The following is a 71927-nucleotide window of genomic DNA, read 5'->3' as shown; positions in this document are numbered from 1 at the left end:
ACGAGAGCAGAAGACACCCTGGGAGAGCAACTATGAGATGTGTGCGGCTGGCCTGGGGTGGGTGTTTCTTGAAACATTCCAGGATGAAACAAAGGAGAGAAGCTTTGAGACTGGCTGTGGCGGGAGGTGTCCCTGACAAGGAAAGCCTCAAATCAGCAGAACATTCTTTCCACAGGAGAGTGGGAGGCTACTATTTAGAAAGCAGCAAATTAGACAAGATCCAGCACTGTGAACTGTGATTGATGAAACTCCCTGAACCAGCCTGGATAGGATATCTTTGGTCTCTAGGACACTCAAGACATTGCCAAGGATCCATGGTCTTGTCATCCTCATCCTGTTGGGCTCAAAGAGCAGCCAGGGGAGCATATTTAACTTGCTCAAATGAAAATAAACATGGACAAGTCAGGGAAATGGCTGGGGAGAATTCTGGAGTGCTTACACATGACGATCTGCCAGGCCATGCCTCTCAATAAACCTATGCCTTAGAGAAAAGTTTTTCAGCCTCAGAGTTCTTGACATTTTGGGCCAGATCATTCTTTGTTTTATGGTGGCTGTCTTGTGCATTGGAGGATATTTTGTGGCATCTCTGCCTCTACCCACCAGATGCCAGAAGCCTTCTACCCCAGTCGTAATAAAAATGTCTCCAGACATTGCCACAGGTCCCCCTTGGGGGCAAAATCACCTCTGGTTGAGAACCACTGCCCTGGGTGAGCTGAGCATGAGAATCTGCTCTCTGTTCTGTCTGTCTTGAAACTCAAGGCTTTGACACGTTGTGAGCATCTTGCCATACTGAACATGTTTCAGAGATATTTCTTCTACCACACAGCTTGTGGATGTAATCCAGACACCCTGGGGTGAAGAAAAAGCTATCCCATGTTGGGCTTATTGAGAGATGATCTTACATGGAGACTTCCAGAACACTTTTTTTCTTTTTGTAGAGATGGGGTCTGGCTACATTGCCCAGGCTGGTCTTGAACTCCTGGCCTTAAGTGATCCTCCCATCTGGATCTCCCTAAGTGCTGGGATTACAGGCATGAGCCACTGCACCCTCCCCCTGGAGCATTTTTCAAGGATCTCTCTGACTCTGTATGACTTTCATCTTATCCTCTAACTATAGAGCCTGATTTGTAAGTAGGGCACTCTCCATCATAATAACCTTTGGCCACTCCTGGGATCATAAGAAAGACTGATGGATTTCAAAGTATTTGGAAAATAGAGGAAGGCAAATTGCTGTTCTTGAGAGGGGAGGTGTTAACAGTCGTGCTAAGAGTGGAAGCGTGGCATAGAGGTTATGATCCCTGAAACTCATGTGGACAATGAATGCCTCGAGATAAAGCCTCAGCTGCTGTAGCCAAGAGACCAAAAACATGGTGCCTGAAGGAAGATAGATGTTTATTTCTCTCTCATGTAATGGTCTCCACATTGGAGTACTGTTTCTGCTAAATAAATCAGAGCATTGACCCTCACTGGCAAGGACCCAGGTGTCTGTCTTGTGATTTCATCATCTCCTAGGGTGTTGCCCTTGGTTGCAAAGCTGGGGCCAGGTCGTGAGATGTCATTGAAGGGAAAAAGAGAGAGCGTCTGGGACAGTAAATTCCTCTTGAGCAAGTGAGGCAGAAGTGGCACCTGTCTCTCTGAAAAGAACTTGGTTATATGGCCACACTCAGTCACACGGAAGGCTGGGGAGGGTAGACTTTAGCTGTGTGGTCAAGTACTCAGGAAGTAGGGGAGAACAGGCCAGAGGAGGAAAGCAATGTCTATCAAACAAGGAATTCAAGTTCGAATCCTAAAGTAAAGCACCCTTCAGAAAAGGACTAATCCATTTTTCACAATCTCTCTAGATTGTATTTGATCTCCGCAAACTCCCTGCATGTCCCTGGACTTTGGGCCAAAGACTGTTTAAAGACAGGCATTCTGTCACTCCCAAAACACACTCCTGAGGGAGAGACAGTTAAGCCATCTCAGGATAGGGGTTGCTTGAGAGCAGATGGGGGACGGTCCAAATTTTTGGTAGGTCCTCAGGGACCTCCCTTGCAATGCCGGGATGTGGCCAAAATCGTCTTATGGCTTTTGGGGGTTGTCAACAATGGGCAGACCAACATTTTCCTACTTCCCTGAAGAATTTCTGTGCTGGAGGAATTACCCTCCCAGCCTGGGGGCAAAGCTAACTGCATAACCAAAAGGCTCATGGAAAATAGTAGAAAAAGAACAAAAGGGGTCAGGTAAGGTGGCTCAGGCCTATAATCCCAGCACTTTGGGGGGGCCAAGGCAGACAAATCACTTGAGGTTAGGAGTTCAAGACCAGCCTGGCTGACGTAGAGAAACTTCATCTCTACTAAAAACACAGAGTAGCTGGATGTGGTGGTATGCGCCTGTAATCCTAGCTACTCAGGAGGCTGAGGCAGGAGAATCGCTTGAGCCTGGGAAGCAGAGGTTGCAGTGAGATAAGATTGTGTCACTCAAGTCCAGCCTGGGTGACAGAGTGAGACTCTGTCTCAAAAAAAAAAAAAAAGGAAAAGAAGTTCAGTTTGGGAGGCCGAGGAGGGTGGATCATCTGAGATCAGGAGTTTGAGACCAGCCTGGTCAACATGGCGAAACCCTGTCTCTATTAAAAACACACAAAATTAGCTGGGCATGGTGGCAGATGCCTGCAGTCCCAGCTACTTGAGAGGGTAAGGCAGGAGAATCGCTTGAACCCAGGAGGTGGAGGCTGCAGTGAGCCGAGATTGCGCCACTGCACTCCAGCCTGGGCGGCAGAGTGAAACTCCTTCCAAAAAAAAAAAGCTAATTGAAAAGGAACAAGAGAGCCTCCTCTTGCCCTTGGTTTTTGGTCCAGGTTCTTGAGCAGAGTCCTGGGACCGGTGCCTGGACAGGACTAGGAAGGGAACAAAAATGAGCCCCTTCCTTTCCCACCTCCTAGACAACCTCAGGAAGGGCTAACCAAAGGAAAGAGACTGGGAGGGGACAGAGGACAGGTCAGAGGTGAGGGGGAGGGAGGGGTAACTGAGGGCTGCATGCCCTGCCCCTGATTCTTGTTTTTCCTATGAAGAAATTTGATCCCAGTTCAACCCACCACCAAGATTCCCTGAACTCAGGTGAAGTAAGATGCCAGGCAGCGTATTTGACATGTACACAAAGCCAGCCCAACTCCCCAGTCATCTGCTGTTGGAAGTACCCAAGGGGACAGCTGCATGGAAGCTCTGCTGGTCATGTGACACTTGCCGCAAGCCCAGGGTGTGGGGAAAGGGTGGATTAACCACGGGAAGCCTGGCACAGCCAGAACACCCCTGGATCCTCGATCTGGGGAGAGTGTCTGGTTACCACGCACTAATGATATGAAGAATTTCTCATGCCTGTAGAGTTTGCCATGGTTCTCTGTTCTTAGAGGGGCTTTTGTGGGTAGCAGATGTGGCTGCATGGTAGAGTTTTATCAAATTACCGTGGCCTAATCCAAACACCAAGAAATTCTGATTTCATTGGTCTGGAGGAACACAAACAGCAGTCTTTCTGAATGTGCCTCTAGGACTAAGAAGACCCACTGACATATGGGATCACAAGTGATCTTCCAGTTACCCCACTGAGAAAAGGGAGACGTTTTATGGATAAGGAAACAGTCTCAGAAAATGAGATGATTTGCTTAAGATTATCTGCAGACAAGTCAGTAGATTCTCTTGTCCAGAAACCACAACATAATCGTCCCTTGGAGGAAAAAAAATAATGTTTTTAAAAGTGGATTCATTGGTTGTGTGGTGTCTACAGATACTGTGATTTTATCTGACTCTTACAAAGTGAGGGATGGAAAGCCATCTGAGTATCTGGGACCCCACCTGCATTCTCCATGTGCCGTACTCAGATGCGGGAGTGTAAGGAACATTCAGCCGGTGATTGACATGTGTTTCCAGTGCATGAACATTTGTTCCACATGTTTTTGGGCTCTCCAGGAAGCTCAGCCATCAGATATTCATGTCTCATTTTTTTTTCTTGTCGGACACCAAGACAAGGGCTCCCTCCACGTTGGAGAATTCTACTCTCCCATGGCTACCCTCGATCACTCACTGCCACCTTCCTCAAGAAAATATCACCCCAGAGCCTGAAAGCAAGCTGTTTAGTGCAGAGCCTGGAACGTCTGAATCTCAAAGACAGGCTTGAACTAGAATTTCTGGCTTGAGACGTCTTGAGGCCTGCAGAGAGCTAGTACAAGAATAATTTTGTATTGAAGAATAAATTTGTAACGCTGCAACAAGACCCTCATGAGGTTTGGGGATCCTGACTTGTAAAGAGGGGGCTCTTCTCACAGCTGCCTGAGGATGTTTAGGGTGGGCATCCACGACTCCCAGGATGGGAGAAAGAGTTAAGCTAAGGGACACTGTTGCCTTTGGTGTGGTAATGGAAGTGCAACTGTTGTGTACATGCATGATTCCTCCCATGTACAGCACATGTAGTATACACACATGCAACACCCGTGACACCCAGAATATGTACACTCCACACACGCTAACACAACACCTGCATACACAACACACACATGCAACACACAAAATTCACAGTGCATGCGCGCATAATTCAAGCTCACACAACTGCTGTATACACAACGCACATGAAGCACACACACACTCAATGTGCACTCAATGCAAGCTCACAACACACATGACACATGCATGCACACCACACACACATGCAATACACAAAATTCACAATACATGTTCACTCAACACATGTATATACACGCCACACACATACAACACACAGGACACACCATACATGTGCACACAACACAAGTTCACACAACACACGTAGCACATGCATATACTTCACACACACATGCAACACACAGGGCACACAGCACATGTGCACTCAGTGCAAGCTCACACAACACACACAACACATGCATATACACCATACACACATGCAACACAAGCAACACAGTACATGTGTACGCAGCATACACCCAAGCTGGCTTCTTAGGGACCTCACTGAGCACTTCCAACAACCAGCCAGCAGGGGACAGCATTGCAAAGGCTTTGCAGGACAGGCGCGCTCCCTCAGGAGGCAACAAGTGTCAAAGATTCATCAACTTTACAATCTACATCCAGTGCCTACTATGTGCCAGGCATTTTGCTAGGTGCTTCCAGCCATGATAAAAACGGAAATGTCTCTTCCTTCAAGACTAAGCTTCCTTCAAAAACTCGAGAGGTGGAAGATGGTGTGGGGGTGAGGGGTTGCAACTGAGAACCACCACGTGGCCACCTGGCTCCAAGGCTGGGCTTGGGTTGGCGAGTCGCTGCCTTGGATCTAGCTCTGCCACTTAGTCTCTGCCCCTTTACTGTAACATGAAGTGGCTGCTACAGCAGCACTGTCTCACAGAAATACAGTGTGAGCTGCACATGCGATCCAAACTAAATTCTCTAATCATGCCATTAAAAACGGAAGAAGGAAGCAGGTGAAATTAATTTTAGTCATATGTTTTATTTAACCCAGCATATCAAAAATAGTAATATATAGGGCCACGCGCGGTGTCTCACGCCTGTAATCCCAGCACTTTGGGAGGCCGAGGCGGACGAATCACCTGAGGTCGGGAGTTTGAGACCAGCCTGTCCAACATGGTGAAACCCCGTCTCTACTAAAAATACAAATCTACTAAACATACCAAAAAAAAAAATTAGCCAGTCATGGTGGTGGGCATCTGTAGCTCCAGCTACTAGGGAGGCTGAGGCAGAAGAATCGCTTGAACCTGGGAGCCAGAGGTTGCAGTAAACAGAGATTGCTCTATTGCACTCCAGCCTGGGTGACAGGGAAAGACTCCATCTCAAAAATGAAACAAAACAAAACAAAATAGTAATATATATATTCAATGTGTAATATAAAAAGATTGAGCTAATTTACATTCACTTTTTGTACGAAGTCTGCAAATCCAGGGTGTATTCTACACTCACAGCATGGCTCAATTTGGACCGCCTGCACTCCATGTGCTCAATTGCCACCTGTGGCTGGGGCTTGCCATATTGAATAGCCATCCAACTACAGTTTTCAGGCCTTGCAGGGTGTTAGAATCACCTGGCTGGCATGGGAGTGGCTATGAAAAAGTTTCTTGTGCCCCAAACAACAAAACAACAAACAAATACAGTGCTCGGGCCCTGCTATATTAATTCTAGTCTGTCTGAAAGCCTGAGGCTGTCACCCAAATACCAAATGCCAGCCTAGCCCATTTATTTTCCCTTTTCCAGTGTGCACCTCCTTCCTTCACATCACACACACACACACACACACACACACACACACAGAGTTTGGAGTCTGAAATTAGGAGGATCACTTGAGCCCAGGAGACAGAGGTTGCAGTGAGCCAAGATCACACAACTGCACTCCAGCCTGGGCAACAGAGTGAGACTCTGGCTCAACAACAACAAAAAATCCAAACCACAACATAAAACAGAGGGATAAACAGAAGAGACAGTTCTGCATCTCTTGGTTGCTGGACACTGTAGGTCCCACAACCTTTGCTGACGTCCCGCAGAGAAGCTCCATCACTTTGTCCTCCTGCCCCCAGCAGATGCCAAGCCCCGGAAGGGCCCCTCCTCTTGTCACTGTCCCTCCAGGTCTGGCAGAGCCCGTTCCTTTGTCAGTGAGGAAGCTGATCAATGGCCCTTTCCTCTCTGGGCGGAACACGGAGCTCAGCCTCTGCCCTCCCTCTCTCTGCTCCTCCTTGTCACCTTCCGTTCACAGGCCTGGGACAAGGACCCTCAGGGCTCCTTGCCTGCAGTCCTTTTGGTTGGCAGGAGCTTCTGATTGGCATGGGCTGACAGCTTTCCCGAGGGGGATGTCTGGAGGCCACCAGCTGCCTCCACACACAGGTGCCCAGGTGTGTGGCTGCCTCAGCTCCAGCAGCCACCGCCTTTCTGGGGAAAATCCATTCAGGATGAAGGGTTGAGGGAAAACCCCATGTACTTTGGGACCCCAGGACAAGAAGATAATTGTGCAAAATCCCATTGACATCACTTTCTCTCTGTAGGGAGCTGCAGATTAATGGTAAAAAAAAAAAACAAAACACAAATGAGCAAAGTAACTCCTAGTTACCCCATCCAGGTTGAGGAAGAGAAGTTTGGAGACACTAGTGTCTCTAGTTATGTAGTGTTTATTTTCTAGACCTAAGCGTCTACTCTGCCATGGTATTAGCTGTCCTTGGAAGCATCCCTAACCTTCCCAACCCTCTGTTACTTCATCTGCAAAATAGGAATACCTGATGTGCCCGGCTCTCAGGTTTGTTGTAAAAATGGAAAGAAAGCAGCAGCTGAAAATTGTCAAGGACGGTGACAGGGCTGAAGTTTTTACCCCATTTGTCAGGTTACAAGTGGGCCTGCCCGTTTCATGAATGGGGATTGAAGACACAAGACTCCTGGGTCAGAGCCAAGGGAATTTATTACTCACTGCAACAGCAGTAGCCAGAGTCTCGGCATTTTCTTGTGTGGGATCCATAGACTCCAATACCCAGAGCGTGACGTGAAGAGGCCGGGTGAGATGGTCACACTAGGCAGGAACCTGAGTTTAGAAAAGTCAGTTATTTTTAGAATGGGTAAGAAGCCTGCCTGACCTTTGTCCCTGAGAGAGACATTATCTTTATTCTACTGGGCAGTAAACAAACCTGCCATTTCCTCTGGAGACAGAGGCACTGACTGTATCTTCCCAGGCTGCTCTCTGCACAAACACCCTTGGAAAGCTAGTCCGGAACAAAAGCGGTCCGTGTCTCTCTTGGCAAAACAGGCTTCTGCCTTTCCAGGCAAGAGACCCGTGGAGAATTTTCTCCCCACCAAGCACTACTGAGAAAGTGCAAGTGCTATGCACGTGTAAAGTACTTTAACCTCATTTACCCTGACAATTGCCCTGTGAGGTGGGAGGGGGTAAAAATAACTCTATCATGATGCTTATGTGGAAAGAGAGTCAGGCATGAGAGGTTGAGCACGTGTCCAAAGCCACCCAGCTATTTGGTGAATCACCATGTCTAGCACTGAGAAATCTAGGCTCTAGGCCATCTGCTGTTTCTACTACACCACTGGCAAGATCATGTTTAATGCCCCTCAAGCCTCACTCATTCCCACTAGAATCTACAAATTGTGACAGGCCATCAACAGTGAGAAGTCAGCACCATTAGAAACTTCTGCAGCTTCCAAGGCTGAGCTCATTTGAAAGCAGGCGATGCGTGTGTTTAATAACCAGGCTTTGTTCTGGGTTATCAAAATTCTCCCATGGTCTGCTCCAGCATGCCAACATGGGTGTTGCGGGGTTACGAGGGAGTTTGCGGGCACTCGGAAGCAATCGAGACCCCGTGACCTGCAGAGTGGTGAGCAGGACTGAGGCGTATGGGAGTGGGAAGTCACTGACCCTCACACCTGCACGGACGTTGCTGCTCTTCTGCTTTGCAGAAGAGGGTTCATACCTGTTCTTTTTGTGCCAGGAAGAGGGACAGGCTCAAAACTTCTGTGGCCTGGGGCTTGAGGTCTCCCTGTTGTTCAACAAGTGTCAGCAAGGGTCTCTGGCCCTGGAGGGGCTCTCACTGAGCTCCTGTGGGAGTGGGACATGTAGGAGCCCCTGTTCCTACACCGTCTCCTAAGGGGCTCCAGCTTGGCTTGGTCCTCTTTCCTGGTGCACAGTATGACTGCTGATCGACACTCACTAAACACTTAGCAAGTTCCAGGCACTGTGCTATGCCAAGCCCTTCCCACACATCATCTTATTTAATCCTCACAACAACCCTTTCCATGGGTGACATGCTTGCATTGCATGGTAAGTGACAAAGCTCCAACTCGTTGCAGATCTTATCTGGCTCTGGGGCCCAGATATGCTTCCAACAAAGGACTTGTGAGTTATCCTCACATTTTTAGAAATAAAGTTGGGGTCCAGGGAGCAGAGCCCCTGAAAGCCTCTCTTTTCTGCCAGCTTGTCGCAGCAAAGTACTTCCAACTAGATCTTTAGGTAGACAGGTCTGCAGGTTCTGCTTGTAAGAAAAACAGCAAGCAATTAGCACGACTCGCCTGGATGTGGGGCTCAGTGAACATGTCCTCCGTTGGCGTGCACGTACGCTGCCCTCTAGCGTTGAAATGCCAGCAGGCTGCTACCTCTGCTCAGCTTGCACAAGAGGTCAGCCCCTCGCCTTCCCATGGGGAGCAGAACAGAGTCTGGCATTTCCCACTCTGAAGAATGGGCCACTTCCCACTGAGTGGCCTCTCCTACACAAAGGGCAAGGGATCCTGCGTGAAAATGTCCCGAGCATTTTTGTGCTGCCTAGGGCAGCCGGCCACTTTCAGCAGGCTTCACTCTGCAAAGAGCTTTTTCCTCTGAAAGTGACTTCTGTACACCAATTATTATGATCTGTCATCTCTGAAGCCATTTATTTCAATGGCTAGTGATAAGTATTGATACTTGACAGGATTTTCAACTTGGATTTCACAAACCTCAAGTGTATTTTCTATTCTCTCCCATGTCACTATTCCTTTAGAAACCAAAACTATATCAAAAGAGATTCACCTGATTGCAGAGCTCAGTCTGTGAAGTGGGTGCCTCCCTGTGGCCCTGAGATTCCTAGATCTGCCATGAGCAAGGCATATCAAAGAAACCTGCCCTTTGATAACCACCTTTTATTTTTACCAGAAGGCATCTTCTCTCCATTGTATAATATGTGATTCCAGGGTCTATGCAATGGTTCTATAACTTGAAACTTCTCTGATCAAGAGAAAAATGAAACCCTTTGTAGGTGTCATTCATTGGAAGCACTCAAACTTAATAAAGATGATCTATTGTAAATGCAATACATTTTCTTTTTTTTTTTTTTTTTGAGACGGAGTCTCACTCTGTCGCCCAGGCTGGAGTGCAGTGGCGCAATCTCGGCTCACTGCAAGCTCTGCCTCCCGGGTTCATGCCATTCTCCTGCCTCAGCCTCTCCAAGTAGCTGGGACTACAGGTGCCCGCCACCACGCCCGGCTAATTTTTTGTATTTTTAGTAGAGACGGGGTTTCATCGTGGTCTCGATCTCCTGACCTCGTGATCTGCCTGCCTCGGCCTCCCAAAGTGCTGGGATTACAAGTGTGAGCCACTGTGCCCGGCCTTGTAAATGCAATACATTTTCTACTGGGTTTAGCTTATTTTTCTTCATGGTACAGCCTTATATATGTGGGATGGATTTGAACCAGATATAATATGGGTACAGTTATAACTCTGCAGGAAATCTCCTAAGAGTAACAGATCTTATCTTTATAATAAAGATAGCCATTTAAAATTTTTGGTATAAATCGTGCAGCACAAGATTGGCATAATTCAAGCATAGTGTGCCGTCTAAGTTCATGCATGTGGCATTTCCCACAGGCAGAAATAACTCTTTCGATGGCTTCTATTTGTCCTTCCATAGTTGAAGACAAAGAAGACAGGCTCTATGGCAAAATTATGAGGCCATCAAAATCAATGCTCCAAGGCCCACTATTCATATTTCTTCTTTTCTCCATAGCAATTACAAGTTTTTCTTTTGTTTTCTAACCTTCTCAGGTTCAAGGTCAAACCTCCTAATAAGTTTTCTATTTCTGCAGAACAAATTGCTTCTACACTCAGCAGGTTTTCTTTTGGGATTTTCTTTCTCTTTTTTTTTTTTTTTTTTTTTTTTGAGACAGAGCCTGGCTCTGTCACCTAGGCTGGAGTGCAGTGCAGTGGCACCATCTCAGCTCACTGCAACCTCTGCCTCCTGGGCTCAAACCATCCTCCCACCTCAGCCTCCCAAGTAGCTGGGATTACAGGCGCATACCACCATACCTGGCTAATTTTTATGTTTTTAGTAGAGACAGGGTTTTGCCACGTTGCCCAGGCTGGTCTTGAAGTCCTGAGCTCAAGTGATCGCCCCCTCAGCCTCCCAAAATGCTGTGTTACGGGCGTGAGCCACAGCGCCCGGCCCACACTCAGCAGTTTAAAAGAATAATAGACAATTACTGTTTCACATTGTTTCCATGGGCCAGCACAGAGGAGTAGCTGAACTTGAGGGTTTGGAGGTCTCTCAGGTGGTTGCATTCAAAATGTCAGTGGCTGTCATTTGGAGGCTCCACTTGGGCTTGAAGATCCATGTCCATGGGGGATCATTCACAGGGCTGGCAAACTGGTGTTGGCTGTTGGCTGGAGGCCTCAATTCCTCACGATGTGGGTCTCCCCACGGAAGTGCTGGAGCGCCTTTACAACATGGCAGTCAGCTTCCCTAAGAGCACAGGTTGGAAGCCATAGTGTATTTTATGATCTAGATTCAGAATTGGCAAGCCATAATTTTTGCAATATGCTAGGTGATTATAAAGTTCAGCCTTATTTTTTTTTACTGTAAAATTTTTTTAACGTTTTAGTTTTTTGAGTACATGGTAGTTATACATACTTATGGAGTATATGAGATTTTGATACAGACGTACAATGTGTAATAATCACATCAGGATAAAGGAAGTATCCATCACCTCAGCATTTATCTTTTTTTTTTTTTTTTTTTTGAGATGGAGTCTTGCTCTGTTGCCCAGCCTGGAGTGCAGTGGTGTGATCTCACTGCAATCTCCACCTGCCAGGTTCAAGAGATTCTCGTGTGTCAGCCTCTCAAGTAGCTGGGACTACAGGCATGAGCCAACATGCCTGGCTATTTTGTTGTTGTTGTATTTTTAATAGAGAGGGGATTTCACCATGTTGGCCAGGCTGGTCTCAAACTCCTGACCTCAAGTGAACCACCCACTGTGGCCTCCCAAAGTGCTTGGATTACAGATATGAGCCACCTTGCCTGGCCCACATTTATCCTTTGTGTTATAAACAATCCAATTATACTCTTTTAGTTATTTTTAATTGCACAATTAAATTATTGTTGACTATAGTCACCTGGTTGTGCCATCAAATACTAGCTCTTATTCATGCTTCCTATTTTTTGTACCCATTAACCATCCTCACTCCCCCCTCCCTTCTATCTTCTGCAGCCTGTTAACCATCCTTCTACTCTCCATCTCCATGAGTTCAATTTTTATTTTTAGCTCCCAGAAATATGTGAGAACATGCCAAGTTTCTCTTTCTGTGCCTGGCTTATTTCACTTAACATAATGACCTCCAGTTCCATCCATGTTATTGCAAATGAAAAGATCTCTTTATTTTTTATGGCTGAATAGTATTCCATTGTGTATATGTACCATGTTTTCTTTATCCATTTGTCTGCTGATGAATACTTAGATTGTTTCCAAATCTTGGCTAGTGTGAATAGTGCTGCAATAAACATGGGAATGCAGATATCTCTTTGATACACTGATTTCCTTTCTTTTGGGTATATATCCAGTAGTGGGATTGCTGGATCAAATGGTAGCTCTATTTTTTGTTTTTTGAGGAACCCTCTAACTGTTCTCCATAATAGTTGTACTAATTTACATTCCCACCAACAGTGTATGAGGATTCTCTTTCTCCACATCCTTGCCAGCATTTGTTACTGCCTGTCTTTTGGATAAAAGCTATTTTAACTGAGATGAGATGATATCTCACTGTAGTTTTGATTTGCATTTCTCTAATGGTCAGTGACATTGAGCACCTTTTCATATATTTGTTTGCCATTTGTATGCCTTCTTTTGAGAAATGTCTGATCAGATCTTTTGCCCATTTTGAAATCAGCTCATTAGATTTTTTCCTATAGAGTTGTTTGAGCTCCTTATATAATCTGGTTATTAATCCCTTGTCAGATGGTTAGTTTGCAAATATTTTCTCCCATTCTGTGGGTTGCCTCCACTTTGTTGATTATTTCCTTTGTTGTGCAGAGGCTTTTTAACTTGCTATGATCCCATGTGTCCAGTTTTTTTCATGCAATACTTTTTTTTTATAGTAAATACAGATAAGCAATCCATTCATACCTACATACCCATAACCCCAATTCCAGAAGTCATTATTGTTAACATTTTGGTGAAAACATATCCAGGTTTGTTCTAAACTTTTGTTGTACTATGGTGTTGACTTCCTGCTCTACCAAAATAAAATAGCGGACCTGGTGTACTCTGCCTCCCTGTTTTGTCTAATACCTAGACACAAATTTACTTCAAAACAAATATTTATTGATAACTCATGTTATTGACATGTGCCAGGAATTTTGTTAGCCCCTGTGGATTTGCGAGACAGACACAGTCCAAACCCTCATGACACTGTTGCCCAGGAGGAGGGGACAGTGACATTTGATACTTTCAGCACTCTCCATTACAGTCTTTACAGGGATATGAAGGGGAAGCCTAAACCAGAACCACCTAACCTCACCTGGCCAGGTCAGGGGAGCTGCTGCGGAACGTGAGGCTCAAACAGACATGGCAGATGAATGGAAATTGACAGAAGAGAAGGCAAAGGCCAACCAGCACAAGTGACTGGCACACACAGGCGCCAAGATAAAGGACCCAGAGAAGAGCTGATGGATGGTCTATTGTACTGTGTCTGAAGACACCTCAAATGGCTATGGGACCGCTAGCATTAAAATCACGTATGTACTAGTTAAAAATGAAGTGTTCTGGCCCCCATGCCAGATGCACTAAATCAGTGTCTTTTTCTCTTTTAACGCATTCCAGGCACTGGGATACACATTGAAGTTTGATAGCCAAAGCCCTAGAGTCTCCACTGCTTGTGTGTGATGGCCAGGGAGCTCTTGCAGTGCAAGTCTTACAGGGTCTTCCAAAACCAGCTCATCAAAGGACTCCACGGGAGGCATGGGGGACAGGCATATTTGCCGAACCACAAAAAGCAAATGAATGAAGGTTAGTTACCATATTTCATCAACTACACGGGCACTTTTTTTTTCTCTCACATTTTAACTTCTCTGAAATTGGGATGCACTTATAATCAATGGCAAGTAGTAATTTCATCAATAGCCTTGTCTTCCTTTTTTGGAATGAAGCAAATAAAATGGCGTGTCTTCTGCATGTGATGAAATACAGCAGTTGTCTTCCCCCACAGTCCCCCAGGCTCTCCTTCCTCATCTAGAAGACCCACCGAGGGGATAGTCTACATCCTTCAGAATATTTGCTGCCGTGTTAATTTGTATTGCATGAACTTTCTCCTTGGACACAATTTTGCCCCTGATATCTTTCATCACTTTCTTCTGGCACCTGTTTCATTTTTGCCTTTAGTCACAGAGTCTGATTTAAAAAAAAAATTGAAATCTGTTCCTGGGATGCATCTTCTGGACTTATAGAGGTATCTCTCTATAAATAAAAATCTCAATAACCAGGAAAGTGAGTTCAGAACGCTTCCTCTGCAACAGAGACCAGCTGAAAGAATGAAACAGAAAGGCAGAGCATTCAGCGGTGAAACTTGATATCTGAACAGAGAGGTCTGTTCTGGAATTTCCAAGGCTGTGGGCTCCATCTCGGGCAGGAAGGCAGTGACAAAGGCCCTTCCTGGGGACTTTCTAGTAGGATGCAGGGGCCTGTGTGGTTCCATCCCTCTCTGAGTCATCTAGTCCTAACCCTTCCTCTTCCCTGGCCCCAGTCTCACCCACCAGCTGCTCCTGCCCCAGCTGCCCTGATGGTTTTCTCCTGAAGATGTTAGGACCCTCAGGTACAACTTCTGCCTCTGCAGAAAATGGAAAGAGCCTCTGCAGAGCACACAATGATGGATGAGGTCTCCTGTTCCTAGAACCCAGCAACTTGGCATCTAAACCCCTGTGTTTGCCATTCATCTCTTCTCATGTAGACAGTGGCAAGGGCCACTGTCCTGGCAGTCATTTCCTCTATGGAAGGGGTGTCTCCCAGGAATGTGAGAGTTTGCACTTGACATACGCTGGAACTAAATTACACAGGCAACTGCTTACAGATAACCCTCTTGGCCTTGTGGTTGCTCCCTTGTTAAACTGAAGGCACTACTAACCCGCTCCCAACCTTTTTTTTTTTGAGACAAAGTCTCCCTGTTGCCCAGGCTGGAGTGCAGTGGCACGATATTGGCTCAATGCAGCCTCAAACTCTTGGCCTCAAGTGATCCTCCTTCCTGAGTCTCCCAAAGTGGGGGGATTAAAGGTGTGAACCCCCCTTTTCTTTGGGGCAGCATGTTTCATTTTTTGGTGAGACAAAATCATCCGTGCTGCCTTTGAGGTTCCAGTCACATCAGTTAGTCACAGAGACACGGGACACACATAAGCTGCTTGGTATTGCCGTCTAGTGAGCTTCCATCTGCCCTGGGGCTAATGCTCAGCTCACTGGTGGTTTAACTGTGTCAGGGCTTGCCAGTTGCCTATCAATAACTACTGTAACTCTTTTTTAGCAACAGAACTTTGATTTTATTTAGAACCACAGCGGTGCCCAGTCAAGTGGACTACATTTCCAAGACTCCCTTGCAGCTTGACTATGTGACTGAATTCTTGCAAATGGAATACAGTCCTCCTGGGGTATGCAGGCAATTGGTTCCAGGTCCCTGAAGGACACTAAAATCCATGGATGCTTAAGTCCCTTATATAAAATGATGTAGTATTTGCATATAACATTTATATGTCCTTCTGTAAACTTTAAGTCATCTCTAGATTACTTATGATAGTTACTACAATGTAAATGCTATGTAGTTATTATACTGTAATAGTTGTATTTTTAAGTTTGTTTCTTTTTCTTGATATTTTTGATCTGCAGTTCGTTGAATTTGTGGATGCAGAATCTGTGAATATAGAGGGCTGACTGTATATGCAGAAGAGTGTAGGACTTCCTGGAAGTCTCTTTAAAGGAAGCTAACTCATCTGGGAGGATAATCCTTCCTCTTGTCAGCTGCCTAGAAAGTGTCCAAGATAGCCGGCACTATAGCAGCCATCTTGGACCATGAGGTTACTTACCTTCAGGATGGAAGCCATTGCAAGGATGCTGGAAAAGAAAGATACAAGGAGTCCGGATCCCTGATTGCCAAGGAGCTTCCGTGCTAGCCCTGGACTGCCTGTCTCTGGGCTCCTTTGAAGTGTGAGAGAGAGATAAGCTTCCACTTCACTTAAACCACTGCTATTTTCAATTTTCTGGCATAGGCAGCTTAACCCAATCCTAACAAATGTATTTAGTATTGTAAGAATGTTACCTTTGAATTTCATGACTAAATAGAGGATCATTCTGTCATCCTCCTAGGATATAACAAGCTAAAAGGAACAGCATGGATGTTGGGGTTAACGTGAATAGGTCTGAATCCCTGCTTGGCTGCTAGCTGTGTGCTGCAGGCAATAATTCAGCCTCTCTGTACCTGTTTTGTCTCCCACAAAATGGGGTGCATTAAATTAATTAATGCATATAATATGCAATGCCCACAGTAAGGAACCAACAATGTTAGTTTCCTTGTCTTCCCCTCTTCCTCATGTTGTGCATTTTATTTTAAATACTTAAAAAATTCTAGGTATAGGTTGAGTATCCCTCATGCAAAATGTTTGGGACCAGAAGAGTTTTGGATTTTGGAGTTTTTTGGACTTTGGGATATCTGCATACACATAATGAGATATTTTGGAACACAAGTCTGAACAAAAAAAAATTTTTTTTTTGAGACGGAGTCTCACTCCGTCATGCAGACTGGAGTGCGGTGGCCTAATCTCGGCTCACTGCAAACTCCGCCTCCCATGTTCAAGCAATTCTCCTGCCTCAGGCTCCTGAGTAGCTGGAATTACAGGTGTGTGCCACCACATCCAGCTAATTGTATTTTTAGTAGAGATGGGAGTTTCACCATGTTGGCCAGCCTGGTCTTGAACTCCTGATCTCAAGTGATCCGCCCACCTTGGCCTCCCAAAGTGTTGGGATTACAGGCATGAGCCACTGCGACTGGCCAAAACACAAAATTCATCTATGTTTAATACACATCTTAGGTACGTAGCCTAAAGGGAATTTTATATAACATCTTAATTTTGTGCACTCATCACATGTGGTCAGGTGTGAAATTTTCCACTTGTGGCATCATGGCACTCAAAAAGTTTTGGATTGGCCAGGCAAGGTAGCTCACGCCTGTAATCCCAGCACTTTGGGAGGCTGAGGCAGGTAGATCATGAGGTCAGGAGATCGAGACCATCCTGGCTAACATGGTGAAACCCCATCTCTAGTAAATATACAAAAAATTAGCCGGGCGAGGTGGCGGGCACCTGTAGTCTGAGATACTTGGGAGGCTGAGGCAGGAGAATGGTATGAATCCGGGAGGCGGAGCTTGCAGTGAGCCAAGATCACGCCACTGCACTCCAGCCTGGGTGACAGAGCGAGACTCTGTCCCCCTCAAAAAAAAAAAAGTTTTGGATTCTGGAGCATGTTGGATTGGGGTGCTCAACCTGTAAATGCAGATTTGGGTTTATTTCCACACAAGCTGAGCCTGCTATCATAAGCTTAGAAATATGCCAGTGGGGCTGGGCGCGGTGGTCATGTCTCTAATCCCAGCACTTTGGGAGGCCGAGGCAGATGGATCACTTGAGATCAGGAGTTCGAGACCAGCCTGACCAACATGGCGAAACCCTGTTTCTACTAAAAATACAAAATTAGCTGGGTGTGGTGGCACATGCCTGTAATCTCAGCTACATGGGAGACTGAGGCAGAAGAATCGTTTAAACCTGGGAGGTGGAGGTTGCAGTGAGCTGAGATTGTGCCATGGCACTCCAGCCTGGGCAACAGAGTGAAGGTTCAACTCAAAAAAAAAAAAAAGAAAAAGAAAAAGAAAAAAATATATATATATATACCAGTGGAGTTAGGTTAGGTAGAAATACCCATGGTTGGCCGGTGTGGTGGCTCATGTCTGTAAGTTCAGCACTTTGGGAGGCTGAGGCAGGCAGATCCTCTGAGCCCAGGAGTTTGAGACCAGCCTGAGAAACATGGCGAAACCCCATCTCTAAAATTAAAAAAAATTAAAACAAACAAACAACCACGGTTAATGTACAGGACAGAGTGGGGAAGTCAAGAGAAGAAACAGTGACCAGGGTCTCCAGAATAAATCTTGTCTAACTCCAAGAAAAGCTGGGCTTTCCAGCAGAAACCAAACCAGAGGCATATGGGCTAGCACTCAGTTTCCCATGGAGTTTTGGTCCCCAAAACCCTGAGCAATGTAGGACTGGCAGCTTTTCCAGCCAGTCAATTGCAAGCTGACCACTTGGGGAAACACTGGTGTGTGGGTTAGAAGCAGAAAGGCGATTTAGCTGGTGAGACACAAATATCTCCAAAACTAAGTGTATTTAAAAGGACCCCAGCAGCCAAATAGTGAGAAAAGCAGTCTATGTGGGTGACTGCAGATTAATGCCTTGGGCTGACTGCCCAATTTATAAACACCCTAGTGCCCTGACCTAACATAAGAAAAATATGTCAGGAGAATTCAATATTGTCAGTCCCTTGGCTGGGCCATAGCGACGGTGATGGAGAGATGCATGATAAGTTACTGGAATCGGGGAAGTGGACCACCCTGGTGAGAGAAATAATGGCAGGACTCCCACCCTGGCCATGACCCAGTCCGCAGTCACGTACAGACGTAGTTTTCCAATTGTTTTATTCTTGAACCCTTCTGGCAGGACAAAAGACCCTATGGATTTCAGGTTTGCCAGAAAATAGTTATATAAGCTTAGAGTTGGAAGAAACCAGCTAACTTAGCTCAATCCCCCTCTCCACTTACAGGATGAAGTGTTCCAGGGAAAGGGGGTCAATGTCACAGCTAGTTAATGGCAGAACCAGGCCCAGGATGAGTCCCCCAATTCCTGGGTTGTGTGTTTCATCTTCTAGCATTAATGTGGTCAAGGGATTTTTTCAGTTATATTTTAATATGTGGATTAAATTATCAACCAACTAGGGGATAGTCCTTACTTTAAAACCCACATCTTAATGTGATCTGAAATTTCAGACTACCTAGAGGGCCCTGGGATACTCAAGCTTTGGGGATCTGCACATGTGGAGCCAAGGAAGAAATGAGGAAAACAGCTTACAAAAGCTTAGAGGAGAGAGAGGAAGCCTGCACTGGAAAGAACGACCATGTTTTTAAAAACTCAGAAACAACAGCTTAGAGGTTTATTGGTCTGATGACAGAAATGATTGGAGAGTATGATGATGATGTTGCACTGAGTCTCCCTCTGCTTCCAGAACCGCCCTACAAGACAGAGGCCTGGATGGTAAAACCTACAACACTGCCAGGGAAGTATTTTCCCTAGAAGGCACTGCCCTAGCTTCATTCTCCAGGCACTCAACACCCACAATGTGCTGGAGGTTCTCTATATATTGGATTCTTATGTTCTTTTGGTAGGAGAGGCTGGGGAGGACACAGAAGCCAGGGATGTGATGTGTACAAGGCCACATGGTTATTGATAGAGTCAATATTCACACCCAGTCCCCAAATTAACTCTAGGCCTCTTTCCACAATGTCAGTAAGCCTTGCGGGAGATGTAAACAGGAGCTTTAACTCCCGGGAAATCCCGGTGGAGACCAAAGGTGCTGGAATCCTGTGGGCTACCTGTCCCTGCATTACCCACACCATCTGAGCTGCTCCCCGTGCAGCCTGCTGCCCTTCAGGAACCAGCCTCTAGGGCAGCTCTTGCACCTACAGTAAAAGACAACGGACATAGGTACTTTCATGCAAAATCTTTATTTGGAACATGTATGTTACTGAGCAGGCCAGCCGCCATCCTGAAATAGCAAGGATATTTACATTGTGCAGAGAAATACAAGAGCTTCTTGAAGACATTCATCTGTGCTTTGCCGGCATTTTATCTGCTACTTTGTCCTGCTTCTCTCTTCCCTGTGCTCATTATTCTTCATGCACCTTCACCTCTCATCGCCTTAAGGCATCCTATACCAGCCTGATCTGGGGGTGATGACTGCAGCCGGCAATCAACCATTACCAATTGCGTCTTTCTGGGACTCTTTCTACCTGTCTTAGGTATTAATGGTGCCCAAAGAAAGAATGAACACATGAAAGTGTCTGTGGTTAGCTGGGCATGGTGGTGTGCACCTGTAGTCCCAGCTACTAAGGAGGTTGAGGTGAGGATAGTGCTTGAGCCCAGGAGCTTGAGGCTGCAGTGAGCCATGACCGCACCACTGCACTCCAGGCTGGGCAACAGAGTGAGACCCTGTTTCAAGGGGGAAAAAAAAGTTTCTTTGGGGTTGCAAGGCCTTGTCTTCACCAAATTTTAGAAGTCCCCCCGAGATGTTTCTGCTTAACTTCTCTGACAGGCCTGACTGTGAGGGCTCGAATTTCAGCTGACCTAAGTGGAGAGTACTTCATTGATTTTTATAATCTGGAAATGACTGCTTTTCCCCCTGGCTGGGACATATGGTTTTCATTTCTGTTTGCTGCCATATGCTTCTCAACCTGAACTTCCCTTTGTCTCCTTGCTCTGTGACAATGAACGTCTCACATCTCGGCTCTGCTGTGGGGCAGGGGTGAAGGGAGGTGGAAGAAAGAGATGGTCCTTTGGCTTGGTTGTAAGCCCTAGTAGGGCCCGTCTTTCATACGGAAAGGGTTCCTCCTCACCCCCATCAAGGCATGGGGATGAACAGCCAGACAATCTGGGCTTGCCTTTGGGTTTAAGTTTCAGTCACTAAGCAGAGACCACAGAACAAGGACCTCCCTGTCCTCTGCTGTATTCATACACACAAGTATCGCAGAGGCTTTCCAAGGTCAATGCCAGGAATCTGCAGGAGCCTTGGCTGCCTCCCCACGCTGCTGATGAACCAAGGACTGTTTCAACAGGCAGGTTGCTAGCCCGCATCAAGCTTTTCAAGAGGCCTCAATCTGAATTTATGGTCTTAATGACTCCCTTTTTCTTTCTTTCCAACAAAATCTGCAGGCTGGAGGCCATTCTTCCTTTAATGTTATTTTATCATCTCCCCCTTCTTAGTGTGGTGGGTCCCAGAGTGGACCAACCCATACTCCTGGAGAAGGACCTCCCACCATGCAGATTCTTAAAGGTCACTGGAATGTGTCTCTTAAATCCTGTCCTGAGTAGCAACTCTCCTCCCACAGACAGATGTACAGAATCTGCAGTCAAAAACAAAACAAAAAGAAAATGCAAAAATCCCCCAGGCCTGCAACAGCTTCGGCTTAAGAAACACACTCCCACCCCACATCCCGTCTTTTAAGCTTCATCTCCCCTGCACAAATGGGTCTGGTAGAACAATGCTCCCCAATGCTAAAGTAATTGCTTCTAAGAACTTAGGACATGGGAAATGTTTCTCTAAGCTCAAATATGGATAGAGAGACAATTCTGCTGCACTGGTCACTTTGCAAGAGATGCTATCCTGACATTTAATTGTGTATTATTTAATCATTTAAAACAAACAATAATAAAAAACTCAGCCAGAACACGCAAACATGATCTTTGGGGGTCACAAGATGAAATGGTAGGTGAATGTTATCTTCCATCAGCCCCTTTTGCCTCCGAGTTGGGAAAGTAGTTGTTTCAACAGATCAGCTTCGTCCTTTTTCTTCAGAAGCCCCAAACCGAGATGCTGTCAGAATAAGTCATTTTGCTGCTGCAAAAAATGATCAGGGTCTGGTTTCAGAGTCATTTGAGTTTTAAAACGTAAACTTCCATTAACAACGGCCCTTCACCAACAGTAACATGGGGCAGCAAAAGTTATTTAGAATTTCCACATGAATGAAACCCGCAACCTACAACTCTGCTAAGGAAACCAGGATCTCAAAGAACAGATTCATGTTTCAGGGACTTTAAAAGAAGAAATCCAAGCAGTTATGCACGTGGACATAATCCTGAAAACCCAGTCAGGGCTGGGTGCATTGTCAGTGAGGAGTTTTTCTGTAGTTTGCAGAAACATGAGGTTGAAAGTGATAATATAGATATTTGGTTTTCAGTCATTCAGAAATTTTCTTCAAAGAAAGGCAATTTGAGCTAAATTACCATCATTTTCCCTTCTTTTGCAAATCAAGAAGTACTAATCCATTGCATATGTAATCCCTCATATAATTTTTAGTCCAAATGGTCAAAATTACAACTTTTAATTTTATGAGCTCCAAATTATTAAACACCAACAGTAAATTGTGTGCATGAGAAGAACGAAGACAAATACAGAATATAGAAACTTTTTCTTCCAGCCACAAAAAACAACAAAGTTATGTATGTATGAGAAATAGAAACAATAACTGAATAATTAGTGTTAAATTCAAGACCTCTGGGAAAGCTGCTGTTGGTTATAGGCTATTATTTACCTTAGAATATGAAAGTTTAAAGGTCAAATTTTCAAGTTAAACTTTTCAAGTTACCTTCCCCCCAAAAAAGATTTACATGTAGGCTTAAATTTAGAACAGTTAAAGTATAAATGTTGAAAATTTCAACTTCATTCAGAATGGTTTCAGAAAGATATGATACAACAATTTAAGATAACAAAACAGAAGCGCATCACATTTTGGTTTGAGAATCACAGAAGGTACAACAGTTTTTTTTCCTTGGGGATCCTTCTCTTTCTCTTGAGGAATGAGCTAAAATTAAGTTATTTTGATTCAAAGAGGTATTTAGATGGTATCAACAAAATTTCAGAGGAAATCAGAACGGAGTTCATATACATGTATGGGTACGTATGCATACATGTACGTGTATACATGTGCACGTATATAAATGTATATACACATATACCTTCTTACGTTTGCATTTGAAGAGGGAAGTAAGACCCCACAAAGACCTCCAGGCGCCTCAGACCTTATTTGGTACTACCAGGTGACTTCAATGATTCACCAGCTACAACAGTGTCTGAACTCTTCCCCACTCAATTCTTCCTGGGAAGAGGAACTTTTTGTTTCCCCCACTTATTGCTGCTGTGAAAACTGGAGTGCACTCTAACTTTTCATGAGAGCTGAATTCTGGACTGCAGATAAGTGTTTTGAAAAGACTTGGAAAGATTTTTCACGGTGACTTAGATTCTGTTTTGTTACAGTCCAAATACATAAAGTTATTATGAAATAAAATCATACAGTGCAGATGAGAACAGGCCGGGAGAGCCTGGCCAGCCGTTTTAGGGCCAAAGGACAGATCACCCAACGGTTCACATTTTAGAAATTTGAAATGTCTAAAAATAGATAAGGTGGTTTCTCTAAAAGAAAATAAAATGAAAGAGAAGGGGAAAACATAAAAGGGAAAAGGAGGACAGGGTGAAGGAAGGAGGGCAAGAGGTAGCAAGGGAGGGAGGGAGGGAGGAAGGAAGGAAGAAAGGAAGGAAGGAAGGGAGGGAGGGAGGGGAAATGATTTAGGGAATGTTAGCTATCAAGAATACCTTACTTAGAAAGAAGGAAAAAAATGCATAAAAAATGCATAAACTTTGTGCAGGTTAATGCAGTATTAAACACAGTAGAATACATAGGCCTCATAATACTTTTGTAATGGCATATATATAATGTCCCCAAGCACTTTCTAAAAATATGCAGAGACTAATTCAAGATCATTCTAGATAAAAATACGTATTTCTTTAAAGGGGTGGGGTGGCGGGGTGGGAAGAAAAGCATGGTTTCAGGGCAGATCCCCACACACATACAAAGATAAAACTATGTTTTTTGGTAATTCTAGTTGATATGGCAGCAAAAATTGTCATGACAATGTTGGCTGGTTTTGAGAGGGTTATTTTCAAATATAACCTGATAGCTACAATTGTACAAAAATCTTTGTGAAAAGTTTCTTTTATTAACCCTGTGATATGTCTATACTGACATTTTCTAAGATAAAACAAAAGTAGCAGAGTTGTCAATGGGTAAGGGACAGAGCTTTAAAGCAAAAGTGAACCCTCTTTGGGTTCCTCTCACACAAAGGGATACAGAGTCTTAAATAAAATAATACTTCCTTAAAAATCTGCCGCCTAACAATTGTTTACATCATAGAAAAATAGCATTTTCGTAAAAAGAAATATAGTCACTTTGTTAAAATGGTCTATTTTAAACCAGCAATTATTTTTCATATAAAGAATTTCTAAATACCCATACAGAAAATAAAAATAGATAATACTGAGTGCAAAGCAGACAATGGCATGTTTGCAAATGATCAAAATATTTCACTGCCAGATAAATAATACTCTTAGTATATTACAGTACAAGTTTTAATTTTTCAGGAACTTGAAAGATATTGCTTTTATTCTCTGATGGCAAGTTACTTATAAGTAAAGTTACTTGCAGCAGCAGAAGGCCAAATTGATTAGAAATGGATCATACCTATTGATTCACATTTCCCCTAAACTGAAAGTGCTGAAACACCAGGCAACAGCCTGTGTCCCAAACCCCTTCACAAGAGCATGGACTGCAGGCCATGGAGACACAGAGGGGAGCACACCATTCACAGGCCTTTCCAAAGCATTTGCTAGATCTTCCACACTGAAATCTTCGCCCAGAACGAGAGCAACACCAAACTATTTACCAGCTTGGTCAAATCTGTCATGAAGGAGAGTTTCTGTGAAAACTCCTTCTTAATTATAGGCATTAAATCTTCATGCTATAAAAACAGATGGTTTCAACGGACGATCGCTTTATCGCCACAAAGCAGTTCTGAGAGGATGGCAAGTTTCCTAGTGGCAGTGGTAAAGAATGTTATCGGGATGCTAAAAACTCAGCAGCTTCCAGCTTCTACATGGGGAAGTGGGGCTGATAGACTAAATCTATCAGCTACTTGAGAATACTCAATTCGCAACAGAATGCAAGCTCCACCGCCATTTCATCACACCCTCTCCACTCTGCTAGGGTCATAGGAATCTGTAAAAAAAGAAAAGAAAAGAAAATTAGTGGTATATTCAACTGCTCTATTTTCTGTTTAATCCTTAGACCACAAATTTGTCTAGGGAACAAAATCTACAAGTGTATAAAGGTTAATTTTTAGACATTTTAACAATCATGTTTTCACTAAGGAGTAAAAAACTATTTGTCAAAAAGGCTGTTTTCAAGGAATGTGCATAGTCATTACCCAAACACAGATGGAAGATATGAACTGCTGAATACTTCGGTGGCTCCTTCCTGTTCACCATGGAATATACTTCACTTTAAACTCGATGTTTCCAAAGTGGCAGTGATGCGTTCGGCTGATATTAAGGTAGATGTCTTATCTTTCTTTCTTCTTCTTCTTCTTTTTTTTTGGTAAATTACAGCTCAAAAGAAAGCTTGCTTTAGAATATGCATCTTTGTGATCAAACGCTGTCCCCTGAAGGCATGAGGATCCTCGAATCCTGACTGCTTGGCTGACAGAGAGAGGCTTTCTGTCTCTCATCACCACTGACCAGTAGGCAGCCCCAGGGCTGGATGCTCACCTGTCAGCGCGAGGCTTCTAGAGCCTTCTAACACAAGTGTGTACGAGTCTGGGCCCTCACGCACTGATCCATTCTACTGCTGTCAATGGAAAAGTCCCAATCTGTGCCCAGATGACCTGGATTTCTAAAACGGGACACCATACAAAAGAGCAATCATCCTAAACTGCCACTACTGCTGCTGCTGGGCGCTGCCAAGTCCCACAACCTCCAATTCACAGATGTCTGTCTGGAATGCAGACAAACCTAAGGCGTGCACCTCCTGTGGTAAGATTTTCCTGCCATAGCAGCTCAAAGGCTTCTTAATTTTTAAAGAGAAAATGTTTAAGCAATCTGGAAGGAGTACAGCCATTATGGAAACATTATGGAAATTCCTCAAAAAATTAAAAATAGAACTACCATATGATCCAGCAATCCCATGACTGGGTATGTATCCAAAGGAAAGGACATCAGTATGGAAGAGATATCTGCACTACGGCATTATTTACAATAGCCAAGTTCACTGCAGCATTATTTACAATGGCCAAGATAGGAAACTACCTAATCATCAAGGTTTTCATCACTGGATGTACAGATAAAGAAATTGTATAGCCGGGCTCGGTGCCTCATGCCTGTAATCCCAGCACTTTGGGAGCCTGAGGCAGGTGGATCACCTGAGGTTGGGAGTTCCAGACCAGCCTGACCAACATGCAAAAACCCCATCTCTAGTAAAAATACAAAAAATTAGCCAGGCATGGTGGCACATGCCTGTAATCCCAGCTACTCGGGAGGCTGAGGCAAGAGAATCGCTTGAATCCAGGAGGCGGAGGTTGCTGTGAGCCGAGATGGCGCCATTGCACTCCAGCCTGGGCAACAAGAGCGAAACTGCGTCTCAAAAAAAAAAAAAAAAAGAAAAGAAAAAGAAAAGAAAAAAGAAATTGTATATACACACACAATGGGATATCATTCGGCCCTAAAAGATAAGCAAATCCTGCCATTTTACAACAACACGGATGAAACTTAAGTACATTATGGTACGTCAAAAAAGCCAGACACAGAAAGACAAATACTGCATGATCTCACCTATATGTGGAATCATTCAAAAAAAAAAAAAAAAAGTTGAAATGACAGTAATAGAGAGTAGAAGGGTGGTTTCCAGGGGCTGGGGTGAAGGAAAAGGGGAAATACTGGCCAAAGGGTACAAACCCTAAGCTATAAGATGAGTAAGTACTGGAGACCGAGTGCATAGGATGGTGACTTTAGTTACTAATGCCATCATGTACACTTGGAATTTGCTAATAGAGTACATCTCAAACGTTCTCAGCACACACTCAAAAAACTGGTAACTATGAGAGAAGATGACTATGCTAACTGCCTTGACTGGGGTACTCATTTCACAATCTATAGATGAATCAAAACACTGTGTTCTATACCTTAAATATATGCAATTTTTGTCAATCATGCTTCAATAAAGCTGGGAAAAAAAGAAAAAGGAAAAAAAAATCAAGTATCAGCATGGTCAGAAAAGGTGATTCACTTAAAAAAAAAAAAAGGAAATCTGGAAGTATTTGGAAAGTTAGAAAAAATCTTTTGGCTGGGCAAGGTGGCTCATGCCTGTAATCCCAACACTTTGGGAGGCCAAGACAGGTGAATCACCTGAAGTCGAGTTGGAGACCAGCCTGGCCGACATGGCAAAACCCCATCTCTACTAAAAATACAAAAATTAGCCAGGTGTGATGGTACATGCCTGTAGTTCTAGCTACTCCGGAGGCTGAGGCACGAGAATCACTTGAACCTGGAAGGTGGAGGTGGCAGTGAGCTGAGATCGCACCACTGCACTCCAGCTCGGGCAACAGAGTGAGACTTGGTCTCAAAAAAAAAAAAAAAAGAAAAGAAAAGAAAACGAAAAACAATCTTTTCTGAAATCCATCTGGACAACTGTGCATTAAAAAGGCCATAGACATTCCAATTTCTCCAGCAGCAAAACGTCTTACACATCCTCCTGACTCCTTTTCAACCTGGCTGAGACAGATGTATGATACAACAGGTATCATAACTGTGATGACTGAGACAGCGTTCAGAGTACTTTAAGCCCTACATTACTAACCAGATGGGACAGTCTCTGCATTTAGGAAAAGAAGTTTGTGCCTGCTCAAACATCGTCAGCTGCACGCAGGGACAAGCTGGCTAAAAGGAAGGGGAGTTGACATAAGTTCTTTCTGACTGTTGATGCTTAACAACATCCGTGAAACAATATAAGACATTAATAGCTGGGTGCTTCATTTCTGTGCTCAATCAGCCTCAGAGTGTTCACATTCTGAGAGGGTCCTCCTGTGAGCAAAGGTGTCTTTTTCTCCATTGAGAATAAGGTGTGCGGTCACGAAATTATGAGAACGTGTGGAAGTCACACTTCCGGCTAGTGGGAGCATCTGTTATTAAGATGCTTAGTTTCTTCCAGGCTAAGCCTCACATTACATAACACTAGGCACTGAACAAGCCATGCCGTGTCTGTCTGTACCACCTCACCCAACACACACCCTTCAAGACCCTTATCTGTGCTGTGTTGGACCTACCATCAAGTGTCTTTAGATTACAGATGGTCATTTCAGCTCACATCTTTTTAGTGGTTTTTCGTGCCAGGCACACTAGAGACACCTCCACAGAACACACCTGCTGCCCACAGTCCCCTGGGCTCTTTCTTCAGCTCATGGACTGTCCAGGTCCAGTAAAATTATAATGTGGGCTACAAAACATTATTTTTTAGAGACAGGGTCTCACTCTGTCACCCAAACTAGAGTGCAGTGGCACGACCACAGCTCACTGCAGCCTCAAACTCCTGGACTCAAGCGATCCTCCTCCCTCAGCCTCCCAAGTAGTTGGGACTACAGACATGCACTACCAAGCCTAATTTTGTTTTTCAGTTTTTGTAGAGATGGGGGTCTCGCTATGTTGCCCAGGCTGGTTTTGGGCTCAAATGATCCTCCCACCTCTGCCTCCCAAAGTACTGGGATTACAATCATAAGCCACCATGCCCAACCATCATTATTTTAAATTTTCTAGTAGCTATGTTGAAACAAATAAAAATAAACAGGTGAAATTAATTTTAATACTGTATTTCACCAAATATATTCAAAATATCATTTCAATATGTAACCAATATAAAAATTATTGAGACATTTTAGATTTTTTTTTTGTACTAAGTCTTTGGAATCTGGTGTGTATCTTATACTTACAGCACATTTCAATTTGCATGAACCATATTTCAAGTGCCCAGTAGCTGTATGTGATGAACGGCTACAATATTGGACAGCACAGGTCTAGAGGGTAGGGTGGTTACCTGGAGAATTTAGAATCCTGTTTTCTGTGGGCTCCATTTCAGCTGAGGACAACTCACTGAGGACTGCCCTGGTGGGCATTTCACACATTAACGCCCTCAGAGATGTGCTAACATCCAGCCTTCTCATGGCATGATCTGGTATTACGAAGCCTTCCCCGATTTCCCTCATTTCGGGCCTCACAGATATCTCTTCTCATTCTTCCCCTGGACTCGTATTAACAGGGTTTGCAACAGAGGATGATGGAACCAGGAGGTTCTGTGTACGATCAATGCCTGGGATGACACTTCCGAATTGGAGCATCAGTCATCCAGCAAAGATGGGAGCCTGTGACCCGAATTGGTTTTGGGCTGCTGATTTCTTAGCCAGAGTCATGAAAGACCACTAAAGACACGTGAGCTGAAACGACCAATTTTAATCTCTGATATGACAGAGCACAAGGGTGTGTGTGTAGGGTGGGGTGGTGCAGATAGACATGGCATGGCCTTGTGTTACAGTTCCAGAACAGATGCTTGAATTTAAGTGGGCTACAAATTTAGGAGCAATGAAGCAGTTCTAGCATGCTGGGGTCATGGGGGCAGCAGTGCAGTGGGGAAGAGATGAGGATTCTTATGTTTAAAATGATTAAATACATCAAAAGGAAAGCAAAGTCCAAGCACTTCTCGGTGACATAACAACAAGGCTTTACTCTAACTTGTGAAGCAACAGTGAGCGGAAAAGTGGACATATGTCAAAAGTATTACTACCTCCATCATATGACCTCAGTTGCTCTCAAAACGAGTGGTTTTGAATATTGAGGCCTAGTGACCATCACATGAAAGGCCCATAGGGGGCCACCTGAGCAAAACAAATGTGAGAAATCATCCCTAATGGTGCTCTTCCCTCCAATTATGGTCATGCACCACCGAACAACATTTTGGTCAATGACGGGCCACATAGATGACAGTGGTCCCATAAGATAATAATGAAGCTGAAACATTCCTGTCATCTAGTGACGTCATGTCATAGTGTAATCAATTTTTAGACAAATGTGGTGTAGCCTAAGTGTACAGGGTTTATAAAGTCTACAGTAGTGTAGAGGAATTTTCTAGGCCTTCACATTCGGTCACCACTCACTCACTGACTTGCCCAGAGCAACTTCCAGTTCTGCAAATAAGTGCCCTACGAAAGTGGTCCCTTCTTTTTTTTTTAATATTTTATGCCATATTTTTACTGTGCCTTTTCTTTTTTTTTTTTTTTTTTTTTTCGAGATGGAGTTTCATTCTTGTTGCTGAGGCTGGAGTGCAATGGTGCGATCTCAGCTCACTGTAACCTCTGCCTCCCGGGTTTAAGCAATTCTCCTGCCTCAGCCTCCCAAGTAATTGGGATTACAGGTGCCTGCCATTACACTCGGCTAATTTTTGCATTTTTAGTAGAGACAGGTTTTCACCATGTTGGCCACGCCAGTCTTGAACTCATGACCTCAAGTGATCCACCTGCCTCGGCCTCCCAAAGTGCTGGGATTACAGGCATGAGCCACCACGCTTGGCCTGTACCTTTTCTTTAGATATGTTTAGATACACAAATGCTTACCATTGCGTTACAATTGCCTGCAGTATTCCATACAGTAACAGGCTGTACAGGTTTGCAGCCTGGGACCAATAGGCTCTACCACGAAGACTAGGTGTGTAGTAGATTCTACCATCTAGGTTTGGGGAAGTGCACTCTCTATGGTGTTCACACAATGACAAAACTACTAATGATGCATTTCTCAGAGTGCAGCCCCATTAAGCGACGCATGACTGTACTTGAAAATGCCCGAGGAAGCTGTCAACATGAGTGGCTCTCTGCCTGAAGATTTTTGGCCATTTTATTGTATATTAGCAAATGCATCAGATGGAGAGGAGAAAAAAATAATTAAATTTTCTGCTTGTTAGTAGCAGTGGTTAAAAAAAAAACCCAAAAAGTCATGAGGGAGGTGATGTTAATAACTGGCTAAAATGAAAATTTGCATTACCTAGGTGTTTTTAGATACCTACTGGACCTTCTCACACTAAATAGTCAAGTTAAATATTGAGGGAGTGCTTTTCTGTACTGGAAATTTTGTGTTATCAAATACTCCCTGGACTGGGCACCATAACTGAGGCAGAAGGATTGCTTGAGGCCAAGGATTCAAGACCAGCCTGAGCAATGCAGCAAGACCTCATCTCTACAAATAACTAAAAGAATAGCTGAGTGTGATGGTGCATGCCTATAGTCCCAGCTACTTGGGAGGCTGAGGCAGGACAATCGCTTGAGCCTAGGAGTTCAAGGCTACAGCGAGTTACGATCATGCCACTGCACTCCAGCCTGGGCAACAGAGTGAGATTCTGTCTCAAACAAAACAAAACAAAAAACCTCCCTGAAATAGGTGTCCATGAACTGAGACACAGAAGTATTTACCAACTGGTATTGTATTATAACAGGATTTATTTGTCTTATTTTAAACTCCTTACAATTTTCAGGAAGATGTAGGACTGAGAAAATCATCCTGATTTTATAGATGAAGAAAACTTGCTTTAGAAGTCTATGACAAGTTTTAACTAGCCTTAAAGTCTAGTGGGCATATTTTTTGAGGAGGAAGGGGGACTGCAGAGGAATTACACTGAAGGCTACAATAAATCTCGACAGCTCAAAAAATGGGCAGGTAACCCTTTTTCCACCATAATGGCAAAAGCCTTCACATTCTTAGTATTCTCTACCACTGCAAAGGCCCAACTTGTCCAACTAGAGGATCCAACAGGGCCCCGACGAAGGATTATTTCAATCATGTGTTTTGCATAAGGAGCAGAGAAGCAACACTGGCTAACACCCCTAAGAATCCCACTGTATTTGGAGGAAACTTGAGAGTGCCCATGTACATTTTTTTGTTCAATAGAAATCTCTGACTACTTCCAACTGAAACAATGGCTCTTTTCTATCTGCTTCAAAATTCTTGGGTTTCAAAACAGAAAACAGAAAGGGGTGGGAGGAGCGGAACCACCTGTTGGAGACCGGGTAGGAAGAGGGAAGGGCCCAGCTCAGGAGAGGGCATTCCTCTAACTTAACTTGTGGGGGCCAAGTTTTTCTTTTCCCCTTACTGTGAAAAGGCTTGGACTGGACCGGGCTCAGTGGTTCACGCCTGTAATCCCGGCACTTTGGGAGGCCAAGGCGGGCGGATCACCTGAGGTCAGGAGTTCAAGACCAGCTTGGCCAATATGGTGAAACCCCATCTCTACTAAAAATACAAAAATAAACTGGGCCTGGTGACATGCGCCTGTAGTCCCAGCTACTCAGGAGTCTGAGGTAGGAGAATCGCTTGCACCCAGGAGGCGGAGGTTGCAGTGAGCCGAGATCGTGCCACTGTACTCCAGCCTGGGGAACAGAGTGAGACTCTGTCTCAAAAAGAAAAAAATGGAAAGGGGAGGGGAGGGGACGGGAGGAGAGGGAGAAAAGGCTTAGACTAAATGACAGAAGGTCCCTTCCAGTCCATGGCTTATGATGTGGATCTTTTGACATTTATCTCAACTCTTCTTCTGATCACCTGAGCTCAGGAGTTCGAGACCAGCCTGAGTAATAGAGTGGGATCTCGTCTCTACAAAAAAGTTAAAAAATTAGCTGGAAATGGTGGCGCATGCCTGTGGCCCCAGCTACTCGGGAGGCTGAGGTGGGAGGATCACTTGAGCCCAGGAAGCAGCGAAGGTTGCAGTGAGCAGAGATTGCACAACTGCACTCCAGCCAGGTGACAGAGTGAGATGCTATCTCAAAAAAATAAAATATACTACAAGATCTTGAATTTTAAAGATGGCTTCTGGATAATTCTTCGAAAATGAGGAATCTTTTGATAAAACAATTCCCAGGGTCAACTTGATCTTTTCTGAATATGCAGATTTACACTATCCACCAACCTGGTATTTTGTACTGACTAAAAACTCCAAATGCATACCGAGCACCTGCTTGTCTGCCTGATTCCTCACCTGGGCACCAGAAGTCTTGATCCCTGCTCTTCTCCTTTTGTGCTGCCGGATGCTCCTTCTCTTCCCTGGAGATGCTGTCCTTGGAGACAGAGAGTGAGTGGCCCAATCTCCGGGCCCGGTCCCCACCGCCAGGAGACACAAGGCCTCCTGGGAGCCCGGCCTGGCTCCTTGTGGTGGCCTTCAATTCCTCGGCCTCCTCCTGGGAGTCGGCATTCCTGAAGCTCAGGAATCTCATCCGTGACACTGAGCTCACCTCTTTCATTCTCATCAGGCGGTCAGGGTCTGCTCTCCTAGGCGGGGAGGCCAGTTTCTCTTGTAAACTTTCAATCACTTTGGAAGGGCTTCTGAGTCTCTTTTCAGAGCCTGCCACACTTGGGGTTCTTTCTACAAAATGGAACAAAGTGGACCTGAAGGGTGGTTTTGTCTCCACATCCTTTTGTTCGAAGAACTTGGACTCCAAGGGGCTGGGCTCAGGCTTAGGGACAGGGTCTGTGCTGGTGACAACCCCGTCCACATCTGAGTGCTCAAAAGCCTGAGGAGCCCGCCTGGCACTGTCCCTGTCCCCTACAAAGAGAGGGCTCTTGGTCCAGCCGCACTTCCTCCTGCCATAAAAGGCATCAGTGGACACCCTGGGGACATCTGCCGGTGCTGGGCGAGATGGCAACTCTTCCTGGGGGGACTCTGGGGTGCAGGCACTTGCATCGGGCTCAGCAGGCTGGTTCTGTCCCTCTCTCCGGGTGCCTGGCAGGAGGGACTCCACTGCCACCTCAATGCCCAGGATCCTTGCAGCCCTGGCTTGCAAAGACTCACCTGGGGGGATTTCTATTGTGCTCGCTTCACCCAAAGACCCCTCTAACTCACTGGCACCCTGCTCTTGCCCAGGGGTGAGTCCCACAGACCGTAAGTCTGGAGCTGAGAGCCCTCGGTTCTTGTTAGACAGGGACAGTGGGGGCCCTGCGCCCCTCTCTCCACCACTGTCAAACTTCCGAGGGACCGCTTCGCTTGGTTTCACAGAGCTGAAAGCACTGGTGATTTTCTGACTTTCCCGGGGCTCCCTAGGTTCAGCTGGATAGGACGCGGGCAGTGGTTTTGCGTCACTTGATCTTGAAGACATTCTCGTCACAGGAAATGGGCTACCTGCCAGCTCGTCCATTCCATTGCTAACCTCCAGGTGTCTCTTCTCTGCACTCATGCTTCCATCTGCTGAGCAGAAAGGTGCACCGCCACCTTCTTCCACGCGAAAGCGGCCCGGGGATGGAGGCCAGGCATGTGGGTGGCCAGGCTGCAGCTCCTCACTCCAGCTCTCGGGCTTACTGTCACCTCTTCCCGACCTACACACAGGGCTCTCTGGCACCCACATCCTCGGCTGTGGCTCAACCCTCATTTCCGGGCTGTTTCCGCGGAAGCCCACATCCTCCTGTCTGCAGTGAGCACGGTTCTCCTGCTGCGGCTCCGCCTCACTTTCCTCACTGCTGCTGCTGCTGCTGCTGCTGCTGCTACTGCTGCTTTCTTCCTCTTCCTGGAGCTCCTTGTTAAAACTTTCTAACTGACTGATCAAATCCCAGGGACGACGGCTGACCGGTTTCAGGAGAAACTGCCCAAAGAGTTGTTTACTGTTGCACGGGCCTGTGGGCTCCCCCTTCACCACCTCCCGCTTAGGCCCAGGGTGGGCTCCAAGCCCGTGGACATCCACGCAGGGCTGACTTCGGCCTGCTTTTGGCGTCGGTGCCTGATCCACGGACAAGGAAGTCCTTGAGAATGCACTGTTGCTGGATGGGCTGAGGGACCTGTGACCTTTCAGGTTAGGGGCACTTGGCCTCTGTTTGTGATCACCAGAAGGGAATGCTGTGTGCGTCTGAGCTTCGGAGGCGGCAGGGTCTGAACATTTTGGACTCAATGCTGCACGACTCGGCCCTCCCAGCTTTGCACCAGGGAGCAGCTGCGAACTTTGGGGCTCCTCGGAGAAACTGGTTTGCGTTTGCTGATCTCTGTACCGGTGCCCTGGCCAAGAGCCAGAATGCTTGAGTTCTCTGTGCTTTGTAAGGTGGATGAAACTGAGGTCATTTGTTTGTCTGTCTTCTAGTTCCCCTAGATCTTGTTTTTGGAACTCCGTTCTCCCACCCATGCTTCCTGTGAGGGCCTGCAGCTCCAGGTCGGTGGAAGACATGCTCAGCAGACTCTGTTCTTGCAGAGCCGGACTCTTATCAGACCCATTCTTTTGATCAGCACTGGGCTTTAAGTCATTGTTGTCCATATCTCTATCTGGCAGATGTGATTCTGATTTCACTGGGATAGAAACCAAGCAAAATATAGTCTCATTCATTTTTTTCTTTGAACTTTTCTTGGTCCGAGTCCCAGTATGGAACTTTTTGAGCTTGGTTTGAGTTTCGCAGGTGCTCTCGCCCTGTGAATATGGGGAGGAAACTTGTCTTCCAGTGTGCCCGTGCTGGCTGCCTCTCACATCAGGCCACTGTTCCCTCGCCACACAGCGGTCTCTCTGGTCAGGGAGGCCACTGTTTTCCCCATCCCCGGGGGGCTGGCCCCACAGCCACCGGGGGCTGGGATCGGCCAAGACCGGGCCTCTCTCATCCCCCGACGGGGGTATTAAGCTCTCTGGATTCCAAATGGCACCATCAGGCTGCATTCCTCCATGAGCCGGCTCTTGGGCAGTGACAGGACTGGAGTTATGTGATTTATTGTCAAGCTTTATGTCTTCACAGAAACCCTGGGGCTGAGCTAGTTTAAAATGTCGTAACCGTGGATCATCAAAGGGAATGTACTGAACGAAGCTGTCGTAGGCAGTGACGGGTCGGGGGTGTGCAGGGAGCCCCTGAGGCAAGCGGGGGCTCACACCATACTCATTCCCAGTTCCAGGGGAGCCTGAAGGAGGCTGACTGCTGGCCCCAGCCTTCTCGGTCGGAGACTGCTGTTGACTGTGACCGCCACACACATTTATGGGCACCGTGTCTTCCAAGTAGGGGTTTGGGATGTTCTGCGGGGGCGATCTGTATGAGGGTGGAGGCACGTACACTGGAGGTTCCAATCCAGGATCTGACAGGCAGAGCTCATGCCTGGGGACATAGGCGTCCATCTGCTGGCTGTCCTGAGAGTCACTGCTGTCTGCTCCTCCCCTAGACTGCTGGTGCGAGCTGTAAGATGGGGGCTTGAGGGGCCTCCCAAACTTAGGCCGGGGAAATGGGGCTGAACAGCCACTCTTCTCAGAATTCCTCATGGAGTCCAAATTTGGTGCGCAAGTGGGAGGATACGGTGGCATTTTAGGTAAACGTCTTTCATTTAATGGAATGGGAATTTCCGTACAACTCAGGCTCTCGGGGGAAAGAACTCTAGGCAGTGAGCGAGACTTCCCTTTGTTTTGAGAATTCAACACATGTCCTCCTTGAATGAATGGGTACAGGTCTTGAAACAGTCTCTCCCCATCCCCATCAGACATCTGCCTCCCTAATTTCCTTGGCTGGTTCCAGCTTTCCAGGCTGACGTTCTGCCACTTGGCAGGACCTGACATTCTCAATTCTTCTTCCCAAACCGGCTTCTTCATCACATGCTCTGACCTTCCTCCAACTTCCCATGGACCTTCCCTCATGTGGACAGGCAGGCTGTGGGCTTGGGCCATTCCTCTGGCCTCCAGGTTTTCGTGCTCCCTCGGCTTCTGGCTCCTGGCTTCTTGCCGTCCTCTTCTCCGGTAGGCTTGGTCGTTACCAATCGGGGGATGAGAGGACCATGCTGAGGTGGGTTGATTATAAAACCTACAAAACAAAGAGTCACAGACGTTAGGCACAGAAGAAACATGTCTTCATCTGCTTCTGTGACTGGCGTTCGAAGTCAAACTCAGGTCAGCAACTTTGAAAATTTGGTTCCCAGCCACAGTGCTTGCCAGCTTGAAAGAAAACATATCCCATTAATTATGGTTGGAAGACAGCCACGTGTTTTGGCATCAAGGGCCAAGAAGGGGCAGCAGTGGGCAGCCCACAAGAATACAGGGATGTTGGGCGTACTCCAGAGATGTCAAGGTCCTTATAAACATTAAAATGTCTGGTGGAAGGCCAGGCACCGTGGCTCATGCCTGTAATCCCAACACTTTGGGAGGCCAAGGTGGGAGAATCTCTTGAGGCCAGGAGTTTGAGACCAGCCTGTGCAACATAGTAAGACCCCGTCTCTACACAAAATTTAAAAATCAGCCAGGCATGGTAGTGCCCACCTGTCTCAGCAACTCCAGAGGATGAGGTAGAAGAATTGCTTGAGCCCAGGAGTTCGAGGCTGCAGTGAGCTGTGATCGTGCCACTGCACTCCAGCCCGGGCAGCGGTGAGACCCTGCCTCATAAGAAGAAAAAAAGAAAATGCCCAAGGGAACAAGGGTTAACTGTTCAGTAGTATTTCTCAAGGTGTGGTCGTGGACCACTTGCAGCATATTCCCAGCTCAGTCCAGACCTCCTGTGCAATCTCTGGGAGGGAATCTGGGAACCTGCTTTTAAAAACACTGCTTTTAAACAAGGGTTCTGAAACTTTAGTGAGAATCAGAATCACTGAGTCCTGGAATTGCTAAGACACAGATTGCTGGGTCCCATCCCCAGCTTCTCATCTGGCGGGTCTGGAGAGGGGCTCTATAATCTGCAAGTTCCCAGATGATGCTGATGATTCTGGTCCCAGGGCCTTACTTTGAGAACCATCATTGCTGGTGGTTGTTCACCCTGACTGCACATTAGAATCCAGGAAGACTTCAAAAATCCAGATGCCAGGCAGTATCCTAGACACATTACATTACAGTCTTAAGACGTGTGGGTGGTAAACGCAGGGCGAGGCAATCAGGCATCTGAGATTCTCCAAGTGTCCCCGGAGATTCCCAGTGTGCAGCCAAGATTGAGAAAGATGTCTCTAGCAAAGTCCCCTCATCTCTCTGATGGTAAGCATCACTTAGTGGGCTTGTAAAATACACACATTACCAAGTCTCTCCCTCTGAAAGTTCAGACTTGGTAGGTCTAGGTTAGGGCGCAGGCATTTGTATTTATATTTTTATTTATATATTTATTTTTGAGACAGGGTCTCACTCTATCACCCAGGCGAGGTGCAGTGGTGTAATCATGGCTCACTGCAGCCTCAAACTCCTGGGCTCAAGCAATCCTTCCACTTCAGCCTCCCAAGTAGCTGGGACTGACTACAGGCACTCTACCATGCCTTGCTAATTTTAAGATGTTTCTGTAGAGATGGGGTTTTGCTGTGTTTTCCAGTCTGGCCTTGATCTCCTGGCCTCAAGAAATCCTCCCGCCTCAGCCTCCTCATGTGTTGGGATTACAGACATGAAGCACCATGCCTGGCCCATCTGTATTTTTTTTTTTTTCTTTGAGACTGAGTCTCGCTTTCACCCAGGCTGGAGTGCAGTGGCACAATCTCGGCTCACTGCAACCTCCGCCTTCTGGTTGCAAGCAATTCTTGTGCTTGCCTCCCGAGTAGCTGGGATTACAGGCGCCTGACACCACACCTGGCTAATTTTTGTATTTTTAGTAGAGATGAGGTTTCACCATACTGGCCAGGCTGGTCTCCAACTCCTGACCTCAAGTCTTCTGCCCACCTCGGCCTCGCAAAGTGCTGGGATTAGAGGAGTGAGCCACCGCGCCCAGCCCCATCTGTATTTTTAACAAGCACTTCAGAGGATTTGTATCCTCAATTTTGGGAAACACTGCTAGGACTTACATTGAGATTGACTACAGGAAGAGGGGAGCCCTGTTCATGGGGTGAAACTCTCTGCAAGGCAGGAAATGGTAGTATCAAATGCAGGGTGTTGTTCACTACTGGGCCACACATTAGGATTTCCTTGTGAGCCTTTAAAAAATACCAAAGCTCGGGGCCCATCTCCAAATATTTGGATTTAATTGGTCTAATGAGGAGCCAGTATATTTCAAAATCTCCCAAATGACTCTAGCATGCGTGGAGAGTTCAGAATCACAGTTCTAATGCAACCAAAGGAAAGTATCTGAAGAACATAATGTGCAGAAATATTAAGCTACTACCCATGAATGATCAGAGACTAGGGCCATGTAATAGCGAAAAACCATTAACTGGAAGGAAGTTCAGGGGACTCAACAGTTTTGATTAACCATGGGCTGGGCTGACATTGAAAAATGTTTCAAGTCTAGATAGCTGTTTGCTTTTTAAGTTATTACAGTGATGGATTCATTGTTGAAAATGAATGTTGGGAGAATATAAAAAAGTACAAAAAACAAAAATTGCTTATACTCTTTCTACTCAGAGATGGTTACTTTGATACATATCTTCTCACCTGTGTGTGTGTGTGTGTGTGTGTGAGGATGTGAATTTTTGAACAGCCTGAGTATTCTACTAGGTATCTGGTATTATGTGAGTATTTCCTGACACTTGTAGCACAAACAGCAGCAGCTGCTTACACTGTGGTTGCTGTGTGCTAGGTCCAAGCCATGTGCTTTCTGCAAACTAACTCATTTAAGCTTCACCAACATCCTTCTGAGGTAGAAACTACTGTCACTACCATTCTACAGAGGAGGAAACTGAGGCACAGGTGTTAAGTAACTTGCTTAATACTAACATCTATTGGGCACCCATGCTGTACCATGCATGGTGCTAAGCATGCCAAGTGAATTATTTCATTTCAACGTTATAATTACCACTATTTCCCGCTTTTACAGATAAGAAAACTGAGGCACAGGTAGGTTAAATGATTTCCCCAAGTTACACAGCTTGCAAGGATTTGGGAAAGAGCTCTAAGCCAAGAAATGTGAACCTAAAGTGCTCAATTAACCCTGCATTTTACTTCTTCCAGGGTAATGAAAACCCCCTCAGGTGCTTAATGTTCATGGATGAATTGTATTCCCTCACACACACGGGATTTACTTAACCCTTTACCAATGTTGGACATTGATGTGGATTCTATTCTAAAACACTTTGAAAAACACTACTGTTCACAAACACGTGATGTAGGTCTCAGATCATTTAGAGTAAGTCCTTAGAAAAGATCATGGGGTGTTGTGTGATGCATGTTGTCAAACTGACCTTAGATAAACTATCCAATTTATAGTCCCTCCTGTCGTGCAGAGGAGAGCTGGTCTTGCTGAACCTTTTCAGCCCTAGTTATTAAAACTATTTTTCCCCATAACTTCTCACTACTTTAATTTGCATTTCTTTGGTTACTAGTGAGGTCGATTTCTTTTTCCCCATGTGCTTAGGTGTTATTATACATTTGTGGTTTCAAATGATTCCGGCAACACAGTCTGTTTTTCAGCTGGTGGCACAGCAGAGTGAACACAACATGAAACCGGGAGGTGCAAGGCCACCAGTTCTATGCAGCAACGGTGCGTGAAGCCTGGGCAGAGTCCCTGCTGGGCCCTGGGCTGCAGGAGAGCCCTTCCAATCACAGAGGCAGAAGGCTGTGGGCAGGAGCGCTGGTAAAAACTCCTATTTTTATTGCTACTATTCTTATTTTGGAATTACCTCTTTGCCTTAAAAGGTAAGGATAGCCCCTCAAACTCTGTATCCAAGGCCGGGCACAGTGGCTCATGCCTGTAATCCCAGCGCTTTGGAGGCTGAGGTGCGTGGATCACCTGAGGTCAGAAGTATGAGACCAGCCTGGCCAACAGTGAAACCCTGTCTCTAATAAAAATATAAAAATCGGCCGGGTGTGGTGGCGGGCGTCTGTAATCCTAGCTACCCGGGAGGCTGAGGTGGGAGAATCGCTTGAACCCGGGAGGAGGAGGTTGCAGTGAGCTGAGAACGTGCCACTGCACTCCAGCCTGGGCGACAGAGCAAGACTCCATCTCGATAATAATAACAATAATAATAATAATAATGATAATAACAATAATTCTGTATCTACTTCTACCCCCTGATAACTTGTTAGGCAGTCATTTACAGCAAAGCTTAGTTATGGGCTGGAAAACCAGAAAATATCCAAAATCAATCTGAGGTAAGACATTTGCCACTGAGCAGCCTCAGTGCTTCTGTGTTAACGACTTGTATGTGGTATAAGCTGTCTTAACACCGGGCACAGTAGGAGGTCACAATTTCTGTGCTGCTTTTGTTGTCATTGAAATTATGTTTCCAGCATGTGGGTTTTGAACGCTGAGAAGAGGGCTTCCTGGTCAGGTTCTATACAGATTAGTCATTTTGAAAGCCATCGCCACTGGTCCCCCTGCATAGCCCCTTTCCTCTCTCCCTCCTCACTTTAGCTGAGCCAGGCTTGCAGCTCCAGAAGCCAGAGTCCTCCCCTGGGGACTCCTGTGTGACCGCCAATCAGTAGCCTGAGAAACGCTGTAGAACATGAACCACTGAAAAGTCTTCAGCACCTACTGTCTATAGGCTCGCAGACTCTATAGAAAATCCAAGGGCAAGACTTAAAAACTACCATGTAATAAGGCATTACAATTGTTACACCCCACTGTGAAAGGCTAAAAGAAATCATTAGGAAGTATGTGGTTGGTGCTTTGCATCAGAAACAATCTACCCTCTTACCTCTGCTCTTAGGCTGATGGTGAGTAGGCTTTTATGAAGCACCGTTCGCATTCCTGACAGTCCTGTGAACACTTTCCTGGATTGCATGACTTTAGCGAGGAAACCGTACCGTGTGGCTTTGACACGTTTTCTCAATTGATATTCGAGTTTCACAGTGTGCTTAGAGAAGGGGCTAAAATCCTAAGGTGCTACTTGTGCAAGTACACGCCATGAGCAGAATCAGAAGACAGATAAAAAATGACAGAAATAGGACAAGAATACAAACAGCCTGTCACTTCCTACAGAGGGAGCGTGGTTGGTTTTCTTCTCCACCCAAAAATGTTACACTATCACTTTAACTTTGTCAAAACTGCCATATATAACAAACCAAAATAACTAAGAATTGTGGGTTAAACTTCCTTCTGTTTGCACAAGATGCCAAAATTCCAATTTAATAAAAATACAGGTCATCCGGGAAATTTTAAATTATCTACTTTGCAATGCAGTCCACATGACATAGAAAACTATAAACCATTTAATTAGTAAACATCTATTTTGTACCTAGCAAGGGCCGGGCTCTGACAGGTGCAAGCGGACTCCCCATGGGGGTCACTATGGTAGATTTCTCCTTCAGACAAGTTAGCAAGAATGGCTCTTCTAGTAGCTTTGCTATAGGATGCCCATTACCAGCTAAAATGTGTACTGCTGCATATGGTTTCAAAGCCAAAAATATATTTTCTGATATGTTTAAGGAAATGAGATCAAATTTTTCTTTTTAGAAAAATGAAACTAATTATCTTACATTTTAAAAGACATTAACAATGGCACTTTTAAAAAAACATGCTGAACACATTAACACAGGGTGGGAAAAAGATAAGGAAAGCAAAGTGGAATGTGATCGCCCAGACAAATTGTGTCCACGAGTTTAATGGGACAAGCAGGGTCTTTACACAGAATTCCCGGGTAAACGGGACGGAGATGAAACAGAAGTTACACTTGCCAATAGCCCCATCTCTCATCTCAGGAGAGATGAGGCCAGCGAAACAACTACTAGCAACTGCTTGGGAAACATCTGAAATATGAGCATGTGAAAAACAACATGTTTAACAGAAAATGAGCAAGTCTATTCACTGCATATGCAGCAGCTAATTATGAGAAAAATTAGGAGACAGTTCTGTTCGTTCACATGACTCCTTCTCAACCACAATGGAAAATGATACCCTTCTTTTAAAAAGTGATTCTCCTTAGAATAGCAACATTTGGGCTGGGCACAGTGGCTCACGCCTATAATCCCAGCACTTTGGGAGGCTGAGGCAGATGGATCACCTGAGGTCAGTAGTTCGAGACCAGCCTGACCAACATGGTGAATGAAACCCCGTCTCTACTAAAAATACAAAAAATTAGCCAGGCGCAGTAGTGGGTGCCTGTAATCCCAGCTACTTGGGAAACTGAGGCAGGAGAATGGCTTGAACCCAGGAGGTGGAGGTTGCAGTGAGCTGAGATTGTGCCACTGCACTCCAGCCTGGGCAGTACAGAGCAGGACTCTGTCTCAAAAAAAAAAAAAAAGGAAAAAAAATAGCAACATTTGGAGTGCCTGTAACCACTGGCTCACATTCCCCATCTTCTCAGTGGCCTCCAAGGTCCTCATGAGCCACACTGACTTGTTATCACCCGGGCAGCTACAGCCTGGCACTGGGCCTGATACCCAGGAGCACGGGATAGATGTGTGGATTAACTTAAGAAATCAGCTACAGGCTTGCTGCCTGCCTAATGAACTGGGGGTTCTGTGGGAAGTGAGACAGACAGTTACCCTTCCCTCCTCCATGAACAAAATCCTGAGCCTGGTCCTCCCGCGGGGGCCCTCAAAGTCCAGTCGGCCGTGCTTTGCTGTGATCATTGGGGTGGGGCTGGGGAGGCCCCATTAAAGCCATGCCTTTATCCAGCAATCCCTTCCTGGTTCCCAAATCTGCAGTCTAGCAGATGCCTGCTGCTTTCCATTGCTTTCCAACCCTAATGTCATGTTCTGGACCAGTGGATGGTCATGACACATTGGCCTAGCCTGTTCCTTCAAAAGCCACTCCCCTTCCGGAGGCGTCTGTATCTAGGCATTGGTATCTAGATACAGAAACTGAGCGCCAAGGCTCTAGGTCTCACTGAAAGAGCCAGGAGCAGCGTTCTCCTCTGGTTGGCAGAAGGGGCTTTGGGCATCTCTTTAGAGCGACTCACATTCACCAACCCTGCTGTCAGGTGCCTAACATGCTTCTGTGATGGACTCAGCTATGTTCCACTCCAGAATTTGCTTTGAAAGCTCTCGGCCTGGAAGCCTGCAATTTCTTTTTTCAGCATGATTTGGTCTATTCAGTATACCACCCTGTGCAAATATTCCTCTGACACAGGGTAACGAATGGGCTAATTTTGGAAAGGGGAAATCTGGGGTCCGGAGAAGATGAAGACTGAAGTATAGAGGTTAGCATAAAATTAAAGGTCAGTCAGAAAAGAGAAAACTGCTCCGAAAACATAATGGATGAATATCACTCTACAGCAAAGTTCAATTTGAACAAGAATTGTAGGTTGCGCTGGCAGAATTGTAACTAGAAAATCCACAAATGCCCAGTCAGACTGCTAATGTGTTGTCAGGCTAATGCTTTTTATGATGTCACAATGAATGACTCTAGATGACAGACAGTGCAGATTCAGTTAAAACATAAAGTACCTGGTGGACTATTTCCGGAGGTTACAGTTTTGTTATTAAAAAAAAAATAATACACAAATAATGGGTCTGGAAGAGGAAGCATAATAAATTTGAGGACTTAGAAGTGATGCTAAATTTGGACATTTGAAGAAGGGGCACAGGAAAGCAATTCAAAGGCACTTGAGTTATCAACGTGCACAGAGGAAATTAAGTAGGAGGCATTTTGGAAAGGCACCCACTGATATCGACCTGGATGGAAGCCCTTGAAGTCATACTTCCTCCATAGCATGGGCTTTGAACTCCTGCGCTTGGGTCTGGCTTCCACAAAGATGAGCTCAGAATGGAAAAATTAAAAAAAAAAAAAAGTTGGAAGCCATTGCCACTACAGTGCCAACCTGGCCAGCCACAAGACCATAATATTTTTTAAACTCTGACGGCTAGAAAGGGACACAAATTGCTCTTTTGTGGTTGCCAGCAGGTTTCTGAATCATCTTTGGGTTAAAGCTTCAGTAGACTTTTGATTTTGCAAGGTCTAGTAAAGAACTTTTATACACACAAGGTAAGTCGGAGGCCACGGTCCACAGGCCCCGCCCCGGGACTGGGTTTTGGGGTTGTTGCTTCCTTTTCACAAATTAGTAAATTCACAACTGGTGCTGATGTGAAGGATGGCGCCAGCTTGGAAACTGTCATGGTAATTCTAGTAGTGTTTAATGCACGTAACAAAATCAGGGGCTGGGAGACCACTCATGCAAGGGGGCGCCTCATTGATGTGGACCACTGACCAACCTACAGGTAGAGAAGACAAACAGAGACCCGGCACGGAGGTTCACGCCTGTAATCCCAGCACTTTGAGAGGCTGAGGTAGGAGGATCGCTTGAGCCCAGGAGTTAGAGACCAGCCTGGGAAACATAAGGAAACCTAGTCTCCACAAAAAATTTAAAAAGAAAAATTAGCTAGATGTGGTGGTGAGTGCCTGTGGTCCTAGCTACTCGAGATGAGGCAGGAGGAATGCTTGAGCCTGGGAGGTCAAGGCTGCAGTGAGCTGAGATGGTGCCACTGCACTCCAGCCTGGGTGACAGAGAGACCCTGTCTCAAAAAAAGAAAAAGAAAGAAAGAAAAAAAAGAAAGAAAGAAAGAGAAAAGGAAAGAAAAGAAAAGAAAGAAAAGAGAAAGAGAAAGGGAGAAGAGAAGAGAGAAGAGAGAAGCAGGATGGAGCAAAGGGATACAAATGAAGGAAGAAGGGCATAGGTCCACCTGGAAGGAGAAGGAAAACAATAACCTGGAGAAAAGGTAGGTGGAACTGGTGAGGGCTCCTGGGGCAGCCGCCAGCTGCGTGTACTAATGTGTCCCCGATGAAGGTGCTAGAACCTCTCATTGGGAGTCAGGGCATCTCTGAACAACATCCTTCCTGCAACTGCACTTCTGAGGGAAGAAAGCTGGGTCACAAACCCCTAACCTCTGACTCATGCCAGCTATATAAATGAGCCCACTCCTTTTACTGATTAACACGGCAAGGACGCACTGATGCCTTCTAATGAATGTAAAGGCAAGAAGCCACACTGGGTGGCCCTTACTCGGAGGCAAACTCCCTACAGGGCCATATGCTGACGCTCCTCCCATGCTAGGATCCCACTGATAGAGGACCCTGTCCCTCCACATCAATGATCATCCCGGGAGCATCCCAGGGCTTACAGGAAGCCACCCCTGAGGGTGTCGTCACAGGCAGGGACAGGAAGCACTAGAGAAATGGTTCCCCACCCGAGTGACTAGGAGAAGTCCTGGGGACTGCACGCAGGGCAGACACTGTTCCCTCCCACAATGCAAGGCCCTTCCCACCTGACGGCTGGGCAGCCGGACCAGCCTCGGCTTCTGATGCTTCATCTGTACTGCAGGGACAGAAGCCTTCCTTTTGAGTTTTCTGGGAGGGATGAAATGAGATAATACCTTCAAAGTGTTATTCATCACTTTCTTGTGGATTCCCTAACTTGAAGAAGAAAAGGTACAGATGCAGAAAAATAGGCGGAGAAGACAATGTCTGTGGCCGGTCCTTGGGGAGCCGGATGAACCTGCAGTTGACACCCAAAGATGGCTGCCCGGGGTCAACGGAACAGTCCAGGCCCAGGGCACCTGCAGAGGGGTGGTTTCTGGCTTCTCACCACACCAACAGGGAGCAGTGTTGGAACGTTGCCAGTAGAGTGGTGAGCAGCTGCCCTGGCCACTGGAGGGGCGGCATGGGTTTAAAGGCCAACACCACGGCTGTACAGTGGAACGCTGTCGGCAGCGTCCTTAACTGCCCCTGCCTCTGATGCCTCATCTGTACTGCAGGGACGGACTAAGCCTTCCTTTTTTGTATCCTGGGAGGAATTAAATGAGATGATACATTCAGAGTGTTTAGCACAGTGCCTGACACATAAGAAGCCCTTGTTTCATTTGGTATTAACTCAATTAAAATACATTCTCAATGGAGTAGGTTATCTTGAAGCTCTGTTTGCTTGATCGCCTGGGGAAGGGGGAGCGGGTGGCACACAGGAAAGGGTGAAGAACCGAGTGTCTGTCTGAAGGTGATGATTATTTCAGATCGGCATTGTCTTTGTCTAAGCTGTAATCAACAGGCCTTCACAATGCCAGGAAAGAGTGATGTAGCTGACTGTCATCACAAGACGCTGCTCCTCCTGGGCGTGGCTGGTCTCTGACAAAGAAGCTACACCCATTTCCACAATATGGATGTAGAACAAACCAGTATTTCATTTATTAAAACAAGGCAGGAAGAGAAGCTGTAATCCATTCTCTCTCATGCGTATCTAACAGGTAAGGCAGATTATTTCAGTATTTTCATATTTTCTCTTAAATAAGGGCATGTCAGATTTTTACTATGTTAAACTGCCTTCACCAGTGTGAACCACAGAGTGCCATGATAGACACGGAGAAAGACCAGCCTCGTTTCTCATTTGCCTTTTTCTAGCACCACTCTCGCTTTCATTTACTTATTCATTTATTGAACGAATATTTATGGAATATTCGCGGTGCCTCTGACCCACGGTTCTTCAGAAGCCAAGATGAGCGCTGTGAGGAGCAGAAAAGGCGGTCACTAGTCATGGGTTTCTGAGAGCCTGAAGGACCCTGCAGCTGGGTCTCTGGTGACGACACACTAGGGAGGCTGCCTAAAGGCCCCAGGCCCCATAGCTGCACAGCGGCCCACCAGTGACACCCCCAGTCCACACCCTGTCCTTTGTCGAGAACGCAGAGGCACAGCCATCTTTGAGGCAAAGTGGCTGGACCGGAAGACCCACTCAGGTCTCTTTTGGACCCCCGTCTCACATTCCTAACCTTGGTGTCTCTCTGTGGGGCATTTCCTAGCTCTCAGACTCATCCAGTTCTCTAGCTAAAGGCAGAATTCCACATGAACAACTCTCCTCTTGGGGATGGCATAACCATCAAGATGCATGAGGCCCTCAGCGGTGCTGCTGCTGGATCTTCCTTGTCACTCCAGAAGCCTGCACCTCCACACACCACTGCACCTCCAGAAGCCTCACGTTCAAAGGACACAACCTGCTTTTTAGTGGGGAAACTGGTGCTGGTAAAAGCTACATGGGGCACACGCAGGAGAGAGGACCAGCTTCCAGGCCCTTCTGGAAGTTTCCACACTTACAAACGAGACCAAGGAGAAGGGCATACAGAAGACAGTGGGGGAAGAGGTGGCCTGCGTCTTCCTAGTGTTCATGAGCATGCCAGCCCTCAAGAAAGACAGGCTTTGCCTTGTAACAAGGTCAAAATACCAACAGCTAATGCTTAGGATGAAAAGCAGTGAAAAGGCAAATCGTGTTTGTGGATTTATAAGTTTGTAAAAGAAAGAGGAACATAGAAACAGATGTTAAACTTGAAGCATTCTCTGTTTTTGGAAAACCCTTATAAGCAGGATATGATTTAAGAGAAGCTTTAAAAGACCCTGAAAATGAACTGTTTACCATATCCAGTAGCACTATCTAGAATGGATGTTTACTGATCAAATGGAAACCTCCCAAGATGAGGGCCCCAGACCACCACATCAGAGACTCTACCTAGGTTGCTAAGTCTCTCATTAGTTACAACTGCCACTGATGACAGGAGATAATTACAAGTTATTCTCATGGGTAACTAACAAAAAAATCTTACCAGAATTCCTGGGGCTATGCAGAGAGGAGCCAATTATGGTATAACTTTCAGCCTCAAACCTCTGCTATGTTAAGTGTATTTTACAGCTTCCTCTGATTATAATATTTCAAAGGAAACACATTAAGGAAACCCTGAGTGCCTGATAACAGCCTTTTACATATTTTAATGGTCGTTAAGTATTATTTAGTTTTGGCTACTTGTATTTTAAGCATGCAGTTTCCTCCATGTGCAGATAACACAGTTTTTCCTCTTTGCCCACTTCCTCTTAATCTGTGTGTGTGTTTGTGTGTGTGTGTGTGTGTGTGTGTGTGTGTGTGTTTCAGCAGGCAAGCTTTGGACATGGCCTGTGAGTCTTTTCCTGGACCACGTAAGTGACTTTCATGCAAAGCCTACAGCCAGTTTCATCACTACAATCTGTTAACTGAGACCATTTAGGAGCCGGCTAGCATCTAGATGAGCTTTCTGTGGAGTCAATGACTTAAAAAGGGGAAAATGCCAAGTCTTGAGTGTTATTTGTCAAATGGTCTGTGAAGAGAACATGTTTTGGGGTACACAGGCAGTCCCTGTGGCCTGGAAACTGTCCTCACCCGCAGCCCCTGCAGCGGGGAAAGCTTAGGCACCCATGCCTGGTCATTCTCTCCTCCCCATCCAACTTCCCTCTCCCTTGTCCAGCCCCTCCCGTCTGATCGGAGTGGGGAGACACCCTAACCCAGACTCAAGCATCCACCGGCTGTCTGAAACTCAATTTTTTCAAAAGTTTCAACTAAGAGATGCGGGCAGTTGTCAGCAGTGGGTTCTGAAGCTAAGCCATCAAGGGGAGCAAGGGCGGAGTCTAAGTCTCTGCCAGCCAGAGGTACGGGGAAGCAGAAGCTGTCAGGGAAGGGAAGAGGAGCAAAACAAGTACCCGGAGACGCAGAGATGGGTGGCAATCGGAGACAGAGAGGAATGAGTCCCCAGGGGAATAACCCACAATCCAGGGGGACACCTTCTCATTCCATGTCTAATGAGGCCAGCCAGTCTTTCTCCATTTCCTATGAATGGTCCGTGAATCTCTCCATGAATCCTTACAACGACCCCTCCCTTTCCTTTCAGGTAGGTTCCACTTCCTGCCTCCCAAAGGATCTACGAAGCAGGGAAACTTTACTGCTAGGAAGTCTTCAGCCCGGGGGCAAGGAGGACCCCTGAGCCAAGGGTCCCACAGTCAGGCTTCACAGTCCATCTGCTGTGCTTTAAACGCTGGTAAAGTTACCAGTCATATAAACAATGGCCCAACACATTAACATGTAGCTTCCAAAAACAATTACTGTCTACTCATCAATTTAGATAAACTATGTACGAAGGAGAACCAATTCTTGGTCCTTCTCCACTACTTGCACCTAAGAGATTTTTAGCAAGTTCACATGCTCCTTTGCCTTTCTTCACAACAGAATTGTCATTCTTCTCCTGTCCTAGATGCTCAATACTACTTGATGTGCTAATAGTGAAAGCTCAAAGCAACAGCCCCCTCAGCATATTAGGAAACAAGTATCCTGCATGCTCGAAAATCTCATCAAAGCTTCATATTTGTGTTTGTTTTTTTAAGTTTTACTAGAAGTCCCTCAAGTAAGAAAGGGAAAAAGAAAAAAAAAGTAAAAAAGTTTTACTAGATAGAGCTGGTCTTTAAATCAGAAACTCTGTTCTAAACTGATACTAATCATTACAGGGTAAGGAACAGTCCTGACCATTCTCACCAGACAATGCTGATATTCCAGCTAAGCCCCAGATGATGGATAATCCTGCCTTCCATGTATGCTCCCTTTACAACGTCCACAGAAGAGCAGTGTTATGTGCATTATCTCGTGTAGACAGGTCAGGATGCAGTCTTTATAGGCCTCTCCAGACAGGAAAGGGACACAGCTGGCAGCTGGGCTCTGAGAGCTGTCACACGTCCATGTATGCCAGGGGGAGGGTGGAAGACAAGGGACTGAGAAAAGACCATCCAGTGATGGTAACCCCAGGAGCTCACAGAATCAAGTGCTCCTTTCAAACAAAAACAGGCCTCACCTGGGGAGAGCTCAGCCAGGCCCAGTGCTGCTGCAGGGTGGCAGCCCCAAGACATCTGGCAGCCCGGGAGTGGGGGAGTTGTGGCCCAAGCTGGGCTCCCTCCACTGCTGCACTGAGCAGCCATTGATGGCCAGTGACATCCTCTGGGCTTTGTGTTGGCTATGGTTTAAATATTTATTCTGTCTAAAACTCCTGTTGAAATTGAATTGCCATTGTAACAGTATTAAGAGGTGGTACCTTTAAGAAGTGATGAGGTCATGAGGGTTCCACCCTCCTGGGTGGGATTGGTACCCTTATAAAAGGATGAGTTCAGCTCTCTCTTGTTTGATCTCACTCTCTCACTTTCCACCATGAGATGACACAGCAAGAAGGTCCTCATGAGATACCAGCACCTTGACCCTGGATTTCTCAGCCTCTAGAACTGTGAACTGATAAATTTCCATTCATCGTAAATTACCCAGCCTGTTAGAGCAGCACACATTGGATGAATGCAATGTTCTTCAGTTATAAGATAATAATACTACCAACATGCCTAGGTCTCTACTATCCTGTCAGAATAAAACAAACAAATTTCCATTCAGCCCCTGTGGCCTTCCAAATGACCTTGATCTCCATCTTTCCCAAGACATCAGTGGGGTGTTGAGGACTGGCTCAAAGTGTGGGGACACACTTTAAGGCAGCCCTCAACCAAGAAACTGCAGAAGAGGAACCCTCGTGACCCTTCCCAATCACGCTGATGGCTTCAAGTTGGACAGGGCTATCCTGGGCCCCAGGTACCCCCTAGACCGGGAGGCCAGCCCAGCAGAGGTCACTGTGTGGGATGGAGGAGGCAGCAAGACCACACCTGTGCTTTTGAGTAACCAAAGACTGGGATCTGACAGCATCATTTATTCATCAGATTCAGAATTCACAGAAGCCATAGTAGTATTGGCTTATTTTTTTTTTTAATTTAAGCTGTTAACTATTGACACCTATTAACTTTTTCCCAAAGCACTTTGTTTCTGATGGGGAAAAACAATTCTCCTTCATGCCTACCTTTCTGTTTCCCTCCAATTTTCAGTTCTCTATTGGGCATCTAAAAAAATAAAGTCTTTCATTTCAACCCAGGGAACCTTGCAGCCAGTCTCTGAAGCTTGGGGCACTGGCAGGGATGTCTGCAAACATGTATGCATTTGCTGTTTCTACCCTAGGAGCCAACCTTCAATCCAAAAGCCACTCTACACCATCTAAGTGAATCGGCCAATCTCAACAACATGGACAAGAGGCCAGATCTGTCGAGAACTCTGTCATCTGTATGAAAACATCCCAGGGCTACACAAAGCCACTTATCTGAGCCCTTCACTCAGGATGGAAAGAAAGGCAGCTTGCAGATCTGATTATGCCATAGTCCTCAGGAACCTGTTACCACACAAGGGGCTAGAAAGTCCCGAGCGAGTTGTGGATGAGGTTGGCGGCCACACTGCCCGCACAGAATTCTAAAGGGGATTCTCCTGCCTCCCACCATGGGACTCAACTCTGATCTAGCCCCTCAAATTTGAGGGAAACCCCACATAACCTACACGGTCCATCTGCAGGGATTCCATAGCCCTGTCTTTACTTCATTAGAAACTGACCGTTCTGCTTTTCAACAGTTGCTACAATTGGAGAAAGAATAAATTGAACATATGAGCATGTATTAAATAACCATATATGCCCCGTACTGTACGACTCTGTACAAGAAACAAAAGAAACAGGAGACAAGGTACAATCTCAGTACCTTGATATCCAAGTTGGAAGGTACAGATATACTCAGCAGAAAACTAAATGAAAAAAAAAAAAAAAAACAAGCACCCATTTGTGTGGTAGTCATTAAGGTTATCTGAACCCTCAGCCAACTCACCCATAAGACCCCTTTTCCAGCTCCATGCTGGAAAATGGCGGCCAAGAAAGTGAAGGCCTTGACAGTAGTCGACAGAAGTGTGAGTTCTGAAGCACAAGGTGAAAGAGAAACAGCTTCCAGCCCCTTCTTCATTGTGATTTTCCCCCCCTTAGCCTGGCTCCATCAGTGCTAACTCCTCTTGCTCCTCTCTGGAGAAGCATCTGACTTGGCGACTTAAACCTGCTTTTACTATGCTGGGCAAAAACGAGGGCTCTCACCTTTGCTTTTCTACAATAATGTGTTAAGTGCTCTGACTCTAAAAACAAAATCCTTCCCATTTTTGCCTGAAAACTGTCAACCAACAAGGAAGGTCCTTTCTCTGCAAGGGTGACCTCTAACCATGGGAGGCGAGTTCATTCCCATCAGACTTGCCTGTTTTGTGTGTTTGTTTGTTTTTCTTAAAGAAAGGTCCCTGATTCCGTCTGTGTCCTTTGTCCGTATCTAACTGCTGACATGCAGTTACATAACACGCTCTGTAGACTCAGAGCTCTTCCTCCCCAATCTGTGCCTGGTCCCAGTGCAGCACTAAAGGCAAACACAGTGTTAGGAAGGGATGACAAAGGTTTCCTCCAGGTGGAAACCGCCTGGGAGAGGGTTTCAGGGCTCCTCTCCCAGCCTGGCTCTGTGGCAAGCTGCCAAAATTCTCTCCTTTTTTACCATCCTGTTCCCCTAGCTAACCCGCCCTCTCTTTTTGTTGTAAGGAAACACCCACAGATGCAGCTGTATTCAGATGGGATGCCCACATTAGGGCCAGTGTGTGTGCAAGGAAAAGATAGGTCAGAAGCCAATGGAATGATATGAATATACCAGAAGAAATGTTTTGTTTTACAAACGGAGGGGAATACAGAGCCCTTTTCACTCTCTGTAACCTGCAAAATATTGAATTGTGTTAATAAGAAAGCCAAATATACTGTGAATGGGTGTGTGGTTGTGAAATAGCTTTTACAAAGTTCTAAAATGACTCCTATCTGAGGCAAGATGAAGAGATTACAAGGGAACCAAGAAGCAGAGTCCTAACACATGGCATTTAGCATGATAGAATGTGTTTACTCACTGCTATTTACTGAAGGCCCATTATGGCCAAGCCTTGTGCTAAGTGCTGCTGGAACACCCTGAATATCTCAGTGGAAACAAGTGATCTTGGGCTGGGCGTGGTGGCTCATGCCTCTAATCCCAGTGCTCTGGGAGGCTGAGGTGGGAGGACTGCATGAGGCCAGGAGTTAGAGATCAGCCTGGGCAACACAGTGAGACTCTGTCTCTACAAAAAATAAAAATTAGCCAGGTGTGGTTGTGTGCACCTGGCCCAGCTATTCGAGAGGCTGAGGTGGGAGAATCATTTGAGCCCAGGAGGTCAAGGCTGCAGTGAGTTATGACTGCACCACTGCACTCCAGCCTGGGCAACAGAGTGAGACCTTGTCTCTAAAAATACAAAAAAAGTGGCCGGGTGCTGTGTCTCACTAATCCCAGCACTTTGGGAGGCTGAGGTGGGCAGATCACAAGGTCAGGAGTTCGAGACCAGACTGACTAACATGGTGAAACCCCGTCTCTACTAAAAATACAAAAATTAGCCAGGTGTGGTGGCGCACGCCTGTAATCCCAGCTACTCAGAAGGCTGAGGCAGGAGAATCGCTTGAACCCTGGAGGTGGTTGCAGTGAGCCGAGATTGCACAATTGCACTCCAGCCTGGACGACAGGGCGAGACTCCGTCTCAAAAACAAAACAAAACAAAAAACAAAAAAAGTGTTCTTGTGTCTAATACCATTTCTCCCTCCTTGGCCCTGGCCAAATATGGAGTTGAAAGAGTTTACCTACACATCACCCACTGCCAAACTCCTGAGTCAAAAGAAAATGGTGGGTTTACAGTGAAACTTACCCCGCCTCCGAGGTTCTGGAAGCAGAAGTGCTCTGGGGCTCCCCGTGGCCTCTCGGTGTGCTGTGGCGGCTTTCGGAGTCACTCACGTGTCCTTTCCCTGCGGACGTCTTACGATGTGCGAGGGCCGCAGGGCCATCCTCATGCCCATTCTGCAGGCCCTGGCCTGCTCGTGTCCCAGTCCTCGCTGCCTGGCGCCCCTTGGGGTTATCCTCGCGTGATGCCGGGAGGTCTCTTGACAGTTTGTATCCATGAGAGATCAGGAGGTCTTCTACACTGTACATGATGCCCGGGCTTCAGCAAAGCTCAACCACTGGAACCATGGTGGTGGCAGGACCCAGCACTGCAGGACAACAGAGAGCTCTATTTGTGACTAGGTCTCCCTGGAGGTCAGTCTGACACCTCCTCCTCCCGTGGTCCCCCCACCAAACCAGACCACGGCGATGGACACAGCACAGAACCTGCACAGAAAGAGGAGACACAGGGATGGCTCTGCCTGAAATTACTCTCCGTTCTATTCACCTAGAAAGTGGGTGTGGCTCTGGCTCTAGAGGATGTGGTGGAACCCTGAGGACCTCACCCTTCGATGGCTGCCTCTGGTAGAAGAGCATGTGGCACGGCGCTTAAGCAGTGACATGATTAACACTGTCCACCTTCCCCTTGTCCCACTCACCTACAAACAGCAGGACTGCGGACAAAAAAAATACAGACCTGGGAGCTGCAATGACTGCTTCATGTTTCTAAAAAGAGAAACCACCAATATCCAGCTTAATCTAAGGACATGCCCCTGCTTTCATCTTGTAGACATACCTTTTGCTCTAGGAGAGAGTGAGATCTTTAATCAACACAGTCATGATACAATTCAGCGGAAGCGATCAAAACAGCAACTGCCAGGGCAGCCACCCCGGGGCAGTTAACTAGCAACCAAAAATAGATTTTAACTCTTTGGGTTCATGACGAGAAAATAACACACTGATCAATCATACACACCCAACTCACTACACAAGCCCAGAGTTCTCTTTTCCTTATGAAAGTCTTTTTTTTTTTTTTTTTTTTTTGAGATAGAGTTTCGCTCTTGTTGCCCAGGCTGGAGTACAGTGGCATGATTTTGACTCTGTGCAACCTCCACCTCCTGGGTTCAAGCGATTCTCCTGCCTCAGCCTCTCGAGTTGCTGGGAATACAGACATATGCCACCACGCCTGGCTAATTTTTTGTATTTTTTATAGAGACAGGGTTTCACCATGTTGGCCAGGCTGGTCTCGAACTCCTAAACTCAGGTAATCCACCCGCCTCTGCCTTCCAAAGTGCTGGGATTACAGCCATGAGCCACCACACCCGGCCTCCTTATGAAACTTTTATCAATCAAATTTCTTCCCAGTAGATCTTGGGGAAAAGTTTTTGCATCTCTCAGCCAAGGATGTCCACACCAAAATCCTGCCATAGTACCTGAATCAACAGCAGCAACTTCCTCCAGTGTAAGCTGCACAAAACAAGAGTACCCACAAAGAAGAATGAAAATGGGCAGAAACCTACCCATGAGCAAAAGAGGTAGAGCCGCCCTGTTTATTCCTACATGAGAACATCTTTCTTCCTAAGTCTTCCCTTTGATGATAAGGCGTAAGACAGATTGGTCAGACGGGTACACCCACCACTGCTTCCAGGGGGGCTGATGGTAATGCTGGCCTGGGTGAGAGACACACAAAAGCCACAAAAGCCAGCCCCATCAAAAAGCTCAGCCAGCTCCAGCCCCACTTCGCTGGTGGACGGAAATAGAGCCGCTGCAGCCATGGCGAACAATGGCCAGGAAACGCCTGCTGGCCCGTGTGCAGGTGAAAGGAAGATGCCTGCGGCATGTGTTTCCTGTCACTGGGAGCTCTTACTTGGGTCTGTCGCACAATTCTGCTTGCCTGTCCTCACTCTTCATCACCTGCTAGATTACAGTAGGGAAAGTCTCGCCTGTCAGCATGGAGAGTATCAAACTTTGGAAGTTGATAATTTTCCATTATGTCCCTACATTTTATGGAGGCTGATAAGCTCTGGCAGCTACTGTACTAATAGAAAAATCTCCATAGCAACTCTGCCACTCCTCACACTCCTACTGCATGTCTTTCAAGGAGTTGTACAACTTGGGTCATTTGCTTCAACAGACAAGGAAGGACCAGAGAAGTAAGGGTTTGTTCTTTAATTCAACAGAGTAAGTTCCACCACGCGAGGGATTACAGAGATTTGAGATCCTATCACAAGCAAAGGGCTTTAGGAACACAGAGTCAGGCTTTAGGGCAGGGTCTTTGGTTTGTTTGATGCTTTATCCCCAGCAACTTGCACACAGTATGCACTCAATAAATACTTGTTGAGAAAATGCACAAATGAGAGACAGAAGTGTTTGAGCTAGGTTTTGAAGAATGGTTAGGAGTTCATTAGGCAAAGAGCATGTGTTTGTGTATGAGAAGGGAAACTGGCATTTAAAGTAGATTATGAGTAGAATTATCCCAAGGGTAAAGAAATGGGGCCAGGCACGGTGGCTCACGCCTATAATCCCAGTACTTTAGGAGGCTAGGTGGGTGAATCACTTGAGGCCAGGAGTTTGAGACAAGCTTGGCCAACATGGAGAGAGCCTGTCTCCACTAAAAATACAAAAATTAGCCAGGCATGATGGCAAACACCGGTAATCCCAGTTACTCAAGAGCCTGAAGGAGGATAATCGCTTGAACCCGGGAGGCGGAGGTGGCCATGAGCCGAAATCATGCCACTGCACTCCAGCCTGAGTGACACAGCACGACCCTGTCTCCAAAAAAAAAAAAGAAAAGAAAAGAAATTAATGGCTTAGTAACAGAATCCTGGCAGCCTAGAACAAAGTCCCCAGGCTCACTGGTTCAACATCACACACAGGGTCAGCATCACAGTTAAAGTTAGCATTAGGTCTCACAACACTCAGTTTCTCTCTCTTACTATGCCGGGCTCTTTAAAATAAAAGCAAATTGCACTGTACTCCAAGTGGCCACCGAATACACTGAGGAACAGGCATGTGCAGCACACAGCTGGTTGTGCTACAGTCCATTTGTCAGAATGGCAGAGAAGACATAACCCTCACAAAACACAGATGTGGGCCATTTTCTTCCTGGGGCTGGATAGGTTGGTCCAATATGGCTATGTGTTTGCATGGTAATTATATTTAGCAAGAATACCTTTCAATCATAGTTAACTCATTCTTCCCTCCCCCCGCCCAGCCCAATAAACTCTTCCTCTACAAACTCCAAGGAAAAACCTGAATTATAAACCCAGGATTGCAGCACACATGAAATCTAATAACATCAACTATTCATGACCATCTGTAATGTGCTAGATTCTGTACTGGCACACTTTCATTCATTCTATGCTTCCAGCAAACTTCTCGATGTAGACAGGAATGTCTCCATTTTCACAAGAAAACTGAGGCTGACAGTCCAAGGTTACACAGCTTGTGTTAGATCCATGGTTTGAACTAGGTCTGTCTAGCTTCAAAGTTCAGGCTACTAATTTAGGTTCACTCATCTATATTTTCTTCCTTAACATAAAAAAAGTTTCCTAGTTTACCAAATAATCCATACACATAAATAAGGAAAGAGAGAAGGCATGGTGGCATTAAAATTAAAAGCCATGTATTTAAAAGGAAAAAAATTCTCCTTTATTCTCTAGGAGCAGGATGGCTCTTCTAGATTACTCTTCTCACACACCACACACACACGCACATACACGCACACACACACGCGCACACACACACACAAGAGTTGATGCCTCACTTGACTATAATGTCTTGATGGTAACGCTAGTGTTAATGTTTAAATGCTCAGTAATATGATTCGCTCTCAAATACACCATGCAATTGCCTTGTGACCTTAACAGACCTCTTTGATCATTTGGAGTTTTGAGCTTTTCATAAATAACATGGGGTTATAATAACGCCTGCTGTATGAAAATGAAATGCATACAAACGACATCTATAATAAGTGGGAGATGAGTAACTTTAAAAAAATAAATTCTTAAAGAAAAAAAAGTCCTATATAGAAATAGCCATTCTTATCTGCAACATTAATAGAATTTGGACTTAATTTGAATAGACAATAGCAAACCACAAATGGGTTTGGGCAAGGGAAATCTGGCAGAAAAGCAGGGGACTAAAGTGGATAGAGCGAGAACAGATGGGGGACCTGTAGTTACAAGTCCTTTCTATTGTAACATGCACAGGGGGCTGGCAGAGGGGATAAGAAAAAAAAGGAATAATAAGAGTAATTTTCAGGAGAAGAAGTACAATGGATTTTAGCCTCAGTGACGAGGATAATGATCATTCCATTAATAGAAATATAGAAACTGGAAATAATTGTTGGTTTGAGAAGATGACAGCTCATTTTATTTTGATTTAACCAACCTAGTCTCACAAAATTCTCTTTTCCCCAAATCATCATCAAATGGATTTTCATCAAAGATTAATTATTTGTCCTTCCAAAGAACCTGAATAAGACCACTTGCAGTGATCTTACTGCATGGCACCTTTTCAAAGTTCTTTAAATATTAGCTCTATGGTGTCTATTCAAATGGAAGGGATTATAGAATTAGAAAGTTGCTGTTAACGATCCACTGACATTGGGCATGGGGCTGGGTTACCTCCCGCTTCGCTCTTGGGATGAGTGTCTGTTTCTCCATGGTGCGTGGTATTTATCTGTGAGCTGAATCAAGCCTGAATCACTGCACAGGAGGAAAGCAGAGAACCCTTTGGGTCTCAGTCTTCTCCTGAAAGAGTAAAATGAGAAGGCTGAACTAGAGGTTCTTTAGGGTCCTTCTAGCTCTAGGAAGCAGCCCCCCTTCTCTAGCCTATTCTCACCTGTGATGAGCAGCAGGCATCGAAGTCAGCTGCCCCAGGAAAAAAGTACAGCTTGTGGCCATGACACAGAACAGGGCTAAATAGGTCATCTGAAGACAGAACCTCTGACCTTGGCCTCATTAGCACCCATGCAGAGGCCACTCAAGAGAGTAGAGATAAATGGCCACCCACTGAGGAAAGGAGTGGGCTGGGGAAGGCAGGCCAGGAGCGAAACATCCAGCGATTCTCCAGCCCAGAGTGCGGGTGCTGCACGCTTACGCCAACGTAAATTCATCAGGGCACTTGTTTTACATTCGAAGTGCCAGGCACTGGGCTGAAGAATATAAAGACAAATAAGACCCCGTCAGCACCCTCCCTTGCGATGCTATGGTCTAGGTGGTATTATTTCAATTATGGATCTTCTCATCACTAAAGGTTAGGACTGGCAAATGAATGCCATTTAACGGATACCATCTTCTCCTCCCTTTCCATTTATAAAAATAAGCATTTTAATTCTCATATTTACAGTTATAATGCTGAAGACAGTGAAAGGAAACAAAACATTAAGGAACTCATGAAATCAACCAGAACTCTTTTCCTTTTTAAAATTGGCCTAAAACACAAACTAAAAATTAACTTTAAAAAGAGAGACAAATATGCTATTAAAAAGATGAAAAGCATGGTCACCCTCACCTGTAATCAAAGAAATGCAAATTAAACCAAAATGCCATTATTCACTTATGAGATGATTAAAGCTTTTAAAAAGCAATGCTTGTTGTTGGTAAGGGCATGAGGAGCTATAAGGGTTCTCCTGTTTGTGTGTGTATAAATGGTGGGGGCTGGGGGGTGCAGGCTATAAGTAAATGAAAATGAGTATTTCCTTTCTTAAAAGTGATTAGCCAGGTTCGCTGGCTCACACCTTTGATCCCAACATTTTGGGAGGCCGAGGCAGGCATATCACTTGAGGTCAGGAGTTAGAGACCAGCGTGGCCAACATGGTGAAACCCCACCTCTACTAAAAATACAAAAATTAGCCAGGCGTGGTGGCGCTCACCTGTAGTCCTAGCTACCTAGTAGGCTGAGGTGGGAGGATCCTTTGAACCTGAGGTGGAAACTGCAGTGAGTGGAGATTGTGCCACTACACTCCAGCCTGGGTGACAGAGCGGATACTCTGTCTCAAAAAAAAAAAAGAAAGAAAGAAAGAAAAGAATTATTAATATGTAACAAAATCTTTAAACATCTGAAACCCTATGGAATAATCTCACTTCTTAGGATCTGTCCTAATGAAATAATCAGAGATACACAGTGTTTTATATAAGGATATTTATCCGAGTTTTAATTATGATAATAACAAAATTAGACTAAATGTCTAATTTAGTTAAAAAAAAAAAAAAAAAAAATTCTGGGCCAGCTGCAGTGGCTCACACTTGTAATCCCAGCACTTTGCGAGGCTGAGGTGGGCAGACCACCCAAGGTCAGGAGTTTGAGACCAGCCTGACCAATGCAGTTAAACCCCGTTTCTACTAAAAATCCAAGAAAAATTAGGTGCAGTGGCATGTGCCTGTAGTCCCAGCTACTCAGGAGGTTGAGGTGGGAGAATCGCTTGAACTTGGGAGGCAAAGGTTGCAGTGAGCCGAGATCATGCCATTGCACCTCACCCTGAGCGAGAATGAGGCTCCATCTCAAAAAAAAAAAAAAAAAAAAAAAAATTCTGGTGTATCCATATAGTGGACTATAATATGTATACACATACATAAAATTATGTTTTCAGGTATACAACAGCACAGGGAAATGCTCGTGATACCATGCTAAATAATAAAGACAGGATACAGAACCCTAGATTCAATGTCATACCAAATTTGTTTATATACATATGTACTTGAAAGGGGAAAAAACACTGAAAGGAAACATACCAAAATGTCAGCAGAGGTGATGGACTCTGAGTTTTTGAAAAATTTCCTTATTTATACTTTACTGAATCTTATGATATTCTGTCATGAAATGTATTAGGTCCAATCATATGAAATTGTCATTTTGCAGGTCAAAAATAGTCAAATATTGGCAATTTCATATACTTACTATACTTAACTTCATATACTTAATATTAACTTAAGTATATATAACAACATATATAATATACATATTATTATTATATAATTTAATATAACAATATTGTTTCACCAATCATCATTATTCATAACTTAATATATTAACATATTATATAACTTAATTAAGTTATATATAACTTTCATCATCAGAAAAAAACTTTCATAAATGAAATGCTGCTTAGGTTAGATTAGGAAAGTGCATCTTTAAAAACAGGTTAGGCATTTGGAAGCCTCAATGACAATGAAAGAAACATTGAAGAAAAGAATAAATGAATAGTAAATCACATAAGGCTCTAGTATATGGTACATGTGCCTTATCTGCCAGAGAGACTCTTAACCTGTTTTCAGGAAGCCAAAATCACATGTGCTGCTGAAGATATCTAATACAAGGTTACAACCAGCATTCTAAAAAGGTATTAATTAGACATTGTCACTCCTCTAAAAGACCTAAAACTTTTCAGTTGTATTCACTGACATTCCATGCTTAAGATGTAATTGGTCCCTCAGATTGTTGGCAGTTCAGTGTAAATATCTCTTCAACTGACAACATTTAGGTCTAATGCTATGATTAATATATAACAAAGTACTTTCTTTAAACAAGAGGTAAATCGCCAAGACATAAAACAAACCAGAATGGAGTATGTTGCTAACCAACACGTAGGTTTTTAATGCTTTCCACAGATTTTTTCCTAAGGGTAGAATTCTGTATTTTACTATGAACAATAGAATTGCTATTTCCCTTTCCAGTCTTAATTATTAAATAACGCAACAGTTCCAGTTGAAGTCCTGGGACACCAAGTTCTCACAGACTGCTATTACCATACCACACGTGTGATGACCAACTCCGCCAAGGCACTAAGTTGTTAAAATCTCACAAGATGTAAAAAGTCATACTTAATCTGTGAAGTAATCATTTCAGGAGGACATCCTTAGGTTTCTTTAAGGTGACAAAAAACAAATGAGTTGGAAAACTTGGGTCTAAGATCAAAAGGATCTTGGAACGTTAATCTTGCTGGGGTGGATTGGTATTAAGGCATTTGTTCAAAAAAAGAGAAAGAAAAAGAAAAAAGTCCCCAACATTATGTACTGAATTTTTTTCCTAAGTATTATCTCCTCTGACTCCTTTTTTTTTCTTTCCACAACTAATGTGAACACACATACATGCACTTACAAACACACACTCTTTCTCCTGTCTTCTCTTTCATCTCTAAATTCTGTGTCACACAATTCTTGCTTTGGCTAGCAATATTTTTATGAGACCTTAAGTACCTCATTAACATTTCTGAAAGATTAGAAGTCATTAAGAAAGGACTCAAACTGGATAAGATTTTTAAATCTTTTGGAATTTTTGGCTATTTGCAAAAATAGCTGTAAAACATCATCATAGGTTAGAATTTTATTCCCTTATCATCATATATGTCAAGCTCCACATGTAAAGATACCTTAAATATTCCATTAAACTTACCCTTCTTTTGGTTTTGTTTTAAAATATCTTCAGAATTTAAAAAAGCCAAGTCTTTATCAAAGTGTTCGACTTAAATTATTTCATATAATCTTTACATTTTTATTTATTTCCTAAGTACAAAAGTCATGTAAAGCAATTTCAAAAGTAAACACTGCAAAACTCAGTGCTTAAGTAAAAAGGAAAAGTTCCTAGTAACCCCACAGTGCCAAAAGATAACCAGTAGCAACAATCTGGTTTCTGTTTCTCTAACTATTCTTCCTACACAGACAAGTTGCTTGCTTTTTTTTTTTTTTCTTTCCTTCTTTGGAATGTATCTTGGTGCTTCTTCCTAATAGTATCTAAATTCTTTCATTTACATACAGAAAAAACGAGCTTTACAGGTAAACTATAAAGACAACCAATAAGCCCAAAACTATAAGGATACTTCACGGTCTGATAACAAATCTGCCAGCCTATTGATTTAACCAGGCTATTCCCAAGCATACCTATAGAAAGGTGTTGGGAAAGATATTTAGTTCTAGATAATCCAAATTTTAAACACGACATCTTCAATTCCAATCAAGAGAATTGAGGTTTTAGGATCTGGGGGAGGGGTTCCTGTATTTTTCTAAACACCATTTAGTGTTTAAAGCATATATCAAAGCCCGACACCTCCCCTCCCTGGGCTGCTGGCCTTTGCAAGTCAGTGGACCTCAACATTCCTTCCATCAGCAGGCCCTTGAAACAAAGCACAAGAGCAAGGTTTTAATGAGAGAGATAACCCTTCTCATCCAAAGGCGGAAAAACAACATCTGTTAAAAACCCAAGTAAACTGCAGTAATGGGTTCAGCAATAGGCCCAGAGGACTTCAGAGAGAGAGTCTTTGCTTATCAAAATAAAAACCACAATAGAACAATTGTTTCACTCCAACGCTCTGTGTTCTAAACTCTCTTCAGATTAATTAGCATGGAGTTTCGCCAAGCTCATTAAAAGAAAAACTACGGACTCCTAAGGATGACTGGTGTTTACTGTCCTCCCAAACTGGCCAGTGAGAACTTGGGGGAGCCAGACTTCTGGGCTTTCTGTACTGATAACATTTCTAGGATTTATTTTTAAATTGCATGTTAAAAATTAGACTACAAGAATCTTTTTATATTTACTTTAAGTGAAAAAATTGGTCCTTATTTATTTTCCTTGTGTACCTCCAACCCCGTTACATTTTATAGCTGCCGAACAATAGACCACAGGCTTCTGGAATCTGTGACCACTCAATGAGCTATTTGATAACCCTGATGACTTTGTCAAGTCGTCCAGAGCATGTGGCCACTCAGGCCAAACTTCTTTTTTCCTGAAACAGGCTTTCTCCACCCACCCAAATCCCCTAATTCTCCTGGGCCTGCCAAGGGCCTGACCTTCCAGTCTCTGCAGCAAAGGGTGAAGTTTTACAGGAGGAAGGCCCAGCAGATTAAAGGCCTCTGTTCAACAAATATTTTCTCACCCACTCCAGGCGGAGTAACAGTTTGTTACATGCTGCATGCCCAGAGTGACACTTAGAGACTTCAGGAAGCTTGTTAAGCTGGTGACTAAGAATTAGACACCTAATGTCAAGGTAAATAATTAAGTCCCAATCCACAGACGTTATGGAAAACCAAACCACTTTAACAAACTTCCAATTTCACACAAAAACCAGCACAAGTCCCATGAAACAGAATCTGCATATGATTTCCAAAAAAGCCTGTATGCATTCTTGCTTTGCTGGTGGTCTTAAAATTCTAAAATGAACTGACGTTCCCAAAGTTTTACGTGTACAGCCCATGACCCTCAGTTTACACCATGCAGACTGCCTTTTTTTGCCAGAGCATTTCTGGCTGCCTGAATCCTACCTATCAGGCCCCTTCCCCCAAATCCCTGTATTTTGCAACCCTAGCCCTCAATCTCTGGGATATCTATTCATTGTAAATCTGAAAAGACAAAAGACCGGAGAAGGAAAACAAGTTGTGGGAGAAACATCACATTAAACTGTCAGGACAGGAAACCCTGGGAGTTGTGTGGTCTGCACCGCCCCACCCGTCTCCCCAAGACTAAGACCAAACTACTAGATTTGGGGAGGGAATGAGGACACGGGAGGCGGGTGGAGTGCGTGCGGGAGTGGGAGAGTGGGTGTGGGTGTGGGGAGGTGATGTGCCCAAGCTAATTCCCCCAAGGCCTCTCTACTCCTGAAGCGTGTGGATGACCAAACACCAGGGCATGCCCAGGTAGCGCTGGCCTAAAGTTCTCGTTTTTATTTTTTTCTTCAGTAGTGAAATCACAGCTTCTTTACAAACGCCCAGAAGAATCCCAGGCGCTCTGCTTCTTGACGGGAAGCGAGAGGGGCGCTTTTAGCTGCTACTGCTGGGCCCCACTGTGGCCAGGGCATCCAGGCAAACCCTGGCTTTTGGGGGTGAACGGACCCCGACTGGAGATGGGGGAAGCAGAGGGCGCCCGCGGAGATCTGAGCGCAGAGACCCTGGGTGGGCGGGTTCCAGATCCCATAAATGAGCTGATTAACGGGATTTACAGCACTCCTGGGCGGGGCTCCTGCCCTTCTCCCACCCCACGCGCAGCCGGGAGCCGGGCGGCCCAGGGCACTCGCTGGGAGGCGGCCGCGATTAGCGCCCTAATCCCCAGCGCAGACCGCGCAGAGACTGGAGCGGGAGCGGGGCCGCGGCGGGAGCCCCCACCGTCCCGGGCAGTCCAGACGGCCGGGGCAGCGTGGGAACTGGGACCTCGGGGACCCAGCGCAGCGGCTGTCAGCTCCGGGGTGAGGTCCGCGAGGTCTGGGTGCGAGGGCGAGGGAGGAGTTGGTGGCCACAGGCTGGGGAGGGCGACTTCGAGAGGGGAGTGAGTGACCCCGGCCCCCCAGGCCCTCCGCGCGCCGAGGGGCGACGCGAGCGCTAACGCCAGCCGCGGCCCGCGGTGCCCGCCCCGGGACCCCCGCGCCCCGAGCTGGGCACCTGAGGGGAGTGACGCCCCTCCCGGGCTGGCAGGCGCCCTCCACCCAGAGGCTGCGGGGCCAGGCACGGCGCGGGGGGCCCAGGCGGGGCTGCGACTGGGGGTGCGGACATCCCCAACCGCCGGGGTGGCTGGGACCGGAGCGACGTCCCAGCTAGAGAAGTTGGGGGGAGTGCGGGAGGCTGCGGGTGAGGCCCGCGAAGCGCCGTGGGAGCGGCCCTAATGGACGTTGGGAGCCAGGAAGGTTAGACGCCGGGACTTACCGAGCGGCTCCCTCATGCCGCCTCGCGCCGCCACCGCCGCCGCTCCGGCCGGCCGGGGACCAGCGCGACCCGCCCCGCCTGCAGCCGCCGAGGCCGAGCATGCCCGGAGAACCGCCGTCCGCCCCGCCCACCGCCCGGGCCCGCCCCGCCCACCGCCCGGGGCTGCCTCCTCTGCGCTGAGGGCGGTATCCAGGCCACGAGCTTCCTAAGCTTTTGGGGTCCGCCTGCGTGGGTCGCGCGGAAGGCACAAGTGGGCAGACCACCATTCCCTCTTTTCTTGTCACTTGGGTTTGGGCCACGTCAACCCTGTGGAAATGTCCAAAGACACACACACTCTCACAGATACACACAAAGCAAACCTATTCATATCACACAAACACACAAAGATGTATGCAAACACATTTATATACACCCACACATAGATGCACACAAACACACTCACATACAGGAAACAGGCGCACACAAACACATATACAGGACACACAGGTGCACACACACAGTCACAGACAAGTGCACACACACTCAAATACAGTGACACGCAGGTGCGCACAAACACACCCATATACAGTCATGCACAGATGCAGCCAAACACACTGACACATATACATACATACACGGGAACACAGTACGGCTATACACACACACACACACACAAACGCACCCACATAACACATCGATATTATGAAGAGCAGAAAACAGTGATGGTGACAACAGCTTGGGATTTACTTCTTTAAAAAAAAAGTCTTAGAGTCTGGAAGCCACCTTCAGATCAGCTGGCCCATCCTCTCCTGTGGCAGAGGAGGAAACTGATGCCAGGAGTAGGATTTGCCTACAGGGCAGGGGTAGGAGGGGAGATAGGAGGAGGTCAGTGGGAGAGTTCAGACCAGAATGAACATTTCCTGACCCCAAACCCACTCCATATTTCTCTTACAGCGGGAAGGGGCAGAAAGATTAGACTGCTGCCTGGGTTTGCTCAGGGTGAACGTTTTCATAATTTTGGAAGTCAGACAGAAGACAAAAAATGTGAAATATTGCTGATGCATTGGGGAGAGACAGGGAATGTTAGTTAAGTCCACCCAGACAAAACATGGATGGCACAGCAGACTGGTGACCTTGCCAAATGAGTTTTCAGAAAACTACTTAGCCACATCATGATTTTAGGACTGTATTTGCTGTCAGAACACCAATAACTAACTTTTTTTGCTCTATCACCACATCTGAGCCCTTCCTAACTATTATTTCTTTTAATCCTCATCACAGTTTGATGATATGGGCCCCACTTTACAGATGAGGAATGGGCTCAGGGAAGGGCACAGATGGCAAGCTGCAGAATCTAGCCCAAGACCCTTGCTCTGAACCACCAGAGCAAGGTCGTTTCTTTGTTCTCTTGAATCGTATGTTCCTCATGGTTAGTAGCAACGTATAATCTAACACAGCATAAAAGCTAAACACACTATTGCTGGAAAAGAACAAACAATGTAATTGAGTATTGTATTGTGCATTATCAGGAGTGCGTGGGAGGAAACCAGATGGCGGCGATGGGAGCAGGCAGCGTGATCAGGGGCTCGAGAACCAGGTAGCTCAGGTCCCAGGCCTGGCTTCTCTGCCACTTTCTAGATGTGGTACTTTACTTCTGTTAGCCTCACTTTCCTCTCTAACAAAGTGGGGATAATGAGGGTTTGCATCTCATAGGAGAGTCATGAGAATTCAATGAGATGATGCCTTCTTATCACTTAGTTCGGGTACATGTAACAGTGAAGAAAATGGTGCTGGGCGTGGTGGCTCACGCCTGTAATCCCAACACTTTGGGAGGACAAGGCAGGCGGATCACCTGAGGTCAGGAGTTCGAGACCAGCCTGGGTAAGATGGTGAAACCCCATCTCTACTGAAAACACAGAATTAGCCGGGCATGGTGGCAGGTGCCTGTAATCCCAGCTACTCAGGATGCTGAGGCAGGAGAATCACATGAACCCAGGAGGTGGAGGTTGCAATGAGCCAGGATCATGCCACTGCACTCCAGCCTGGGCAATAGAGTGAGACTCTGTCTCAAGAAAAAAAAAAAAAAGAAAGAAAAGAAAATAGTAGCTACTACCATTAAGACTTACACAGCTACTGCTGTTTGACTTGGAGCCACCAGTGAATACTTTGAAGGACAAGTGGATTGTGGCTAGGGAGAGACACAAAGGCTGGGGAAATAGGATTCAACAAAATTTAAAAGATAGAAAAGGAAATGCAGAAGTTTTTTTTTTTCTGGGAAGTCACAGTTATTAACAGCAGTGATATTATTTCTTGTCAAAAAAGCATCGTTCAATGATGGATTGCTTCAATGACTTATAGAATTCCTGTTTCTCCTCAATTTGCCAACTCAGTGAAATAACTTTGTCCTGGGGTGGAGCACCTCTATGTGCCCAGCATGGTGCAGACACCTAGGGAGCCAAGTATTCCTGCTAGAACATTTATCAGCCAGTGAATTGAGATTAGGATGTGTTTCCCCACAGAACAATGTCATATTGTTGGGTTTCTAGGTCAACCCCATGGAAGTTTTATAATATACCTAAGTGCTGTAGAGTTGCAAAAAAACAGAGTAGAGTTGCAGTAGACCAGAAAACAACACTGATTCAATGCTAGGAGCTAAGCTAAACCAAACCAAATCAAGTTTAATAAGAAATTGTATTTTAGCAGAAAGCCTGGCAAAGGCAGACTCAATTAGGGGAATGTAATGGGATTGAAATACTGGAGATTCTAGAGAAGATGACTTCACAATTTCAAGATGCTTGTGGTTTCTTGACCCTGGGTCTTTATCCTAACATCCTCATTTCAAAATGTTTGGCTTCCGTCTTTCCTCAGTACTGATGTATCCCTAGCCCTGCTCTAATGTTTTCCTGGCATGACTAAGGCCATTTCAAACAAAGAAGCAGAATGAAAAGATGGGAAGAGATGATGGTGGTGAGGCTGTGGATGTGGGGAGAGGGGCAAGCAGAAAGGTGGAAAGCTTTTCTAAAGATCTGGGAATAGAATTAACAAAGAGGAAAGAGGGTGTATTATTCTGTTCCCATGCTGCTAATAAAGACATACCCAAGACTGGGTAATTTATTAAGGAAAGAGGTTTAATGGACTCACAGTTCCACATGGCTGGGGAGGCATCACAATCACGGTGGAAGGCAAAGGAGAAGCAAAGGCACATCTTACGTGGCAACAGGCAAGAGGGCATGTGCAGGAGAACTACCCTTTATAAAACCACCAGATCTCATGAGACTTATTCACTATCACAAGAACAGCATGGGAAAAACCCCTGTCCATGATTCAATTACCTCCCACTGAGTCCCTCCCACAACACGTAAGGACTATTACAACCCAAGGTGAGATTTGGGTGGGGACACAGAGCCAAACCATATCAGATAGTAGGGTTGAAAAGATGCATGAGTATGAGCAGGTGATTAATTATAAATGTAGGAAGATAATAAAGATAAAAAGTAGTGAGGAAAATCCACTGGGCCAGTTTCCACACCGGTCACCAGTACATGGACAAGGGATGGTGGGCAAGACGTGAGAGAAACCAGCCTAACCTCCTAATCCCCTTATCCCTACCCACTCCCACTTTCCTGCAATTTGGGTCTCTTGCTTCCACCTACTTGATCTTGGGAGATATAAACACAGGAAAAAAAAAAAAAAACTATCGCTTATGTGATGTAAAATATAAACTATGATTGAAAACAGCATTTAACATGAAGCTGTTGGAAGTCTGGCACAACCCTGGGAGCATGTGCCAGGATCCAGCCCCGGATGCCCAATGTCCCCGCCTTTCTTGAGTCCTGGAGAAGGGATTTCACAGACTCAGGAAGGAACTTGGATTATTGACTCATTGGGCAGATGTGCAGTAACCAGAGAAATAATGCTTAACCGCCTGCTTAAAGAAAGAAAAAAAATAAAAGCCAAGATCTTGTTTCTCTAACTTACTGCCTGTTCAAGGACCTAGAGCAACCCTCCTCCCTCCCTGCTTTAGGGCCCTTCTCTGTAGACTATAAGGTTTCCTTTAGCTGATTTAGATATTGATTTTGTTTTTCTTAGTCTGTAAAGACACTACCAGTTCTCATTTTTTAAAAGATTAATGCTCTTTTTAAATAAAAAACTTTGTTGTCTTCATTGACACATAATAATTGTACATATTTATAGGGTACAGTGTGATGTTTTGATGCTTGTATACATTCTGTAACAGTTAAATCAGGGTGTTTAGCATATCCATCTGCTATAGTTTGAATATTTGTTTCCTCCAAAACTCATGTTGAAACTTAATCCCCAATGTGGCAGTGTTGAGAGATGGGATCTTTTTTTTTTTTTCAAGATGGAGTCTTGCTCTGTCGCCCAGCCTGGAGTGCAGTGTCGCGATCTCGGCTCACTGCAACCTCCGCGTCAGGGTTCATGCAATTCTCCTGCCTCAGCCTCCTGAATAGCTGGGATTATAGGCAAGCACCATCGCGCCTGGAAAATTTTTGCATTTTTAGTAGAGATGGGATTTCACCATGTTGGCCAGGCTGGTCTCGAACTCTTGATCTTGTGATCTGACTGCCTCAGCCTCCCAAAGTGGTGGGATTACAGGCGAGAGCCATTGCGCCCGGCCCAAGAGATGGGATCTTTAAGAGATCATTGGATCATGAAGGTTCTGCCCTCATGAATGGATTAATCTATTCATGGATTAATAGATTAATGGATTAATGGATTAATGGGTTATCATGGCGGGGAACTGGTGACTTTATAAGAAGAAGAAGAGAGACATGAGCTAGCACGTGGGCATGCTCAGCCCCTCACCATGTGATGCCCTATACCACCTTAGGTTGACTCTGCAGAGTCCCCACCTGCAAGAAAGCTCTTACCTGATGCAGCCCCTTGACCTTGGACTTCTCAGCTGTAAGAAATAAATTTCTATAATTGTAAGAAGTAAATTTATTTTCTCTTATAAATGACCCACCTGCACGTATCCTGTTATAAGCAATGGAAGGACTAATACACTATCACCTTATACATTTACCATTTCTTTATGTTGAGAACATTCAAAATCCTCTCTTTTAGCAATTTTGAAATATACAATACACTTGTTAGCTGCAGTTACCCTTCTGTGAGATAGAACACCAGAACTTATTCCTCCTGAATGAAACTTTGTACACATTGACCAAAAAAACCCCACATTCTCTTTTTTTTTTTTTTTTTTTTTGAGACAGAGTCTCGCTCTATCGCCCAGGCTGGAGTGCAGTGGCGTAATTTCGGCTAACTGCAACCTCCACCTCCCGGGTTCAAGCAGTTCTCCTGCCTCAGCCTCCTGAGTAGCTGGGATTACAGGCGCTCGCCACCACGCCCAGTTAATTTTTGTATTTTTAGTACAGACGGGGTTTCACCATGTTGGTCAGACTGGTCTTGAACTCCTGACCTGGTGATCCACCCGCCTTGGCCTCCCAAAGTGCTGGGATTACAGGCGTGAGCCACCGTGCCTGGCCAAAACCCCACATTCTCTATAAAACCTTGAGGTCTCTCTTGTTGGCTTCCTTTAGAAAATCAGGCAATGGTGGTTACACGGAAACTGGCAAGGATCTTGTGAGGATAGAGAGTAGATTGGTGGGTACCAGAGGCCGGGAAGGGTGGGTTTGGATAAAGAGAAGCTGATTAATGCGTACAAATATACACTTAGAAGAACTAAGACCTGGCATTTGATACATCAGTAGGGTGTCTATAGTTAACATTAACCAATTGTTCATTTCGAAATAGCTGGAAGAGAATACTTTGAATGTCCCTAGCATAAAGAAAAGATAAATATTTAAGGTGATGGATGTCCCTATTACCCTGGTTTGATTATATGAATTTATCAAATTATTACATGGATCCTGAAAATATCTACATCTAATATGTATTAAATAAATAAATAAAAAGATGCCAAACTGAAAAAAATCTAGAAAGGATTTTATGTCAACAAGTGCTAATAAAACTTGTTTTTAGTTATTGCTATGCTTTATATTAATTCACAGACTATACTGCATATTTTTTTTTTTTTTGACATGAGCTCTCACTCTGTCATTGAGGCTGGAGGGCAGTGGTGTGATCACAGCTCACTGCAGCCTTGACCTCCTGGGCTCAAGCCATCTTCCTCCCTCAGCCTCCTAAGTAACTGGACTATAGACACACACAACCATGCCCCGCTAATTTTTGTATCTTCTGTAGAGACGGGCTCTCCCTGTGTTGCCCAGTCTGATCTTGAACTCCTGGGCTCAAGCAAAGTTCCCACCTTGGCCTCTCAAAGTGGTGGGATTAGAGGCATAAGCCACCATGCCCAGCCCTGCATAATTATTTTTAACCAAGAACTAGAAATCTGTTTCTCAAAGTCTGCTCCATGGACCACCTACACCAGGATCAACTAGGGGAGGGAGAGTTGACTAAAGGCCAAATTCCTGGGCCTCATCAAACCGATGCAATCAGAATTTCTAATTTCTACCATTGAGATCCTGGAATGTGTACTTTAAGGAAATGCCCAGGTGATTCTCATATACAGTAAAGTGTGAGAAGCAGGGATGGAGCACAATAAATAGAAATGATGTGTGTCAAGAGAGGAATGGATTGATTGACACATAGTATACAGTGCAACGACAGTAGCCGTCGACATCATTGT

At 45.4% G+C, this 71927-nt stretch overlaps 1 protein-coding gene and 1 long non-coding RNA gene across 5 annotated transcripts; one reads left to right on the top strand and one right to left on the bottom strand.

Annotated features, from left to right (window-relative positions):
- Positions 1-21212: 21212 nt before the first annotated feature.
- JCAD (junctional cadherin 5 associated) lies at positions 21213-65380 on the bottom strand. 4 transcript variants are annotated; one of them, XM_058436580.1, is made up of 6 exons: positions 65276-65339; positions 59524-59640; positions 58274-58399; positions 53635-53974; positions 32485-36248; positions 21213-24651 (listed from the first exon to the last, which is right to left on the bottom strand). In XM_058436580.1, the coding sequence occupies exons 4-6, from the start codon at positions 53913-53915 to the stop codon at positions 24617-24619; spliced, it is 4080 nt and encodes a 1359-aa protein (XP_058292563.1). In that variant the 5' UTR covers positions 53916-53974; positions 58274-58399; positions 59524-59640; positions 65276-65339; the 3' UTR covers positions 21213-24616. The 4 variants fall into 4 exon arrangements, with proteins under 4 accessions (XP_058292563.1, XP_032000252.1, XP_032000247.1 ...); XM_032144361.3 differs by lacking the exons at positions 59524-59640; positions 65276-65339 and adding an exon at positions 58491-58595; XM_032144356.2 differs by lacking the exons at positions 58274-58399; positions 59524-59640 and having other exon boundaries at positions 65276-65380.
- Positions 43654-49064, top strand: LOC131383102 (uncharacterized). The gene is made up of 4 exons (XR_009212865.1): positions 43654-44207; positions 46248-46456; positions 48127-48167; positions 48893-49064. It is a non-coding gene; the product is annotated as an uncharacterized LOC131383102 (long non-coding RNA).
- Positions 65381-71927: the final 6547 nt, after the last annotated feature.

This window comes from Hylobates moloch, unplaced genomic scaffold, assembly GCF_009828535.3.
Source record: "Hylobates moloch isolate HMO894 unplaced genomic scaffold, HMol_V3 SCAFFOLD_3, whole genome shotgun sequence".
NCBI lineage: Eukaryota > Metazoa > Chordata > Mammalia > Primates > Hylobatidae > Hylobates > Hylobates moloch.
Note: the sequence above shows the minus strand (reverse complement) of the source record. Positions and strands in the feature narration are given on the sequence as shown.

Coding starts and splice junctions, on each gene's coding strand:
- JCAD (XM_032144356.2), bottom strand. CDS start 53,915: ATGTACAGTGTAGAAGACCTCCTGATCTCTCATGGATACAAACTGTCA. Junction 36,249..53,634: donor TCCAGAACCTCGGAGGCGGG/GTAAGTTTCACT, acceptor TTTGTTTTGTAG/GTTTTATAATCAACCCACCT. Junction 24,652..32,484: donor TCAAGACTTCTGGTGCCCAG/GTGAGGAATCAG, acceptor CTTTTTTTACAG/ATTCCTATGACCCTAGCAGA.